The sequence below is a fragment of the Oreochromis aureus genome, linkage group 14 (genome assembly GCF_013358895.1).
Source record: "Oreochromis aureus strain Israel breed Guangdong linkage group 14, ZZ_aureus, whole genome shotgun sequence".
In the NCBI taxonomy this organism is placed as follows: Eukaryota; Metazoa; Chordata; class Actinopteri; order Cichliformes; family Cichlidae; genus Oreochromis; species Oreochromis aureus.
This window is the reverse complement of record NC_052955.1, coordinates 10,017,088-10,089,176: the sequence shown is the minus strand read 5'-3', so window position 1 is coordinate 10,089,176 and position 72,089 is coordinate 10,017,088. Positions and strand designations below refer to the sequence as shown.

The 72,089-nt window shown below is 40.1% G+C and overlaps 1 protein-coding gene and 1 pseudogene across 1 annotated transcript; one reads left to right on the top strand and one right to left on the bottom strand.

Annotated features, from left to right (window-relative positions):
- The window catches only part of LOC120432810, an 11,988-nt pseudogene extending 1,599 nt beyond the window's left edge, over positions 1 to 10,389 (top strand).
- Positions 10,390 to 41,595: 31,206 nt separating this feature from the next.
- Positions 41,596 to 42,911, bottom strand: LOC120443552 (putative nuclease HARBI1). The gene is made up of 2 exons (XM_039622432.1): positions 42,351 to 42,911; positions 41,596 to 42,264 (listed from the first exon to the last, which is right to left on the bottom strand). Exons 1-2 carry the CDS (start codon positions 42,735 to 42,737, stop codon positions 42,088 to 42,090), a joined length of 564 nt encoding a protein of 187 aa, XP_039478366.1. The 5' UTR covers positions 42,738 to 42,911; the 3' UTR covers positions 41,596 to 42,087.
- Between the last annotated feature and the right edge of the window lie 29,178 nt (positions 42,912 to 72,089).

The window sequence follows — 72,089 nt, the reverse complement described above, 5'->3', positions numbered from 1 at the left end:
GTACCTCCTCTTTGACTCCCATCACCCTCTGGAACACAAACTTGGAGTAATCAGGACCCTACACCACCAGGCAGAACATGTTCCCTCTAAGCCTGAGGGAAAAAAGAAGGAACACACACACGTAAAGGAAGCACTCAAAACATGCGGTTGTCCGAACTGGGCGTTCATAAAGTCAGCAAAGAGGCACAGAAAAGAAGATCAGACACCAGCGAGGGAGGATAAGAAAGACAGACGCAACAACGTTGTCATCCCCTATGTAGCCGGTGTATCAGAGAAACTCAGGAGAGTTTTCTCCAAGCACGACATCCCAGTGTACTTCAGACCCAGCAACACACTCAGACACAAAACTCCAAAACACAGACTTAACAACGTGGTGTATGCTGTACAGTGCAGCGAGGAATGCCCAGACCTCTACATTGGAGAGACCAAACAGCCACTTCACAAGCGCATGGCACAACATAGAAGAGGCACCTCCACAGGACAAGACTCAGCAGTCCATCTGCATCTTAAGGATAAAGGTCACTCTTTTGAGGATGCCAATGTTCACATTTTGGACAGAGAGGACAGATGGTTTGAAAGAGGAGTGAAAGAGGCCATCTATGTCCACTGTGAGCGACAATCTTTGAACAGAGGCGGTGGTTTACGACACCAACTGTCTGCCATCTATAATCCAGTTTTGAGTTCCCTCCCCAGACACCTTAACGTCCACTCACATCCTGGGCCATCTGACCTCAGGAATTCACATGACAAGGTGGGGCCAGGTTTCACAATGAGCTCACCTGAAACCCTGGCTGATTAGGTTCCACACCCGCTTTCACACCTTGGCTCATGTGATTAGAGGATCACCAGGGGTCCTTTGTCCCTCTTTGGGGGATACTCCCACTGGGTTTAAATCTGGGACTCTCGGCCATTTGACCTTAGAACTGAAGAAGCTTCTCGGATGAGAGGTGAAACGTCTTCAAGCAACTTAAAGAAGTCCAGACACTTTTCTTCACAAACTCCTTTGACTACGATGACCTGGATGACTGAGAACCTTCACAGACATTAGATAGATATGATACAAACCACTGCAGCACAGTACCTGTAATACCTACAGCATGTTCTAATCGCTCTAATAGGATATTATGGTCAACAGTATCGAACGCTGCACTGAGGACTAGCAGGACAAGCACAGAGATGAGTCCACCGTCAGAGGCCATAAGAAGATCATTTGTAACCTTCACTAAAGCTGTTTCTGTGCTGTGATGAGCTCTGAAACCTGACTGAAACGCTTCAAATAAGCCATTCCTCTGCAGATGTTAGCTGTTTGATAACTACTCTTTCAAGGGGCGTCTTGATGCATTCTCAATCATCCAGGAAAGTAAATCTCCAAAAGTTGAATCTGTTCATCTGGACGTAGCGTTTTGTGGGAGAAACGTTTCGTCACTCATCCAAGTGACTTCTTCAGTCTCAGCTGACTGCAGGTTTCCCCAAATCTTATAAACAGTACATTTGCATAATGACTGAAACCAGCCCACTGAAAGTACAATGGGCTGTGAGGTCAGTTCCTTAATCATAATTATGCAGTCAGCTGAGACTGAAGAAGTCACTTGGATGAGTGACGAAACGTTTCTCCCACAAAACGCTACGTCCAGATGAACAGATTCAACTTTTGGAGATACTCTTTCAAGGATTTTTGATATGAAAGGAAGGTTGGAGATTGGCCTATAATTAGCTAAGACTGCTGGGTCTAGAGATGGCTTTTTGAGTCAAGGTTTAACTACAGCCACCTTGAAGGCCTGTGGTACATAGCCGATTATTAGAGATAGGTTGATCATATTTAAGATCGAAGAATTAATTAATGGCAGGACTTCTTTGAGCAGTTTTGTAGGAATGGGGTCTAAAAGACACATTGATGGTTTGGAGGAAGTAATTATTGAAGTTAACTCAGAAAGATCAATTGGAGAAAAAGAGTCTAACTTAACATCAATGGTACTGAAAGTAGCTGTAGATAATGTTACATCTGTGGGATGATTATCGGTAATTTTTTCTCTAATGATAAAAATTTTATTTGTGAAGAAGTTCATGAAGTCATTACTAGTTAACATTAAAGGGATTGTTGGCTCAAAAGAGCTCTGACTTTTTGTCAGCCTGGCTACAGTGCTGAAGAGAAACCTGGGGTTGTTCTTATTTTCTTCAATCAGTGACGAATAGTAAGATGTTCTGGCTTTGCGGAGGGCTTTCTTATAAAGCAGCAAACTATTTCTCCAGGCTAAATGATGATCCTCTAAATTTGTGACACGCCATTTCCTCTCCAGCTTACGAGTTATCTGGCTACGTGTTTGAGAATTATACCACGGAGTCAGGTACTTCTGATTTGAGACCTTAGTTTTCACAGGACCTACAGTATCCAGAGTCGTACGTAGTGAGGAGGTAAAATTATTAACAAGATAATCAACCTCTGTTGGCGTAGCGTTCAGATAGCTGCTCTGCTCTATGTTGGTGCAGGTCATTGAAGATGATAACAGTGGTTGGATTATATTCTTAAAATTAGTTACAGCGCTTTCAGAAAGACATCTACTTTGATAAAGTCTACTCTCCACTGCTGTGTAAACATTTACATTTACAATAATTGATATCAGGAAATGATCAGACAGGAGGTTTTCAGGAAACACTGTTAAATGTTCAGTTTCTATGCCATATGTTAAAACAGACCTTCCCAAAGTGTGGGGCCCGCCCCCTAGGGGGGGCGCGACATGAAAAGGAAAAAACAAAACAAACACAAAAACAAAACAACGCTTGGACACTGCTAGCACGGGGCGCCTCCTCAAATGCAAATCAAGGAGATGAAGCATTGCTGAATATGTTTCCAAACCAACTTCATTCTAAGCCAAAGATTAGAAAATATGGTGAAGCAGATCTTCCCTTTTGTTTCACCTGCACAAGTGCCAAGGTAGGTCTCCCCTGCATAATTGGTTTTCCCTTCGTCGGGAGCACGCGCTGGGTTCTTCAAATCACGGACAAACAGTATCCCACATTCTTGATTTTTAGTTCACAAACACTTGTTGTAATGACTAACTACTCCTGACATTTTGGAGATGTTAGCTCTTTATACAGTAAAGTTACAGCAGGATACAAATAATATCAGGCTGATCCTGCCACGATTTGTTCCCCTTGTTCAAATCACGGACAAACAGCATCCAACAGTTGTTTATGTTTTTGAACCCATTTTGCAGAGGGATTGAAAAATGTATTGATAGCAATGTTGAATATTATTACACAGGAAAAAACAACTACATGTAAAATAATCACACCGTGACGCCTCTGCCTTTCTAAATAGAGGGACAGTAACTGCGTGTGTATGTAAGCATGTAAAACCTGCAGATAGTCAGATTAACAGTATTTTGTCTCTACCTGCTATTCTGCAATTCATTTCATGTAAACAATAACGTGCGCACAGCATGACGTGAAAAAAGGCACATACCTTTGACGTTGCATGACGAACTCTGTATTCCTCGTCCACACGTAAACGCAAAAAAGGAGTTTTAAAAAAATCTCCCTTTTCGCTGATTCGAAACGCCGTTTACGTGTGGACGAAACAGATGCGTTTTCAAAAATATCAATAATTGTTTACTAAATGTTTGAGGTGTGAAATAAACTGCAATGGAGCAAAATATGGGTGTGTGTGGTTGGAGGATGTGCACGTGCGGGCGCGAGGGGGGGCGAACATTTTTCTTGTAAAACAAAGGGGGGCCCTGCAAAAAAAGTTTGGGAACCACTGTGTTAAAACAAGATCAAGAGTGTGATTAAAGTGGTGGGTGGGTTCTTTTACATTTTGAGAGAAGCCAATTGAGTCTAATAACAGATTAAATGCCATGTTGAGGCTGTCATTTTTAGCATCTACATGGATGTTAAAATCACCCACAATAATTATTTTATCTGAGCTGAGAACTAAATCAGATAAAACGTCTGAGAAATCAGACAGAAACTCTGTGTAAGGCCCAGGTGGACGATAGATGATAACAAGTAAGACTGGTTTCTGAGTTTTACAGCTGGGGTGGACAATGCTAAGCATCAGGCTTTCACATTAATTAAAAGTCTGTCTTGGTCTTTCGTTAATTAATAGGCTGGTGTGAAAAATTGCTGCCACACCGCCCCCTCGGCCTGTGCTTCGAGATTTCTGGTAGTTAGAATGACTTGGGGGTGTTGATTCATTTAAACTAACATAATCATCCGGCTGCAACCAGGTTTCTGTAAAGCAGAGTAAATCGATTTGTTGATCAATTATTAAGTCATGTATTAACAGAGACTTGGAGGAGAGAGACCTAATATTTAATAATCCACATTTCACTGTTTTACTCTTTGGTTCAGATGTGGATACTGTATTGTTCTTTCTTTGTGATTGTTTGTTTGAGTTGTTTATTGCTGGTTTTTAGTTAGTTTTTTGTCTTTTTGGGAGCTGACACAGTCTCTATGGAGATGGGTTTTTGGGGGGGTAGCAGGAGGAGAGAAGCTGCAGAGAGGCGTGTAAGACAGACTCCAGAGTGTCCTTAGCCAGCGTGAGCCACCAGAGGTAACACTGGAGGAACTGTGTTATTGCAATGGATTCCAGGGTGGCAGGTAAACCAAGCTGTGTAAGCCCATTGCAGAACCATGGGAGCGAACAGAGGAGAGCACAAAGAGTCGCCCTGGGGAACCCATTACAAAATGATAGGCATTTCACAGATTGAGTTCACTAAAAATGGTGGCTCCATGAAGCAACTCGAAGGCAGACGTGAGAAGTGGTGATAGATATTTGGTTTTAACTGTGATGTTATTGAGACCGCAAAAATCAATGCTGGAGGGTTGGAGGAATTTGCTTTTCTTTTCAACAACGAAACATTTGGCTAGTATGGGAGAGGAAGATGGCCAGAAGATGCCAGCTTCTAGAGAGTCTGTAATATATTTCTCCAAAGCCTCTCTTTCAGGCTGAGAGAAACTATAGAGGTTGCTTGTGGGGAGCGAAGCACCAAGGAGGAACTCTATGGGACAATCATAGGTAATGACAGTGCTCGATCTTTATGAAACACTTCAGCAAGATCATGGTACACCAGTGGAATAGATGTTAAATCGGGAGGTTCTGATGGCACAGGTTGAGGGGTGGCAGCCCAGAGGGGGTTCATATGACAACCCCCAGCCCGACACGCATTCTTTTAATAGTCAATGTGAGGGTTGTACCATTAGAGCCAGCGCTGACCTAAGACCTAAGCGTGGAAGAGAGCTTTTCCTCGACAGGTTGCCCACCAGTACTCTCTTCACCACAGGTGTACGTGCCCTTTTGATCAAGATGGACAGGTTGAGATGAAGAGATGAGGTTAGGCAGCATTGATGTTCTGCAGGTGTGAGTTGTTAGCGCCCCAGCTGCATGGACTGTTCTCCCTCTTCACCATCACCATATACATGTGTGTCTGGGTTTGGACATTCCGTCACCGGGCAGTGAGCCCACAGGTGCCAGCAGCTCCCGGAAATCGCGACCCCGCATGCTTCAGTGAGCCTGGAGGCAATCATCCACCTGGATGCACAGGGTCATGAGAGCATAGAGAGAAAATGGCAGTTCACACATAACTGGCTCATCCTTAGGTTCCTCACACATTATTTACAAGAGTGCTTTTGATAGCTTTCTGACCCTGACCTGTTTCTTCGGCCAGTACCCAAAAATCTATTGAAAAGTCGGACATGCTCCGCTTACCTTGCTTGAGGTTTAGTAATTGGTGAGAGGGTGCTGCTGCTCTGGACCCCTTGTCAAAAACATTCTTAAATTTAGCCAAAAATCTGACTAAGAGATTTCAAGGTTAGAAAGTATCATGACTTGTACCCACTTCAATGCACAGTTGCGCAATAAGTGGCCGAAAAAGGCAATTTTAGCTCCGTAATACGAGGTGCCACTGTTGGCGAAACAGAAGTAAACATTGTGTTAAGAATCCTGCACATTTATCCAACTCACCACTAAAAGGTGAAATATGTAAATATGTGTAAAATATGTATGGTTTCTGTGTATGTAATCACAAAGGTTCAATGAACAGGAGTTCATTGAACCTTTGTGTTCTTATCTGAAATAATATTAATGTTATATTTAACACACTTGTTTTCCGCTGCAAAACAATATAAAATGCACAGCAAAATGTACTGAGGTCCGTGCAGGTGTTTTTATGTTAAGACATCCCATGACATGAAGGACAGCTGGAAAAACATTGCCGCTCATGACAATAATGTCTTAATCTTTGTACCAGGACATCATATGAAACTCAAACTACATATTTCCATTCAAGTACACATGAGAGATATGTGTTTCGCAATGACAGGGAGCATCTAGAACATGTACATCAGGGGCAAAAAATGACGCACATACAGAGTGCGGGCAGCCAACACAACACAAATTGTGAGCTTTTCGCTCCAGTCAGTGGAATGCGTGCTTCCAGCTTGGAATGCGTGCCATGTCTGACGTGAAAGGGCCTTAAGAATGACATTAAATGTAAATTACTTTTGTACTCTGTACTGTTGTTTGACTCCTTTGCAAAGGTAAATAAAAGACAACTTGGTTGAACATCTTGATTTAGATTAGAATGCCTCAACCTAGAGCTGGGCGATATAAGATTTTTTCATATCACGATATGTTTTTTTTCATTTCAGGCGATAACGATATATATCACGATATAAGCCAAATAACTATATTTGTAAGATTTAAATGTGCCGTTGCTCACAAGTAAAATGTGAAATAATTAGCAGCTTTTTTTAATTAAAATATTTATTTCCCATAATAAGTTCAACAGGGTAGATGTACTTAAGGAACATGAGACTTCAGTTTCAGATAAATAAAGGCAAATATTGCAAACTACACAAAAGGCAGCCGCTAAAGCGTTTAAGTGTCAAAATAGAACAAACAAAACAGACCACTAAATTGTCAATTCCACTTAGAAACAAAATATTAATTCTAAAAATAAATCTTAGGTCGTTTTACAGAAGAACAGACAAAATTGACTAACTTTTGTCAATATCAAATAAACTGAGAACTAAAAGGAAATTCTCAATCTCTCCTTGTTGTATAGCTTAGCTTTTCAAACAGTTTTAACAGTTACTTTAGTCTGACAAAAGCCGAATGACGAATTAGTGCTTTCAGTCAGAGATTGAGCATGCACCGCTTTATTGTATTTCAGACTTGCTTTCGGCACAATTTACAGTCTTGGCGCTACTCTGTTTTTGTCAGACTTGAAATAGCGAAATACCTTCACACTCACGGAACTTCTGTGGCCCTTCCGTTCGACAAGCTCTCCGGTATTGGAACCATCATCTGTTTTTCTTGGTAACCTTCGCTCACGCTCTCGGTTGATTTTTCTCTAGACGGCAAACTCCTTTCCTTCATTACCCGGGCTGCACGGCTGCAAAAACAAATACACATGTGCGCCATGGCGCTAGTGTTGTACGTAACAAGTCACGTGACGTGACGCTGCAGCTGTGATTGGTTCGGCTCTGCGCTACTTAATTTGGATTGGCTGTTCTTTTTTTTTTTTTTAAAGAGGACAAGAGAGATGAGGCCTATCACAATAGTTTAATTTTTCTATCGAGAAAAAGTTATTTCGCAATACATATCGTTATCGTTTTATCGCCCAGCTCTACCTCAACCCTATCAATCCATTTCCCTCTACTTATCTAAAAGTCTGGAGTATATCTCAGCCACAACAGGGCAAAGAATACACTGGACTGGTTGCAAGTCACAGTGGCTGACACAGACAGAAAGACAACTCCATATTCATTTTCATACTTATGGCCAATTTAGAACCAATAATTAACTTTCCATGCAAGTTTTCCTGACTATGGGAGAAAGCTGTGTACCATAGAGAATTCCCCCAGGCACAGGGAGAACATGTAAACTTTAACCAAAACGACTCCAGCGGGTTGGTTGAATTGAATTGAATTATCTCACAACATTTATTATTTACTTGACTACTTGACTTTGCTTGTTTTTAATCTTAAGAACAACAATTTATTTTTCAGAAAAAGATGACATTGACAGTAAAATCTACTAGTCAAAAAAGTAGCGAGATGTGATCGTGCATAGTAAAAAGGGGTACTCACACTTATCCATCCATACCATGCCTGTGAGCATTTGACCTATGAGAGATTTGCTTAAATACAAACTGCAAGCTGTGACCTAAGTGGTTCAGCTGCACATGAATATGTTACGATGCCTGGCCTAAAAAGGAAAGAAATGAACCAGCCTTCCCATATGGAAAAGATATATATAAATCTTATAAAGTTTGGATCTGTCTTGTGTGAAACTTGTATGAAAAGCATACAAGAGTGAAAACAGATATAAGATCCCTAGAAAAATCATATAAATGAAACTTGTATGTTTTGGATACTTACTGAAACAATATATGAAAGTAATTAGAAAGTGGCCACTTTCATGAGTAAATCATATGAGCCTTATATGATTCACTATATGAAGTAGGCCACATCTTATGCAAGTCTTTTATAAGTTTTTACTATTTCTTTTCCATATGGGTTCCTTCAAGCAAATTCAAATGTGCCAGCACCCATAGATGATTGGCTGATTGTTTCCTTTCCCTGGTGTTGCAAACCACAGGTCCTCTGGCAGGCAACTGTCTGCGTTGATTGTCACATTACAACCATGCACTAGGCGATCGCTACAGAAGCTTAGGAAAACATAGAATGAGCAAGAATGGAATTCAAGCCAAGTAAATCTCGCAGCATCTCCATCATAAAAGGAAAGCTGACAGCCGAGCAATTCTATATCAGTGGAAAACCAATTCTAACAGTCTTAGAGAAGCCCATAAAGAGCCTGGTATGGTGGTAAAATGGTGGCAACTAAAACAACTAAGGCAGAACTTGGCTGATGACCTCAAGCGGATTAACAACACTGCACTCCCAGGGAAACTGAAGCTCTGGTGTTGCCAGTTTGGGTTATTACCCAGACTACTGTGGCCGTTGACAATATACGAGGTCTCACTCAATCATGCCAATCGACTAGAGAGGCGAGTGAGCTCCTACGTTAAGAAGTGGCTCGGAGTTCCCAAATGCCTCAGCAGCGTTGGACTCTACAGCGACGGGATACTGTCATTGCCTATCCCTAGCCTGGTTGAGGAGTTTAAATGTGCAAAAGTGAGGCTTGAGATGTCACTCACGGACTCCCGGGACCCCATAGTGAGAGGCACTGTTCCCACCCTAGCAACGGGGAGGAAGTGGACCCCAGCCACATCTGTGCTACAGGAGAAATCCACTTTTTGGTATCGTGATGTGGTGGGCCACGTCCAACAGGGCAGAGAATTTGGTCTTGCCGCAGTAACACCTTGGTGGCAACAGGCATCTGTAATCGATCATTGAAAAATGGTGGTGGAGGAGGTGCATTGACAGGAGGAAACAGCCAGACATGGCAGAGCCGTGGCACTGGCCAAACAAGGTCGCTGGGTGAATTGGGAGAGTGTGGAAAAGAGGAAACTCTCATGGAGTGAAATCTGGGGCATGGTTTCATCAAGTTTCATCATTCAAGTGACATACGATGTGCTACCTTCCCCAATAAATCTGCAGCTGTGGTTTGGAAAGGACCCATCCTGCCCCCTGTGTACAGTCCCAGCAACACTCATGCACATCTTGATTGGTTGTAGGACTAGCCTTACTCAGGGCAGATACACATGGAGACAGAACCAGGTTCTCAGGTGTGGAGAAAGTTGAGTGCAAAAGAAAATCCATTAACGCTCAACCTTTCATGAACCAAGAGGAGCGTCAGTTTTCATCAACATTTGTCCGGTAAGGAGACAAGCCAAGGACAAGCCCCTCAACCCCAGACCTGGGCCCGCTGAAGGTTGCCAGGGACTGGCAGATGCAAGCGAACTTGGAACAGAGGCTATTTTTTCCCACAGAGATCGCAACAACAACTTTGTGACAGACCTCGTCCTTTGGTATAACTCCCAAAACTTGCATACGTCATTAAGTTGGTGGTACCTTGGGAGGAAGAAATTGAGGAGACATTTAAGTGTAAGAAGCTGCGGTATGCCAACTTGGCAGCTGAGGCAGAGGACAGAGCCTGGAAGATCAAGGTGCGCCCGGTGGAAGTGGGGTGCAGGGGCTTTGTTGCTAGCACAACAGCAAAGCTGATTAGAGAGATTGGGATCAGAGGACAGGCACAACGGCAGGCTATAAGAGAACTAGCTAACACTGCTGAGAGGACCGGTCACTGGCTATGGTTAAAAAGGGCCGACATCACTTGGGCAGCAAAGGCAGTCAGCTAACCGCAAGAGAAAAGAAATATTCCACTGTTCTCCCCTCTGCTCTTAGTCCCTTTTCTGGGAGGCAGAGCATACAGCCCGATCAGGCGGAGAGGTGTGGGATGCCATGATGCCACTCCCACCATGATGCCGCCCTGGGCAAAGGACCATATCAAAACCGCCACTCGCTACTTCAGTAAACATTTTTTAAGTAATTTACAAATTTGTTCAAAAAACAAAACAATTTCACAATTAAGAAAACAAATAGATAAAATCATACATTTTCAAAAGCCTGTTATGTGTATAACCGAGGCTGTGTATAAGGCTTCAAAAATCTGTTACAAAGGTGCCTTTGTGTCTGACCTTTTTGCATATCTATGTGTAGAGGTTTCCTTTTCAGGGGTGCAAAACTATGGGAAGAGACTATATAGAAAAATGAATAACTGTCTGTTGCAGGCGATGTACTGCATATTGGGCTCAATTTATTGACAGAAGCATGTCTTATTTTGCACATGTAGCTGTAAGAGTTGCTGCTTGCAGTGCTAAGGTGTTTGGAATGAGAGGAGGATGTTACCAATACAAAAAAAGCATCTTCTTTTACTGGGAGCCAAGTTTCTTCCAGGTGTGCCCACACAGAGCAACTTTTTTTAATCGTTTGTTTGATATCTTTGTTATATAGGATCACTTAACAAACAAAATTGTAATGTCTGTCAAAATACAGCAGTCCAGTAGCTTAGGTATGTAAATTATGTTATGCTGGTGTTGGAGCCATTCATTCATTTTTTTTGATAATTTTTGAAATGCAATAAAAATGGATTGTTGCTCTCAGGTATTAAATACAATCCCTAGTTTCCAAAACACATGATCAGACACAACTGAAGGTCTGGAAACAAGCAAAAGAATTACTGAGGGACTTCAAATAAATGATTACTACAGTTGATTAGTTTTTGTTGATTAAAATATGATTATTTACAGCATAGCAGTAAAAAACATACTGTTGCTAACAGACACAAACAGTTTAACTAAATTAAAAACAAAATCAAAAACTTTTGTTCTAAAATTTGTATGAAGTGAATTGAATAGTTAAGGTAAGGAAAATAGCTTGTGTAAAAACAACAGTAGAATAATTCTCATTTCTGCGCCAGAATCAAAGTGAATGGTTGGTGTTTCAAATATTTTGTGAATTAATGTTCAGTAAATATACACCGACATCAGTTAGGGGTATTTCTCTGTTTATCTACAAAACCCCCCCCAAAAAAAGCACACTCAGTTCACAAGATTTTAGTCATATGTGTGAAACGTTTTGAAAATCTTAAAGAGCTTTTGTTTAATTTCTTTTGTTCTAAGACAGTACACAAAAGGATTTACAAGACATGGACCGAGGACTGCACCAATTACTAAACCTTGGCGTTCCTCAAGAGTTAATACCACGCCAAACCTGGTGAAGATAATGCGAACAAATGCAGGACAGTAATGAACAATTACACAAATTAAGTGACTCACAAGAGTGCTCCCCATTTTCTTTTTTTCATTATTTGAAGATAATTTGACAAAAAGTAAGATTCCACAATATGAAAGACAAATGAAAACAAAAGTGAAAAAGAAAATAAAAAATGCTGCAATGGAAACTTCATTGAAATATTTCTCTGGGTTAACACAGGTTGTTCTTAACACAGCAGCAAAGTCACAGAAGCTGTATTTCAGCCTTGAACTGCAGTGTGGGAGGGGGACAACTGCTGCAGGCATATAACAAACAAAACACCAGGCAATGAACCACACGATAAATGTAAGAACAAGAACACGTGTGTTTGTTAAATAACTGTGATACTGGAAAGGATAAATTATTGCAATGAATCTATCCAATGCCATAATTGCTAAAACAAATGACTCCATCGATGTTCCCAAATTGAAAACACACATTTGAATTAAACACTCCACATAGGATATAGTATTAACACCTGCGAGTAGAACCCCAATCATTGTTGGACTGCAACTGGAGGTGTACACTATATCAACAACAGCAAGGTTGCTAATCATAAGATACATTGGTTTATGTAATCTCTTGTCAGAAATAATAAACATGATATTTATCATATTGGCAAGAACAGCAAGAAAATATGTTATTAGTATAACCACACCAACAGCAATAGGTCTACTGAGTGTGTCAAAACCACCGATAATAAAGTGTGTTACATTGACTGAAGCATTCTGTGAAGACATATTCCGATTGGAAGTTGAAGAAGAAGAAGCAAAGCAAATATGAATAAAGTACGTGGTAAATCTTGTTCTTTATCAGATTTCACACCTCTGAGCTCAGTCAAACACCTTTGCTTTTACTGGGCAGTATTTAAACTTTAAGGCTTGGAAGAACTGTAAGTTTTGATTGGACAGCTCCCTCTTCCAATCAAATTAGACGTCATAAATGTGAAATGTCTATATTGCATCAGATATTGCAAAAAGATGATGTCATCCCCTAAATGGCAGGATAAAAGTTGAAAAGTTAATGCTCACATGATTACAATAACCAAGTGGTTCCCAAACTTTTTTTGCTAGGCCCCCCCTTTGTTTTACAAGACCCCCCCCACCCCAAGCACAAACACATACTCCAACCACACACACACCCATATTTTGTTTTCAAACTCCACTGCAATTTATTTCACACCTCAAACCTTTTGTAAACAATGAAACAAAGTAAAGATAAATTACATGTTGCAATAAAACAAACGACTACCTCTTTTAAATAACAAAAAGACAAACCATTTTTATGGTGTAATTATGTTGTAGTTGTTTTTTTTTTTTTTGTTTGTTTGTTTTTTAAATGTGTAAGAATATTCAACATTGCTGTCAATACATTTTTCAAAAAATGCCTCTCTGTGCAAAGTGGGTTTAAAAACTTAAACAACTGTGGGATACTGTTTGTATGTGATTTCAACAGGGGGAACAAATTGCTTGATCAGCCTGATATTATTTGTATCCCACTATAACTTTATTGTATTAAGAGCTAACATCTCCAAAATTTCAAGAGTAGTTCGTCATTATAAGAAGTGTGTGTGAGCTAAAAATCAAGAATGTGGGATACTCTTTGTCCGTGATATGGACAGCCCAGTGCGTGCTCCTGACGCAGGTAAAACAAATTCTATTGGGGAGACAGTGTGTGAATGGGTGAATGACTGGATGTGTAAAGCACTTTGGGGTTCTTAGGGACTAGTAAAGCGCTATATAAATACAGGCCATTTACCATTTAACCCAGAGACTCCAGTGGTTGCGAAACCAGAACAACCAGAAGTTTCAAAACCTTCCGATTCAGTCTTTCCTCCTTCACTACCAGCCTCTCTTCCATCTAAGTCCCCTTCTGTTGCCAGTGGTGCTGAAGCACAAGGCAGAGAGAGGTCTTGATGCATTCTCAATCATCCAAGAAAGTAACTCTCTGTGAATGGTACTCATGGCCATTGATCAGTGTTCTTTGATCAGTGGGTTTTGGTCAGTGATTGTTGATCAATGGTCATGGGAATTTGCATAATTATGATTAAGGAACTGACCTCACAGCCCATTGTACTTTCAGTGGGCTGGTTTCAGTCATTATGCAAATGTACTGTTTATAAGATTTGGGGAAACCTGCAGTCAGCTGAGACTGAAGAAGTCACTTGGATGAGTGACGAAACGTTTCTCCCACAAAATGCTGTGTCCAGATGAACAGATTAAACTTTTGGAAAAGGCGGAGAGAGGCATTCTTCCTCCATTCCAGCGGCTGATCTCAACCCTCCTGAAGTACAACGCTATGTTGTGGAACACGTTGTTCAGAGTGGGGACAGCTCGCTGCATGCATTCCATCGACTGAGAGCATTTTATTGTAAAGTGCCCAGGCCAATTCAAGACACAGATTATGATACATGGCGGTCAGGTGTTGAATTAGCCCTGAAAGATCCATCTATATCTGATCTGCAGCGCACCTGACTGATTCGAGACAGTCTACAGCCTCCTGCCTGTAATATGGCTCGACACGCCACCAGAAGTCTATATAAAACAACTTGACTCAGCCTATGGCACTGTGCAAGATGGGGAAGAGTTATATGCCAAGTTCGTGGACACCTTCCAGGACAGTGGAGAAAAGCCTTTGGCCTATTTGCAACGTCTGCAGGTGGCATTACAGCATTCAGCAAAAAGAGGAGGTGTTTTGCTGAACTTCTATTACTCCTTCGAGCTGAAGAAGACAGAGAGCACCAAAGACATTAAGGATGAAACAGCATTTGGGAATGACAAAACAGAAAGCCACCACTAATGCCCAGTTTGCCAATACTGGGGAAGAAACTAACCTCTGTACTGTGCTAACCACTCTGACTAAACAGCTCTCACAACAGATGGCAGCTATACAATAGCAGCTTGCAGCTTTGACAGCACAACAGTGTAATGTCAAACCACTGTTTGCTGCCTGCCCAGCTCCAAAGCCCTATGGACCGAAGAAGGTTGGTAAGAATCCAAAACCTAGCATCTCCAGCCCTAAACCAGGGTTTTGCTTCCGCTGTGGAGAAGATGGTCACATTAAGCCACAATGTAAAAATGCACTCAATTCAGCATTGGTAAGCGCTAAGCTTACCAACATTTGCCTGGCTCTTGCACATTTCAACTGTCTTGCTAGAATCTCTCCCGCCTTATCTCCGTGTTCATCGGTATCACTGCGGTTCTTTAACAATAAATATTCTATAGTGTGAGGCGAGCACGTCATATTCTGCACCCAGTTTCAAACGTTCTTTATATAAATTTGGTGAGGGGTTAGGAGAATTCCTATTATCCAAGTCTGCTATTTGCTTTTCCAAATCCTTTAGAAGTACATTTCTTATTAGCTGTAAACGATATAAGCTGGCCGCGAAGATAAAAGCCTTAAGAGCCTCCCAGACTGACGAGATGGAAATATCTGGAGTCAAATTAAATTCCAAAAAGTAGGTGATTTGATCCGAAATAAATTCTATATAATTTTCATCACTTAACAAAAGTTCAATCTCCACATTCGTTTGGGAGACTCCATACCGGGTATGTTCAGTGTCAATCTTAGGGGCGCATGATCAGATATTACAATAGGCTGATAATCACATGACTTAACAAGAGAGGTTAGTTTGTTATCATGCATGAGGCAACTTCACCCAGCTCAAAAGCCGCAACATAAAAAAGGAGATGAATACCAGAGTATTAGTGAGAAGAGGTTTTATCTTAAAATGGCATAGCAGGTTGGCTAAAATGGCTGGTACCACCAAGGCAAAGACTAGTGAGCTCTCCCGGAAGTTTGCCTCAGGTATGCTTTTATCCACACCTGACTAGGTGTGGCCAATTAGCACAAGCTGAAAACATTGAAATGATTAGGGGCTGCAGAGGGACGTAACACCTCCTCCCTCAAAAGGATTCCTCTAGGACCCCTAAACAAATTAAAAGCCCCTCTGAAGCCTTCAGGTCCCACAAACCTGAAATAAAAGTAAAAGCTAACAAAAGGACAGTGTTCACATTATAGTTGGCATCTTTAAGCATGGATGCCCGTGCATGAGGATTTGAAGTTGCCATGAGCATGAGGATTTGAAGTTGCCAAAATGAACACACAAAAAGTAACATGTGACCAACACAATGGAGCATAACAGTCACAAACCCAAAATTATTACTTGACCTGCTAAAACACAAAACCAAAAGTAGCAACAAATAATCACAACATAGTGATCTGTTCTCTCCACCACACAAATGGTCACATACAAGTGGCCTCATACCACAACAAGTTACTTAATCCACAAAGTTCAGTAAAGCAAGCATACTAGTGACCAACCACAAAATGGAGAGCTATGGCCACACAATGATCACATCAAGGGTGGCTCAGCATCCCTCAGTGTTATTGCCATCACCTGGCCAACAACACTCACAAGTGATCCAACAAAAGTAGCCATATTCCCCACAACACTAAAGGTCACAGCACAAAACACCCACCACACAAGAATGTCATTCGCATCCATCAACACTGACATACGCACACACGGTACACATTATGCCAACTTAAAAATGGTCTACCTGCCTCGGCCACAAGACCATAATTATTGAATAGTCTCAAACCTCCTGCCAAGTTTGCTGCCACTGATTTACTATGAGCAACACCCAACCTAAAATGCTAAAAACAATTAAGCCCTAACTCCACCTACCTAGTCTTCGGTGGTGTACCAGGCTCGAGGCAACTTTAAACACGAACTCGAGAGCAGGCAGCAGACCAGAGATATAGTCTCTTACCAAACTCTGAAGCGTACCCCCATCCAGGATAACCACCAAACACAAACTAAAACAACAAACAAGTGCTTCCATTGAAGGGCAGCACAGCCACCCAGCTGAAACACACTAACTAAAGAGAGTTTGCTCAATTACAGTGAACACCATCACTCACCCACTTAAAAGCAATACAAAAAACTGATATTCAGTCTCCCCAAAAATGTCCAAACAATCCCGGGACCTCTCGCAAAAAAATAGTCAGTTCTACTGTAGGTTTGATGAGCATTTGAAAAAAAGGAATATCATCTGTCTTGTGGGTGTAAAAAACGCCAAATGTCCGAAATGCCGTAGGTTGAAAAAAAGGACTGTAAATAAGAAGCTGACTTTGTTGTCGAGTATCCAGTTCTTACAGATGATCTATCCATCCCAGGGTCCAAGCAGAAATTAAAGTCACCCCCCATAATAAGTAAATGGGTATTCAAACAAGGCAGGAGGCCGAGGATGCGTGAGAAAAAATTGGGGTCATCACAGTCTGGGGCATATATATTTGCTAATGTAACACTAATATTAAAAATTGATCCGGTTACTATAACGTGTCATCCATTTGAATAAGCCAGAGTCAAAGAGGGGGTAAAAGGAACTCCTTTATTTACCGATATTGCTACACCTCTTCCCTTCGGTGTAAAATGTGAGTGGAAGAGCTGCCGAACCCAACTACATTTTAAACGAGTATTATCTGACATTTTAAGATGGGTTTCTTGGATAAAGGCTATATCAGCACCCATATTTTTCAAGTGAGTGAGAACCTTCTTTCTTTTAATAGGATGGTTCAGGCCTTTAACATTCCAGATCACTAAGTCAATAGAGGTAACCATTGAAAATATATCAAAAATTTTAGCTGGTTGCTCAGATAAGAAACATAAAACACTTGGTTCTTAACTTGGACAGTCGAACACAGAAACCCTCCCAGAAACCCCCTAAACCCCCAGGTGACACTAGCTGTCAGAACAAACAGCACACCTACCCAATCTAACTGAAAAATTTCCATAACTATCCTACCTAAAGCACCTTAAGCCCGCATAGTGTAAAGGTTGGAATAAGACCCACCAGGTGTACCTCAGTGGAGTCCACCATTCAAAATATGTGCAAATAATTGCACTGTCACGCCAAAAAATAATAAAGAAGAAAAAGTGAAGTTATACGTCTGGAATTCAACATAGGAAGCATTAAAATGCCGTAACAACTTAGAGTGTTGTGGAGCCTCAATCCCTTCCCCCAGGCCGATAAGGTGGGCATTGCAGTGTCTGTTTCTCGACTTAATATCCGATAGCTTAGCCTTTAGCTTTTCATTAGCAACCCGTAGTGTCTCACAGGTATCCTCCACTTTAGCAAGGCGCTGGTCGAGCGTTTTGGTGTTTTCCTCCAAAGATTCTAGGAGCTCACCATGGTTGTCCAATGCCTTCTGTAGTCCGTCCAGCTTTTTATTCATGTCATCAAAAAAGCTGACTTTTAACTCTGCCAGTAAAGCCGAACGGTGCTCCACTAGCAGTGCCGTTTTGTCAGCTTTACTAACATTTGCAGGAATGCCAGCAGCCGCGCATTCGGTTGTTTTACCATTTGACTTCGCAGGTTTAGGCGACATGACAGGGCATCAAATGCTGGGACGGTTTCACCAAATCACCAAGATATTTGCCTCAAAAGATAAAGTAGGTGGGCTCGCTCAAATAACTAAAAGTTGCGGGAGCTAAGGAAAAGTGTGACTACCCCATGCTTGTCAAAACCGGAAGTCAAGTCTTTATGTCTTTAAGAGATTCCTGCAGTTTAACTAATTGGTGTGTGTTATCTGGCTTCATGGATAGATAGAGCTGGATGTCATCTGCATAGCAGTGAAAATGTATGCTATGTCTTCTGATGATACTGCCTAAGGAAAGCTTGTACAATATAAACAGAATTGGTCCTTGCACTGAACCCTGTGGAACACCGTAGTTGACCTTAGTGTTTGAAGAGGACTCTCCATTTACATCCCAAAAGGTTGATTCTGTTCATTTGGAGGTAGATTTGGATTCATATGTGACTTTTTTCCTTAGTTCTTAAGAGTCCCATGTGCTTCCTATGTTAATCATGACGCACCGGCGCATCAAAATGATGTTGGCGATTAAAGATGACGTAGCAGCGAGACGGAGCCTCACTGAGAGTCCGTTTCTTTGTCTTGAAAGTGCAAATTTCACACTCCATACCAGTGTTTAAATTGTGTTGATAGGCCAAGATTAACCCGAGTTATGATTAATTACATTCGGCATACTTTTTCGCAAGCACTGCTGTCACGTTTACTGCAAGACGAGCCGATAAACATCGGACTTTCTAAAGACAGCTCTCGCATTGCAAGCGAATCCGCATCCACCCACACTCCACCCACACCCCACCCAACAACACGGCATCCGCTTTCCTATTGGTGGAAAAATTAACCACATCAACCAATCATAAAAGATATGGCAACCCCGCGACATTTGGTTGCTGAGGCTGAGGGGAAGATTGTGGGAGTTACGGCGGCAAGCGATTGGCAGCGATATTGATTTTGAGTTGTGAAAATTTGAGAAATTTAGGATATTTAGCGGTTTTGGAGTGTGTAGTTAGTGTCTTCTGTAGTTGTTTATTTGTTGTTGTTTGACGTGTCACGTATCAAAACAATGAGACGGCTACTAAATGTGGATCAGGCACTGAAACTCTTTTTTGAGTTGGAAGAAAATGCGGAGCCAGACTCTGAGCTGGAGAGTGACGAGTGTGACGATGAAGTGGACGATCCACTTTTTGTTCTAGAAGAGGTAAAGAGAGAAGGAGAGGTAGAGCAGCCTCTGACATCTACACAGAGTGTGTCAGGTTCCTGGGTCTGTTTGACCCAGTGTTTTGAGTCCTAGTTTATTTTTGATGTTATGGATTATGTTTAGTTCTTTAGGTCAGCTATGTTCATTTGCTTATTAGTTCCCTCTTGTGTTTTCAACTCCTGTGAAGTCTCCCTTGCCCTTCATGTGTTTCTTTATCTCTGTGAGTCTTATGTTGTCAAGTTTATGTAGTCATGTCTGCGTTTCATTATGTTTCCTATTTTATTTTCTAAGAGGTTCTGTGTTTTGTTTTACTCTTTCCCTGTGGCGTTATGTTCATGTTGTGTCTACTGTGCCTTTCTGTCCCATGTTTCAGGTCCCTATGTTCTGTTTGTGAACCTAACCCTTAACAGCAACTTAACAGTTGCTGTTAAGTTTGCATGTCTAGAGTTCAGTCAGTGTGTTTCCTCTTTTATTTTGAAGGTCCATGTCCTACGTCAGTGTAGTCAGCTTTGCTTCCTTTGTCTCGTTAGTGTCAGCTGTTTCCCCATGTGGTTCCACTTCCCCTAATCACCCCCTTGTGTGTATTTAGTCTGTGTGTTTCTGTTCATTCTTTGTCAGGTCGTCTGTTGTTCCATGTCATGTTTCTAGGATTTTCCATGTTTAGGTTTTTTTGCAATGTTCAAGGTTTTGTTCTTTACCTTTTGTGTTTAGCATCTAGTTTTCCCAGTTTAGTTGTAGTTAGGTTCTTTCTTGTGTGCATCTGCCTTTTTGTTTTTGTACTTTTTATCAGCCATATTAAACGGTTCGCTTTTTGTTGACACTCAAGTTTTGGTCCAAGTTCCTTCGTGTCTGCATTTTGGGTCCGCTCTTCACAACACATACAGTCTGCCTCAGGCAAACTGTGACAGAGTGTTAGTAGGAGGTCTGCAGAGAGACAGGGAAGGCGTGACACGCCACCAGGTCCAGATCTCCACTGCCTCAGGCAGCGGAGCCACATCTCAGCTCTGAGTCCTGGAAGTCAGAGGGGGATGCTGACATTACCCCAGAATGTAGCAGGTTTCAGCCACGGAGAACACCAGGAGTCCAGATAGACACTTTACCCCCAAAGCCCAAAAGATCTTTCTTATTGTTTTTGCTACTGACACAATCAGTACAATTTGTGCAAACACAAACAAAAATGCTACAAAAAATCAGCATTTAGGCAAAAAATACAAGTGGACTGATGTAGAGACAGAAGATCTCTATTAGTTTTTTTTGGTCTCCTGATTTACATGTCACTTGTGTCACTTCCAAGTCTCAGAGATTACTGGAGGCAGAATCATATCTTGTCTGTGCCCCTCCCATCCAAAGTGATGACGAGAGACAGGTTCCGCAGCATATTTTGGAACATCCACCTCAGTGATCCTGAGGAGGATCTAAAAAATGATGCAAAGAAGGGAACACCAGGCCATGACAAGCTTTTTAGAATCAGGCCTTTATATGATGAGATCCTCAGTGCCTGCCAGGCTTATTACCATCTAAGGAGGGAGTTGTCAGTAGATGAAAGGATGGTGGCAACCAAAGCAAAAACTGGGATGACACAATATATGAAAGACAAACTGACTAAATGGGGGATGAAAATGTTTATATTGGCTGAATCAAGAAGTGGCTACACCATCAGCTTTACCATATACACTGGCAAGACTCAAACTGCAAGTGACCATGGGCTGGCCTATGATGTGGTGATGAATCTTATTCAGCCTTCCTTTCTTGGTACTGGGTACCATATTTACATGGACAATTTTTATACAAGTCCCCGACTGTTCCTGGACCTGACAAGCATGAGATTTGGTGCATGTGGCACCTACAGGGAAAACAGAAAAGGGTGTCCCAAAGACCGGGCAAATGCTCTGAACAGAAAATGTCCAAGGGGATCTGTGAGATGGATCAGAGAGGGCCCACTTGTTTTTGTGAAGTGGATGGACACACGGGAGGTGTCTGTGTGCTCCACCATCCATCCTGCATTTTCAGGGGAGACGGTGAGGAGAAAGGTGAAGGATAGAGATGGACACTAGGCTACGAGAGAAATCCCCTGTCCCACACCAATCATGGCATATAACAAAAATATGGGTGGGGTTGACCTGTCTGACCAGCTCATTCAGTATTATTCCATTCACAGAAAAACTGCCCGCTGGTACAGGACCATGTTGCTGCATTTTTTGGACATTGCGACCACAAATGCATTCATCATGCATCGTGAGATGTGCAGTGCCAAGCAGGTTCAGCATTAAAAAAATAAATAGCTGCAAAAAACTTTGTTGTTTGCCAAACTGAGTTACTTTTTTGAAGAAGTGACTATATAATTAATTGCCCAACATTGGTCATTATATACTGTATTTTGCAGACAGAGAGTTACAGGACTCTCTCCCAGACCACAGACTCATACTCATAATACAAGTCAGAGCTTTATGAAAAAGAAAAAAAAAGAAAGAAAGTGTGTTTTCGAAATTGGAGTTCAAGTTATTTTTACTTCCAATAGTGTTAACATACTACACAGGTCATGAACAAGATTTTTTTTCACTTTCATTGTAAGTGGGCTAAAGCAGTTAATTAAAAGTAGTCTAACATGAAATACCCCTTGAGAGTAAGACTATGGCTGTGTCCGAATTCAGGGGAAGGATGCTTAAAATGCCATATTTGGAGGCAATGACGTCACAGCGACGCCGACGAGGACTGTCCGAATTCAAAGAGCACTCAAAATGTGGCGACAAATGTGTCCTACTTTTCCGCGAATTTGAGGGTTAGTTGTGTCCGAATTCAGGGAAGGATGCGCCAATGCCATATTTGGAGGCAATGACGTCACGGCGACCCGATCGAAGGCTGTCCGAATTCAAAGAGCACTCAAAATGTGGCGACAAATGCGTCCCTACTTTGCCCTGAATTCTAAGGATGGTCTGATGTATCCTTCATGTCCTACTATATCCCAGGATTCATTGCGGGTCATAGAGGAGATTTGTTTCTGATAACGATGGTGGTTGAAGCAGGAGAGGAAAACACTTTCATATGTAAGTATATGAAAATCTGGTTGTACAAAGGTTAAATTGTTATAGCGGTCGTGTTGTTAAGCTTTGGGCATCTGCATAGACATGTTTCTTTTCTTTAAAATAACCGTAAACCAGCTTGTATTGGGGTCCCGCGATTTTTCATGTATTGCCGCTTACATACAGCTAATTTTGATTTTTCGATTGGTGATATGTTGTGGGGAACAAAGACCAAACGGCTTCATTTATTAAAACGAGGAGAAAACGATCACCTCTTCACTGGGGTGAAGAATTGGGCCGCTACGGCGTGGATGTACAAGAATAAATCAATGTACACATCATATTCATATGAGTACGGTCCTATTAGCCCTCATGCTCTACAGCAGCGGTCCCCAACCTTTTTGCGCCACAGACCGGTTTATGTCAGACACGGAGCGGCCTTTAAGGTATCGCGGATAAATACAACCACATAAAATGATCCGACCAAGACAAAAACTGTGGTATTTTGTAAATATAATAATAAACGTGAATGTACTGTATAACTGTGTAACTTTATTAGAAGCGTCCTCCTGAAAATGCGCCAATATTGACAGTAACATCCTCCTCTCTGCCACTTAATGCTCTCTGGTCGCTATGGTAACGTGTAAATATTTCTTTCAAAATAAGACACACAACTACAACAAGGGAAAGACTCAGGGAAACCGAGTTAACGATAAAACCCTGAAAACCATAAATTTCACACTGGAGCCTTAACTCGTGGTGGCCCGGTACCAAACGACTCACGGACCGCTGCTGTACAGAACCTGTGATGTCCAGACGGTGTTCCTCTGGTGTTCTGCTGTGAAAACTTTTGGGCTTAGGGATTAACATAGTTGCCATGGTTTCCTTTCTTCTCTTATTGTTGTGTGTGATCAGGACAATTCTGGAGAGGATGGGCATGCAGGGAAAGTCACCCCTTGCAGGCCAGAAGACATGAGATAACTTTAAAAATACAAAAGTACGTATGTGTGTTATCAAGAAGATAATTCTCAAGAACACAAGTTAATAAATGTGCAATTACTAAGAGTTGTTGTGGTGTTTTTATTTGCCTGCTGTCATTTTTTGATTTCCTCTGCCTTTAGGATTTCAAGTATCCAGGCTCAGGAGAGGGGGTCAGTGGGAAGCCCACTGCTGCTACTTGGCCCTGGTTTGCCCTCATGGATGAGGTGATAGGACAGATGCCTTCCATTAAGCCTCCTGTCCTAATTTCCTCTCTCCTGAGGACACCCAGGGCCAAGCGCAGCAGTGGGTGACCAAACGACAGCGATGACGGCTGCTCAGCCACCTACGACAGGGAGAAAGAGGAAAAGAGACAGGGATGATGAGCTGCTAGACCTCATCAGAGAGGACATGAGGCAGCAAAGAGAGGCTGAGGAGAGGAGAGCAGGAGAGGACGGACAGACTGTTTTCACTTCTAGAAAGATAAGTTCCCAAATGAGTTATGTATTGAGAAATTTATTTATTTGAATATATTTGTTACATTGTTATATGTGTTGCATTAGTTTAAAGGTTTTATGTTATTAATAAATTGATTCAAACAAACAGTAATTGTCACTGAACTCAATTTGATTTACAGGCATTTGTAACACGTATAAACATAACGCTAACTTTGAACAATATTACTTGGATATTTATTTGATAGCAATAAAGTAAATAACAATAACAATTAAACAAGAATATTTCAAATACACAGTATGTAAAGATGGAAAAACAATATTTACAGTTGTTCACACAGGATTAACCTGAGTGACCTGTTCCTGGACCCTTTCTTTAACAACTGTAATAGATTACAGGAAGTCTCTGGCAGTGTTGCTGAATCTGCCCGAGCAAGATCAGACGTGGATGAGCTGCTGCAACTGAGACCTGCGGTTTGTCTTTTCTGGTGGGCGAGTGGAGAATCACACAGGGTGGTCTGCAAAGAGAGCTTTAGGATGCTTCCTCCTACTGTCCACTGCATCGTCCATCCACAGGGTTTGCAGGGCTGGCTCACTCGTGGCTGCCACACCACTAAGATGTTTACAGAGATATGCAAGCAGGAGATGGTGGATGCTATATTATTAGTATAATACTTGTAACTCTGTAGCAGACAACAGTTTGATAAAGTGCTATGTATAAAACAAACAAACAAAAAGATTAGATTCTATACGTTTCAAAGATATTTAGTTTATATATTTTATATGATACAGTACATGTGTGAGAATGACCGATGTTGTGGCAAAAAATGATCGCTCTGCCAAAACTGATTTCCATTTTTGCCCTAAACTGATTGCTCGTATTTAACCTGCCATGAATAACTTGTTGGTCTATAATACGTGAAACATGTCAAATGTGTCCCTCATTAGTGATATCAAGTCACCTGCCACCAGCAACATTCCAGTAACAAGGTAGAAGCTGCAATCAGTTTTTGGCAGTGACTTTTATATATCCTTTATTTATCCAGTTAAAAAAAAATCTTATTGACATTATTAATTTATTTTTTAAGAGTAATCTGGCGAAGAGGACAGCAGACAGCGCAACAAATATATCAATTGTACCTACATTATAACCAGAGTTATAAAGATACTTGAACAACAGGTAATTATTGTATATATAAAACCCCTTAGTAAACCATGTTCACCGAAGTCTATTTACCAACATACATGAAGATATTTCACATATTACACTCGGAAACATTGGAAATCAGTTTTGGCAGGCGAACACTTTTTTGGCACAACGCGATATTTCAATTATCCGTGTAATTAGCTAAGTAATTCCTAAATGCGTGTAGATTAAAGGAAATTATTTTACCTGGATATGATTGTCTCTGATGAGCCTAAGGTACAAAACATGCGGGTGGCGACGATAAGGTTTTTCTAGCTCCTTGAGAAATAAAATTGTCCAAACAACGGAGCGACATTTCTGGGTCCATTTGAAAGTTTTCGCGCTGTGGCGCTAGCGTCCGGAAAAACACGCAAGTAAGGGCGGAGTTGAAGGCTAGGAGGCTGTCCACAGCCCATCTGTTATGTTGGATACTCATTGTTTGTTCAATAAAGTTTCTATGGAGAAAAAAAGGGGGCTGTCCAGGACTTCTCACTTCCTGACTACCCGTCCGTCTAAGGACACTACCTTGTGACGTAGGTAGGTAGTGTCCTTATGAGCATCCTTCCCCTGAATTCGGACACAGCCTATGTCTTTTGGACACGTACCTCAGGAATGGCCGAAAAGTGATAAACATTTAGTAAATATTTTGCTGGTGTCCTGTAAAATGAAACATAAAAAGCATGAAACATATGTTCAAACTGTTAAAAATAGTAACGGTCAAGCTTATCTCAGCAAACTCAGCAAAGGTGGAGGCACCTGTGGTATTTCCTCATGCAAGCTTTGTCATGAAACACAGTAAAATAGGAGATTTAAATGAAGCTAAACAACTAGGGGTTTTTTAACTACAATAAAGCAGAATACATAAAAATCCTTTAACAACAGATTTGTCATATCGTGAATTAAAACTTGAAAAGTGCGTACTAGTTCAATAATTTGAGTGTGGAAACATTTATGAAATAAACAAGAAATGAATTAAAAGCACTGGCATGTATTTTTTTTTTATCAAAGATTTAGAATCATACCTGTCTCTGCTCTGAGGATCACTGGACTCTGGCAGGAAGTACAGATTTGTCAGTCATCACTGATGGTTTCAGAGGTGTGGACTGTGGCAGCATGGTGAAGGTGTCCAGATTAGGTAGGAGGTCAAGTAATGGTTGTTGGTACTTCCTGGCTTGTGTAGCCACTAGGTAACCACAGGTCAACACTGCCCATAGCATCTTGGAGCACTTCTGTTGTGTTTCGTACGTGTTTTGGAGTTTGTACGTGCTCCGGAGTTTGTTCGTGCTTCGGGGTTTGTACGTGCATCGGAGTTTGTACGCGCTATGGAGTTTTTACGTGTTTTGGGGTTTATGTACTTCGGAGTTTTTACGTGCTTCGGAGTTTATACATGCTATGGAGTTTTTACGGGTATTGGAGTTTTTACTTATTTTGGAGTTTGTACATGCTTCGGGGTTTGTACGTGCTTTAATACGTACGTAATTTTGTGGCCTTAACACCAATAAACTGTTTGGGGTTTTTTTCTGTATTTTTCAGAACAAGCTTGTTCTCTGTCCTTGCCTTTCAGCTTCTTAGACTCTACACAAGTGGACAGTGTCAGTGTTTGACCGCTCTTACAGACACCGACTCCAGTCATCTCACTGTTACTGAGCATCGGGCACATGCCCGATGGCCAGTCAAGCTATGGTCATGCCATCGGTTAACCCTTCTTGCCCAGGGTTGCCAACCCCTGGTCCAGACAGAGACCTGTGTGGATGAAAAACTCGTCCCATTCAGAGGCAGATGCAGCTCCAAGCAGTAGTGACGTTTCGGTCTCAAACGAAACGGCTGTTAGAGCCGGATCTTTGACGTGAACGACGTGAGCCGGCTCCTTATCGCGAGCCGTGGGGTTTTTTTTTTTTTTTCTCTCACCCTCTCTCTCGCACTTTTTTTCCGCTTCACTCCGCACGCGAGCCTGGCGCTTGCGCTGGGAAGAGGGGGGAGGGGCGGTAGCTACACTTGCAGTAGCACAGGAACAGAGCAGGAGGGAGAGACAGAGAAAGAGAGCCAGGGACAACAACGTCACATTAGAAAGGTATAGTAATCATCCACAACTATTTTCAGTTGCAGATGATAAAGGATACAGAAAGTTTAATCATGCAGGCCCATATGACAGAGAATGTACATCTTCTTTTTGTTTTTCATATTTTAATTTATATTTAATTGTGTTGTGGTTTGCAGTGTGTCAAAAGATTTCAGGATTTTGGTATTTGTATTATTATTTTATTTTATTACTTTATCTTTTGCTCTTTATGTTTATGTTTGCTCTTTCAGTAAGTCACACTTTGTGCAGGCTCCTAAATGGGGAAGTTACACAGGAAGCCTGCAGTTCTATTTTCTCTCTTCCTATATGTGCTCTCTGAATAAAGACTCTTCCTTTTCACTGCAGCGGCGCGAGTCTCCCTGAGTCTCGACCGTGTATACGTAAACCTGTCTGAGCCTTTTTATTCCGACCTGGGTTGCAATGCAGGAAAACTCCTGACATTTCTTGGTCCTTCGAGCCGGATGGGATACAGCATTTTTGTGAGATCCCACAGGAAAGCCTCACCGAGTCCTGACGCCGTGAGAAGCCCACGCTGAAGTCTGTCGACAGCTCCTCTCTAGGTAGAGGATATAAAGTCCAGAGACGTGACATTCGGGTTCTGGCCAGCGTTCTTATAAGTGGTCCACGGCGGTGGGGGTCGATGAGGTAAACCTGAGAGACCGGCAGCAACCAGGTGAATATTAACACTCTGAGACACCTCGCAGAAAACGTTTTAAAATAAAATAGAGCTCGTCTGGGACTGGTAGCTCCCCGTAGTGGGTAAAGTAGGCTCGCCCAGAGGGGCTGGTAGCATTTTAAAATAAAATAGAGCTCGCCTGGGACTGGCAGCTCCCCGTGTAGTGGGTAAAGGTAGCGCGTATAAAAGTACTGTTTTGTTTTGTATTGTTTCATTTTTGTTGGTGGAATAAGTTGATTTTACAGCACAATAAGGAGGCTGAACTATTCCACTATTTTGTTTGCTGTTGGCCACCCAAGTACTGGTGAAAAGAGAGAAACAGGTTGTGTTGACACCGCTTTCAAGAATAGCTTGAGAGTAGAAGGCCGTGTCAACTACCTCTCTCGATTCTCGTGCCAGAGAAGGTGCCGCAGTTGTGTAGTTGTAAAGTGTTAAAATTAAGAGGATTAAAATGGGTAATGAAGCTTCAAAACTCACTGCTAACGAGCAGTGGTTAGAAAAGAAATGTCCAGGTGCCGGACAAATTAGTGCATATAGATGGAGAAATCCAAAGAAAACTAAATGTCCCACGTGGGAGGGAAAATGCATTGACTAAACTATAAGAAACCCTCCAAGCAGAAATAAATACTGAAAAGGAAGCTAAAAAGAAATCAAAACATACACAAGAGTTGTAATATTTTAAAGCATAGAAAGAGGAATGAAGTGGAATAAACAAAAGGTTAAATTAAGGTTAACTTAAATTAAAGCAGAGCTTATCTGTGATAAGCATGATAATAGGAGATAATAGGAAGGTTAACAACCTGTAAACTGGTATTAACAATGAAACATAGTTGGCATGATGACCGTGCCTAGAATGAATAGAATGCATGAAACCAGATAATTCACACAAATATATCAAATAAAAAAGAGAGATGCATAAGGTATATTAAGGCTGCGTCATTGTTCAGCCAAGGAAAATGTCTCCAGCTTGGGAAGGTGTGAAACTGCAGGTCACATCGGCCTTTGATGGATACATAATAAAATATAAACTAATATACTATTGTATATTAGTAGTAAAGTAGTGAAGTAGTGTATATACTATTGCTGTTATAAAAAAGGAAAAACAATACAATGATAACATTAATAATGACATACTATTAATAAGAAGAGGCACCTCAGTCAGTTATGATGTGAGGTGGAAGATTGTTAAAAGTAGTCTGATTCAAGCTTAAGGTTTGCTCAAACTCAGTACAATGATATATGAGATGAAGAAAATAAGGAATTAACTACACTAATCAGGTGCATAGAGACACTTGACCGGCTTGTAAACCTGTCATCTTAGATGAGACTTTAAGATGAAGACCCAACCCTGTATACAACAGCTACAAGACTGAGAAGCTGGATTAACATTAAATAAATATGTGGACACTACCAAGCTAATGAGGAGCGGTGACGCGCATGGAGATGCTGGTTTTGCTCACTACAATTGTATAAATAGAGTTTGAATTCAGTACTGTGGATGTACAGTGAGTGACCTCTATATATCTTGAAAAGCATGTCTGAAATACTCGTATGGAAGCATATTTTGAGTGAGTTTAACTGTGTAAATGCTGTGAGTAGTAGGTTTTGAGTGATTGGGTGTGATTTGTACAAAAATAATAAAACATAAGTAATAATAACACTACAAAGGTTCATAGTAGAGTGAGTGACCAAGTGGAAGTTTGAGTGTGTGTGATGATACCTGATGTCTGAAAGGGCTCTATTCAGGAGTGTGAGCGTGACATAAAGGTGTTGGCTTTAGATCAAGATTTAGCAGAATTAAAGAGGGTTTATAGACTATGAATACAAAGAGAAACAAAAGAGTTCGATTAGTCTGCAGAAACAGGAAATATGTATATAAATATATATGTGTGCCTGTGGTGTGTCAAGACAGCTCACAGAGAGAAACAGAACTCTATGAATAGAATGAATAGACAACACATACTCAAATTGTTATATGTGAAATTACTTTTGGAAAGGGTCAGAAGAGATAATTTGAACTTAGAACTCAGTGATATGACGCATGAATTAAACCTTATGGCAATAAACACTTGCAATGAAGAAAGCAGCTTACACTCAATTAATATGAACGCAAAGCTTTAGGCCATAGGCAATTTGTTTTATTTTTGTTTGTTTGCTTAGTAAGTTTGGAAAACAAATTTGTGATCATACTTGTGGATCACAGTGACACATAATGATTAGGCACATGATTTAACAGTGACGAGTTTTAGAGCTGTGAGCTATGAGCTATAAGCAATGCAAAGTTTTTCCTAACTTAAAAGTTTGAAATATGTAAGATGTATGAATTCTTTGAGAAATAGGAATTGCCTAAAATGCCTTAAGTCAAAATGTAGTGTTGCATCTACACAGCAGATAGAGTTGTAGAAGCGAAACCGTGAACATCCTCACACACGCAGGCCAAGATATAAATATATACACTGACAGACAATATGTTTTTTCAGCTGTGCAACACTTTGAGATCTTCTAAAGACACTATTAGAAGTAATTTTATTGCCAAAACGGTTAGCATTTTGTAAATGTGCTGCACACCAGAAAGGCTGCTCAGAGGTCACTAAAGAGGTCACTAAAGGCAATAACTTGGCAGACCAGAGCCGCAAAAGCAGCAGCACAACAAACTATAGACACATTAATGTCTGACTCCTCAAGTGCAAATGCCACTTGATGTGCTTATAAACGAACAGAAAGCCGCACCAACTAGAGAACAAAAGAGGTGGTTAAAAGGTGGAGCACAGCCAGAAAATGATTTGATGACCTGTAATAGCAAACCAATACTACCAAAGTCCCTACACATATCAGCAGCATTATTGTCAACAGGAGGGGGGGGGTAGGAGTGGTAGATAGAATTTCGGAAATTTGTCGTAACATGCATGATTTGCCAAAAACATAATGCACATAATGCATTATGCACACCACCTCATCCTTTTCATACAATCCACATGAGTTTTATTGAGCTAAATGAATGCCAAGGCTCAGAATACGCTCTAGTGATCATAGACGTGATCTCAAGGTGGCCAGAAATCTATCCAGTAAAAAAAGCAGATGCCAGTAGCAAAAATGTTTGTGCAACCATTTTATTTTAATATATGGCATCCCCACTCTGATAAGATCAGACAATGGGACACATATTGTTAATGAAGTAATCAGTAAGGTCTCTGAAGCACTAGGAAATAAAACAGAGACTGAGAAAATGCATGGAAGAAACAGGGAGACCATGGCCTGAGTGTATAGGCCTGGTAAAAATGTGGATGAGACTGACACAAAGTTCTCAGAAACTCACAACTAAAGAGATTGTTCTAAACAACTCTCCAGTATCTTGCAGGTTGAAACCAGGTGATTGGATCCTGATCAAAGTGCTCCAAAGGAAAAACTGGAGTTCACCAAGGTGGGAAGGTCCTTATCAGGTGCTACTCACCACTCCCACTGCCTGCAAAATAGCAGAAAGACCGTCTTGGATCCACTGCAAAAAAAGTGAGTGACGTTTAGACGCCGACACCCCTAACTCCTGTATGGTGATCTATTGGTGGAGGGAGGGCTGATCGGGTATACCCCGCCTTCTTCTTCTTGCCAGTAGTCTACTCATCAGAGGTCACAGGTGTGTCTGGTCATCATGAAGACACTTGTCCTCCTAATGGCTACTGTTGCACTCCTGGTGAGTTTATTAACACTCACCCGAAAGAGAAAAGATGAACAACACCACCTGCAGACAAGATGGACACATGACAACTCACATCTCCGTGACATGACACAAGACCACATTCATCCATGGATGAACAACGCATGGTATCGATATATACATGACAGCACACCCAGAAAAGACTGCTATGTTTGCTCCTACATGCCCCCAACGACACAGTACGCCACCCTGTATGGGAAGGGAATGGACATAATTCAAGCAAAGTGTGCCGCGAGCTACGCCAGCCTTGGGTATCAATTCCAGGGAATCGTGGTCAACCATGAGGAACCTCTCCAGATAGGATGGAATGGCACATGTGACGAATGGTTCTGGGTTGACCTGAAAGTGAAGCACAGAAGTAAGGCTAAATCATTCCCAGTCTTTCTTGAAAACAATGGGAATTTGAGCCACAGCCTATGTTACCGCCAAGAGAACGGATCCACACCAATGGGAAACACCACCAACTGCAAAGCAGTACAGACACACGCTCCTGGAGGGCCCGTGAAAAGCAACAACATCTCAAATGGCACCTTCTGGGTGCAAGGGATGGCCTGGATCTGTGGCCAACAGGCCTATTTTATCCTTCCTGGGAATTGGACAGGTCAGTGCGCTCCCATTTTCATATCTGACCACACTTTCAAGATAACCATGGACGCCACGTCAACTTCAACATCAACAACAAGGAAAAGACGAAGCACCCCAGACCTCAAGCAGCATGATTCCATATGGGGTTCCGATGTCCCGGAGGAATTTAAACTTTGGACTGAAAGACAAAAGGTTCAGAATGCTTCATGTAAATTCAACGACGAACGGGATCAAGAGATTGACGCTCTGTGCATTGCAGTAATGCAACACAGGGTAGCATTGGACATAATTCTCGCCGAGAAAGGAGAATTCTCTTTAACAACACATGTTGCACATACATTCCAGATAATGTGCACTCACCGAACATGACTGATGCTCTGGAAACACTCAGACAACTTCGGGATACACAACAACGAGACTATGCCACAAACACAGAAGACTGGCTTACGTGGCTTTTAAGCGGCTCTTGGAAGTCCCTGCTGATTAAAGGACTTGTTTTTGTTGGTGTTCTTCTGCTGTTGTTGTTTCTGTTCACTTCATGTGTCATACCTTGTTTGAAGAACATGGTATCAAAAACGGTAACTGCTTCAATTCATGCTTACATCACCCTATCACAGAATGATGAAGATGATAATGAGATAAACACTTGGATATAACGTACTCACAAAACCCACTATTTTATGATGTCTTGGCTAAAAATGTCTACAAATAGACTGATACACTGTTAGTGGTTGCTATGTACATATATAGAAGGAAAGATCAAACAACAGGTGGGAATGTCAAAAGATTTCAGGATTTTGGTATTTGTATTATTATTTTATTTTATTACTTTATCTTTTGCTCTTTATGTTTATGTTTGCTCTTTCAGTAAGTCACACTTTGTGCAGGCTCCTAAATGGGGAAGTTACACAGGAAGCCTGCAGTTCTATTTTCTCTCTTCCTATATGTGCTCTCTGAATAAAGACTCTTCCTTTTCACTGCAGCGGCGCGAGTCTCCCTGAGTCTCGACCGTGTACACGTAAACCTGTCTGAGCCTTTTTATTCCGACCTGGGTTGCAATGCAGGAAAACTCCTGACACAGTGTTTTGTGTTGTTTCACTTTAAATTTGTTTAAAAGGAAAAAGCTGAAAATTTAAATAGTTAAAAGTTGAAATGTGAATAGTTGTTTTTTGTATTATGTGACTTATTTATTACATTTTAAGTGAAATGAATAAATAAAAGTATATTTACGGTGGCCCCCAGAGACAAAGCACGTATAAACTTCAAAACACGTCCGAACTCTGAAGCTCGTAGAAACCCTGAAGCACGTACAAAAGACAACAGAAGTGTTCCAGAATGCTAGGCGCAGTGTTGAGCTTTTGTTACCTAGTGGCTACACAAGCCAGGAAGTACCAACGACAGGATTTGGTGTGTGGTACTAACATGTAAATGAACATTTTTTTTTTTAATTATTTGAATATATATGAGTGCTTGTGTATAAATACACAAACAATACACATATGCTTCAATTGTGTAATTTAAGTGATCTAGGTAGCTTAGTTTTGGAAGTTCAGTTAACGCTAGAAATGTGTTTTGGAGTCTGTACGTGCTTTGGAGTTTGTACGTGCTTTGTCTCTAGGGGCCACTGCATATATTTATATATAAACATCTCATCTCATTTTACATGACTATATTGTGGACATAAATCGAGCCAGTCTGGCAGTAGGGAAAAAGACATTTCTGCTTCGCCAATAACATAAATGTTGATGTTTATCCTTCTAAAATAAATGCTTTTCTGGTTCAAAGTGATCTTGTATTTTTATTTACATAATTTTTTTTATTTTGTTTTAAAAAACAACAAGGCAATAAGCATTTAGTGGTGGAAAAAAGTGAAAACATAATATAACATTGTATTATATTTACTGCTCCTGCAAAAAAATAATAATAATGACGGATCAAAATTAATGTTGGTGGCAATCTTTGTCCCAGCTAAAGGCCTAATTATAATAACAATCAAATATTACTTCAAATGTATTTTATGGAAAATATTTAAGTTTTTTTTTTTTGGGGGTTTCAGCTAAAAACCAGTGCGCTCATGTAAAGAAACTGGGATTTAAAGGGTTAAAACAACAAATATATAATTAATAGTTGATATTAATATTTCAGGCATAAGTATTTCAAAAGACTGACTCATTTAAAGTGAAAAAAAATTATTAATTCATAACATTTTTATAGCACTTGGGGCGTGGACGTTTTTTGGCCTGAGGATCAAAGGTGGATGTGTTTTTCAGGATCTTCCAAGGGTTGATAAATATGAGACTCTTTTATGTATTTCCAGCTCTTTATTAGATTTTTCAAAAATATAACAGTTAACTATAATACAGAACTTAACAACGTGTGATTAAAAATTATAAATAAGCATAAAAAACAACAAACTGCATTGTTTTTAATTCATAAAATATGATAGTTTATATTTTTGAACAAACAAACAAAGGAACTGTACAATTTTTTAATTATTCACATTGATTTTGAATAATCAATGAAGAGGCTCTCTCCATCGTCCAACAGCACCTCAAGCTGTTTCGGCTTTTCACTTGTAGCCACACCAATGATGAGGACCTCCGCTCTGTCCTCTACTTTTGTCTGTTGACAGAGCATGAGCACATATTTAGCCCTGCAAACATTCCCTTTTTTTTTTTTTTATCCAAAAAGAAAATCTATGGTCATCATGTGGTTTCAGTAAGTCACCGAGACACACACATTGTGTACATATAAACACATCATGTGTGTATGTATGTGTTACATTATGCATTATCAGTCATCCAGGTAATTAAATCCCAAAGATGTCTTGGGGGATTATGTTCATCTGGACATCTATATATTTGTGTGTGTGTGTGTCTGTAGGATAATATGTTATATATAATATTATTTCATATTTTGACCCAGACTGAAAGAATATGTAGTTACATTTCAAAACCTAGTTCTAAACATTTGTTGATAAGACACTGCTGTGAAATGTTGGTACAAAGGTTTAGCTTCTTCATACCTCAGTCTTTGTATACGTTGTGCTGTGCAGCTGTGGCCCATATGAGGAGTGGTTCAGCTTCATGTGGGAGAGGTTGATCTGGTCTCCCACATTAAAGCTGTGAATTCCTGCCTCACTCCGGAGGCAGACTGACATGGTATAACCATCCTGAAATCACAAACATGACAAAATTAAAGATTTTTTTTAATCAAAAATCAATTTACTAGAAAAAGAAAGCCCACAGCCTCATACAATCTGCTCATGTACCAGCAATGTCAAATTTGTCACATTAGTTTAACCAGTTTCAATATAAAACTGAAATTGCATCATTACCTCCTTTAGCTGGAGATTTTGTAAGGGAACGTGCTGTTTTCCTGACAGTACGTCCTTTACTGCAGAAAACTGAAAAGGAAATTGAAATAAAATATCAGTAATAGTTAGTGTATTGATATGTGATAGGTTTTTATTTCTTCAGTAATGTTTTTAGATTATGTTATTGCTGTTGTTAAGTATTCTTCATTGAACTTATCAGAAGCAGTTTATTAGGATGTTTTTCATATACTGTGATTATGAAACAGCTTGAAGGAAATCTTTCTACAAACAATACATTTGTAACTTAGTTGGATGCTTAAGTGACAGCAACATAAATGAAAAGTTTGCCAGTTCCAAACAAATTCTATTTGGTCTCCATTATGCCCAATTCAGGGTAATTTTGACCGTTTCCATTGTATCTGCTTTTATTTTTATTATAAAGGATAGATTTAGATGAAGACCTTTGTGTGAATTTAAGTACAGAAGTATATCAAATAATTATTTTGTTTGTTTTTATTATCAAGTAGAGACTGTTCATTAGAATCTAGCCCTTACAAATGTATGTAGACATAATGCAAATTGGCTGCAATAAATACCGGAAACGGTCTGAGGAAAATATTTTTTAAAAATTGTGCCGAACAATCTTAACAGAATTTAGTCTCTGCTTGACAGCAAAAATCTAAAAACCTAAAGCAATGCAAATTCTGATGGAACCACAAATATTTACCTCTGCCACCTCCCCTTGGACTGTGACGAGCCCCTCATTTGGGGAGCTCATCTTCAGAGGAGTGAGAGGAGCATGAGGATGCAGAAGAGCCTCTGCTTCTGTGAAAAGATCTTCACTAACACTTAGTGTGGGTGCCCTAAAAAACTGTGTCCGTGCTGTTATGTTGATATTGTTAGGTGGGGCCGTGCCCCTGAGTTCATGCCCTCTCATTATGTAACACCCCCGCTGCTGGACTTTAGAGGCAAACTCCTCGAACATCAGTGACTTTGGTCACAGTCTGCCCATCGGTGGTGGCTGCCACTGTGTTCCTTTTTGTTATTAGGGGTTTAGCTGTCCCATCTTTGAAGTCCCAGCTGGTGACCCTCAGCTGGTCGCAGGATTTTAACACTCTGAAGTACAGTGGGGGTGGCCGGAAATATGGCGTGTCAGGGCAGTTATTGAGAAGTTTCATCAAAGTCATTCTGAAAAAAAAAAGCAACACAAAAAATATTAAGAGGTGAATACATATCTGTTATAGCCAGTGTTGGGTAAGTTACTTTAAATTAGTAACTTAGTTACATTACTAGTTACTTCTCTAAAAAAGTAACTCAGTTACTTCAAGTTACTCGTTACTTTCAAAGTAACTAGTTACTAGGGAAAGTAACTTTGGTTTTACTCAGAATTCTCTTGTTAAGGTGTTGCTTCCGTAACTGGATACCCAGCCAGACTGCCAGTCTTGCCACAAGTGCACTGTGCCACCTACCAATAGAAAGGAAAAAATAATGTGCACATTTCCACGAGAGAAATCCCACGCCTGGACCATCGTTGACCGCCGCCATGATTCTAGCCTGTTTTTTATATCCAACACAAAAACTGCAGTCGTGGTGCTTTCGATTGTACTCAGAACTTGGAAATTGTGCCTTCTGAATAGGAAGATGTAGGTAACACCAGACTGCAGATGAGCTGCATACAGAGCTGGACTGGGACAAAACAATCGTCCCGGCATCTTGACTAGAGACCGCCCACCATTATAGGAAAAATCATAAAGCCTTTGAATGAAAATAAACACTGTTGTGACAGTGATGTACACTGTTCTGATGGTATATATGTATCAATCTATCAATTGTTTGTTGTAAGACTCAGATAATTATTTTTTAAAAAGCGAGACATTTTAAATGAGAATAATAAAGAAAAGTATTTCCTTGTGCCCCCTTTCCTGTTAATGCCCTACCTGGCCCCTGGCAAAACTTTGCTAGACCCGCCCCTGCACAGTTACCAGCTGTCAGCTACGTGAAAAGGATCCTGCTGTTATTTGTCTCTCAGAAACAGCTCATAACTTCCCTTCAACTCATTCATGTCACCTAAAAGGTAAACCTGTTTCTCCATCACCTGTTCAGCTCTGATGATTCAGTAAGGACATCTCCTGGTTTCATCTGCATGTTTCCCTCTCACCAGATAACCAAACCGATATCATGACCAGCGGCTTTACAGCTGTGGCTCCAGCAAACATCCGCTGATACTAGAAATTAATATTAAATAAATTCTAACAACAGCTGATCAAGCTTAAACGTGCTGCTGTTGTTTAACGCGACATCCGCTGGTTTCCTCTTTCTGGCGCAAAGTGGGCGATAAATAAACAAGAGAGAAAAGCCGATCAGCTGATCATTGATCAGTTTCGTGATTGAAGTAGAAACGGGAGAGAGAGGGGATAGAATGAGAGAAGAAGAGGCAGCTGTGCAGCTTCAGCTTTGTGTCTTTTTCATTGTAGCTGAAGTCCGGGACAAACTGTTCCTTTTCACCTCAATACGAAACGCGTAATGTTTTCTCTGAATACCAGACGATTCTGTTTTTTATGGGACGGTTGGCAACTCTAATAATTAACCGTATGAACAAAATAAAGTTCAACATCAGTAACATAGCACCCACACAGCTGTATAGAAACTCCGTCATGCTAGCTAGCACGCAGTACGAAAATGTCAGCATACCGAAAATAAACTCCACCTAAACTTGGTTTATATCTGACCCAGATAGACTGCAGGTCATAACTTCTTACCTGAAGTTCAGTTCACCTGACACGCGGACCAGCGGCCGCTTCGGTCTCTCTCCTCTGCCTCCCTTTTCCTTCATCCACCTGCTGGCTTCCACCACTTGCTAATGTTATTGAATCTGTGGAAGCTCCGCGATATCCACCACACGAGTAACGAGTAACGAGCCTATCTAAATCCCAGTAACGAGTAACGCGTTCCTGGTTTTGGCATAATAACTAGTTACCGTACTCGTTACCACAATAATAACGTAGTTACTGTAACGCGTTACTTAATAACGCGTTAGTCCCAACACTGGTTATAGCCAAGAGTCATATAATATGGTAACTGTCATGATAGCGGCTGTTTTCAGGCAGGAATTAGACTGAAACGCAAACTCACGAGGACACGGGGGATAAACTCAAAAAGCACAGCTTTATTGCTGGAAACACAGATCACAGGTTATAGAAAACTAAACTGGGAAAAACTAAATATAAAGCTCACCAGGAAACACAAGGAAAATCACACAGCATGAGGGAGAACGCGACACTGGACTGAGGGAGACGCAGTCATAAATACACAGAGGGTAAACCAGGGAAGTGGGAGCACACGGGGAACACAGCTGACACAGATAATCATAACGAGACAGGGCAGGGGTGAACACAACATGACACATACTGACGAGAGACTATCAAAGTAAAACAGGAAGTACACAGAGGTTCAGACAGGAGGAGAGAGCGCACGGACATAACGGGCAGGGGAAAACATGGAATGAAACACAAGGAGGGGAAACAAGGGTTCACAGATACACAAAGGGGCACACAGGAGGTAACCAAATAAGGAACATCTTTACTAAACAACCTAGGAACCAAGGCATAAATAAAGAACAAAATACAAAACACACGAAAACTAAGAATACTGGGCCAACATGGCCCAGGACCATGACAGTAACACCTGTAGCTTTTGTGTCTCTTTGCTTTCTGATGTCAAACAAAACTCATAAATGCCTTTCTGCGGTTCCTCGCTTAAAATGACAGGCCAAAAAAAAAGGGCCTGTCTAAAAGTATTTTTCTGATATTAAATACAATGTTGGTTTTAAAATAAAGCTAACAGTTCATTGAATTAATGCAAATATTACAGCAGAGAGAGTTGGTCAAAGTAACTGAAGACTGAACTCATAGAACCAATGAGATGTTTTTTCTCACCAAATTGTTATTCATTTATTTTTTTGTATTTTCTAGCATATAATCTCCTTTGAAAATATGCTGACAATACACTCCAGAAAACAAGGAATCATCATATGAATATAATCTTTGCAAAGATTGATGCTGCTGAAGTGAAACACAGTGAAACTACAGTTTTAGTGAAGACAAAGTCAGTTATTCATAATTTGTGAATACCTTCTGTGGCTTAAAATTCTGAACCAACTTTCTATAGGTCCCCTTTGTTAATCATTTGAGCCAATAGAATGACAGTAATGTATCCTGCTTTCATGTCAGTCCCACCCTCTGTAACTGCGCAGAAAATGGCCTTTTTTTGATGAGAAAAAACTCTTTAGCTTAACTCCTACTGGTTATTCAGTTTTTGTATAGCTTAACTGAGAAAGTGCTAAAAATGTTGTTGCCAGGGCAGAGTGCCAGCCTTAAGCAAATTTAGATACTCACAGCTCAAACTTAACATCTTAAAGTTTATAAAACTCTTATAGATCTTGAAGATTTGTCAGATTCTTTAAGATCTTTTTATTTTACATAAAAAATTAGGACTGAAATTATTTTTCATTTATACATTTAGGTCTTTTTTCAATTTAATACCCATGAAACAATAAGTTCAACAAACTATGACACCCACTAATACATTACTGTCAATAGTACATGTGAATTTATCGATAATGAATTTCTCTTCAATAGAAACATTAGCATAGGTAAAAAAAAGAAAAGTCAGATTAAATTTTCAGGTACTTTGACAGTCTTTATATTGACAGCAAGTTAAATATCTAGATCTTGTGTCTTGCCCTATAAGTGTCTTGACCTTGTATTGTACATATTATAAAGGCAGTAAAAAACTCAAAATTCAATGCTTACGTTTTATGAAGTTGTTAAAAGCAGTAAGAGCCGTGGGTGTCCCTCGAAGTCTCTTAGAAAGATCAAGAAAGATCAAATAAGGTTCCTGCCGGTTTTTAAGTTACAACTTGTGATGTAATCTGTTGTCACCCGCCCTGATTGGCTAACTATGATTGTTGTGCTTCGTGATTGGACTGCCATGTGTTGATTTTGTGTATGCTTGACTGTTTTATTTTGTTTTTTTGTTGTTGTTGTTTTTTTGGGTGAACTCATCTAATTTTAATTATGGAATTATCCAAATTTGTGGGCTGCATCCTCCTGAGGCCGCATTTGTAGGCCGATTACGTCACAGCGACGCGCCGAAGGCTGTCCAAATTCGTAGACTCTGAATGCAGCTGACAAATGCGTCCTCCTTTTCCCCGAATTTGAAGGATGGGTCGAGTGTGTCCTTAGTAGCCCACCATATCCCAGAATTCATAGCGCGGCCCAGCCAAACTCCAGTTTCCGGCAATGGCGGCCGCTACTAAGTTGTAAAATTACTCTTATTAATCTTTCTGGGTCACAAAATAAACTTTTAACATATTTTAAGGCGAGAATGTGGGTGTGTAAACTTCAAATATCTGCTCGGTTTATCAAGATATCGCATATTTGCAAAAGTGCTTCGAGACGTCTGTTACCCACCAGCTCGATAGCTAGCCGGCCCAGAATTCATTGCACAGAACTTCATTCATGTAACGATGGTGGCACAAAAAGATAAACCGGGAGACGAATACACTTTTAAATGTAAGTATATGAAAATCTGGTGGTACAAAAGTTAAATTTTTATAGCGGTTATGTTGTGAGGATTGTGAAATTGCATAGACTTGTAATATTTATTTAAACAATCTTCATAAAAAGTGCCCGTAAACTAGCTTGTTTGGTGGGTTTTTCATTGCCGCTTACATACAGCTAATTTTCATTTTTCCCAATTAACTTTTTTGTGATATGTTTATAGTGACCAAAGAGCAAACGGTGGACTTCATTAAAAGTAGAGGAGAAAATGATCACCTCTTCACCGGGGTAAAAAATTCAGCGACTGTGGGATGGAGGTCCAAGAATAAATCAATTTACACATCATATTCATCTGAGTACGGTTTCAATAACCCTCATTCTGTACAGAACCTGTGATGTCCAGACGATATTCCTCTTGTGCTCTGCTGTGAAAACTTTTGGATTTGGGGATTATCATAGTTGTTATGGTTTTCTCTCTTCTCTTATTTTTTTGTGTGCGATCAGGACTATTCTCGAGAAGATAGGCCTGCAAGGGAAAGTCACCCCCTTGCAGGCCAAAAAGAAGTGGGACAACTTAAAGAAAAGATACAAAGTATGTGTGCTGTCAAGAAGATAATTTTTAAGAATGAAATCTAATAAATGTACATTTACTAAAAGTTGTCTGTCATTTCTGATTTCCTCTGCCTTCAGGATTGCAAGTATCCAGGGTCAGGTGAGGGAGTCAGTGGGAAGCCCACTGCTGCTACTTGGCCCTGGTTTGGCCTCATGGATGAGGTGATGGAACAGAGGCCTTCCATTAGGCCCCCTGTCCTTATTTCCTCTCTCCCTGAGGACACTCCAGGGCCAAGTACAGCAGTGGGTGACCAAAGCGAGAGGGAAGAGGAGACAGATGAGGAAGGAGGTCAGCCAGCAACAACCGGAAGGAAGAGGAGAAGGGAAAGGGGGGATGAGCTCCTTGAGCTCATCAAAGAGGACATGCAGTACCAAAGGGAGGCTGAGGAGAGGAGAGAACAGGAGAGCAGGGACAGGATGGACAGACTTTTTTCCATACTGGAAAGATTAGTTCCTAAACAAGTTAAAAATATATTCAGATAATGTTCTTACTTTGTTCTATTAGTTATGTCATTCTAAAAGTTTTTGATTAATGAAAATTAGTTCCCAAATTGGTTGTGCCTTCAGATATTCTTTTTTTTGAATACATTTCTTACCTTTTTCTGTGTTATTTTAATTGATGAAAACAAATTTCACTGAACTCACAGAGCACAGAGCACCACTGACTGCCTCCAATCCAGCCTCCCCCTCATCATCCTCTGCTCCATCTTCCTCAGGTTCATCCTCAGGAGCCACAATGTCGCCAGCACTGAGGCAAATGTTGTGGAGGATGGCACATGCTGTTATTACCTGTAGTGATATACATACACACATTATTATTATATATATATATATACATACATACACAATTAATTTGACATTGGGTGGTCACTTACATGAGGTACAAAGGTGTGGTGCACCTCCAGCGCTTGCAGGAAGATGGCCCTGAACCTGCTCTTCATCATCCCAAAAGCACGCTCTATTATGGAGCGTGCCCTGGAATGATGGCTGTTAAAGCGCTGGGCTCCCACACCTTGGACTGGCCTCTTGTAGGGTGTGATAAGGGGGACTGGACGCTGGAGGCATGGGTACCCTCCATCTGCGAGGATGAAATGCCCTGGAGGAGGATAGACTGACTGACTATACAGTGGGCTGTGGCGGAGTACCCTGGAATCATGCACCGACCCAGGCCACGTATGTGTCGATGAAGCGGCCCCCATGGTCACAAACGGCCTGCAAGATGATTGATGGAAACAGTTTTCTGTTCCTATAGCACTGACCATCAGGGCCACTTGGACACGTGATGCGTATGTGGCAGCCGTCGATTGCACCCACCGCTTTCATAAAGGCTCTGTGGCGTGCCAGCCCTGCAAACCCACGGGACACTACCTCCAGGTCCTCTGGGGTTGTTGGGAGGTGGATGACCTGGTAGCGAATGGCCAACACCTCTTTTGTGACTCGGTGGATGATATAGTGGACAGTAGGCATCCCAAACACTCTTGAGACCACCCCGTAGGATGCTCCACTTGCAACCAGAAAAGAAACACCAGGATCTCAATTGTGGCACCCCATCCATGCCGCCGATCCTGGTTCAGGAGATTTAACAACACTGCCAGAGACTCCCTGCTTAGCCGAAAATCAGGCCTGGGATCCTCCTGGCTAAAAAAATGGTCCAGGACTGGTACACTTTGGTTAATCCTGCAGTACAACGGCCTTGTCTGGTTAAGGAAAAGGTGGAGAACAGCATAAACAGTTTTAATAGAAAGGAATGACTTCATTTATTTTATGACATCAAAGCATTATTCTGATTACAAAGCTTGAGTAAAATATACTAACACTGAGAAATAACATTTTATACATTTCATCTGTTTAGCTAAGCTTTTTTGTGAACTCAAAAATAACCCTGATTTCAGCTTTCTGACAATTTTACTGCAATTTTATGTACAAAAATAAGTAACAGATCATATGAATAATTGAAAATAAATGTAAACTTATAGAAGAACATTTTCTAAGAGATTTTGTTCATATATTTTGAATGACCGTCGTCATTCAGTCACTGAAATTATTCATAAAAGTAGCTAAGTAATTCCTAAATGCGTCTAGATTAATAGTTTTACCTGGATATGATTTTCTCTGATGAGCCTGGAGTACAAAACATGCCAGCGATGACAGTTTTTTTTAGCTCGTTGATAATTAAAAATGAACACAAAAAACGGAGCAAGATTTCGGGGTCCATTTTCGATTTTCGTGCCGTGGCGCTGACGACCGGAAATACTCTGAATTAAGGGCGGGAGTAGATCGAGAAGGCTAGACCGTCCAATTTCACAGCCGTTTACTTCCGGACTACCCGACCTCCTGAGGATCCGGCCTACGTAGACCGCGCAGGCCGGGTCCTCAGGAGGATGCAACCCATGAATTTGTGTGAATGTTTGTGTGCTGTGTAACTAAAATACATTCTATTTTAGTTTTCTACATTGATCAATGAACTGCAGAATCTCCTTATCATATTAAGTGATTCATAATTGTCACTTAAAGTCAAACTTTATGCTTTCTCCCTCTTGAAAGTGATTACATCCTTGCATTATATACTTTAGGTTCATTTTTGCTGGCAGATTTTAAAAAAAAAAAAAAACAGGCAGATTTAGAATATAACAGGCAGCATTCTATAGTTGGATACATACAAAGATTAAAAATTACATGTATGCGCTAACTTTCTAAACACTTTGTTACATTTATGATAAATGTAGATAAAACACATTTGTGTCGGCCTTGGCTCATTAAAGTTCTTGTCTTTAAATTAATTGTCTGTGTGTGTTTCAGGAACTGCACTCTCAAAGGCTACGTTCACACTGCAGGTCTTAATGCTCAATTCCCATTTTTTGATCAAATCCGATTTTTTTGTCTGCTTCTTCACACTACGCGCTCTAGTGTGAACCCTCAAAGCGGCCCGCATGCTCAAAAGAAGACGTCACACACAACGCGCTCTGTTTAGACCCACACCAAACAGTATTGTTTGACTGATGGCCCTTAATATAAAGACTTGTTTCGGATTTTACGTTTCCCAATTTTGTTTTAAGTTATAAAGTTATTTTCTTATTTACAAATGACCTAATAATTATCCTTATTTCTGTTTTAGAGAGCGGTGCTTCAAAGGATAGTTGCAGATTTCTGTCAGAATCTGCAGATTATACAGTACAAATAAAATGTTCAAGTTTCTCCAACGTTGTCTTCCCTACAGTTTCACTAACATCTACACGGACGCTTCTCCGGTGCTGATAATTGGCGTCTGTCTTGTGTCAGTGATGTAAAAGACAGATTTAATGCGACATGACCATTCAAACAGCAGTCGCTTTCTAAAACATCAGACATGTATCGGATTCAGTACCACATACGAAAGTGACTCAGATCGAATTTGAAAATATCGGATTTGTGCCGTTCACACTGTCATACCATGATTGGATATGGGTCGCATAGGGTCAAAACAGTCGGATTTGATGCACTTTCGCCTGCAGTGTTAACGTAGCCAAAGACTAAATGAACCAGCATTGCAGACCTGGGTCATTGTAAGCATCACAGGGAGGTTGAAGCCGCCCACTGGGCCTGTATGGCCGCTGCTGATACATACTTCAGGTTTCTGAACATTAAACTTGTTACTGCCTTTCATAGTGTTTCACTTGAAGGCCCTGAGTACTTTCTCCCACACTGAAAACACTGGAATGATATAATTATTTGAACATTACCTAATAAGACTTATTCAGGACAGACAATTAGTTATTTTAAACTTTTCTAGCAGTCCTTCACAAACAGGGAACAGTCTGTCTATTCTCTCCATCTGTCAGCTGCTGCTGGCTCTTCCTCCTCCTCTTCCTCACACACTGCTGAGTTTGTCCTGGTGGATCATCAGGGGTGCAAAGCCTCACAGATGATGTGCAGCAGTGGGTCCCTCAGTCTGTTCTCACTCTGGACACTTGCAGTTGTCACACATGGAAATCAAATGTGTGATAAGCTGCAGGATTCAAACACAAGTGTAACTTATAAATACATGTACATACTTTTATTACACAATCAGAGAAAAAGAAAAAAGAGAGAGTGCAGGACAGACAGACAGGTGACAGTCTCAGGTGTACACACTGCTACAAAACAGCACAAGAGAAGGATGATTTAGTGTTTGTGTTATTACGAGTGCTAAACAAGAAGAGTTCCAGATGGTCCAGTGGACACATGTGTGACTCCTGTGATTAAAGCATCTTTCTTTCAGCTTAACGAGTGAACCGTCAGCTCGTTCAAACACACGTTAAAGTCCGTTTGGCTCGACAAACGGACAAAGTGCAGTGAATCCTGCTTGTGCCGTGATATTCAGGACTGCAAACCGAGCAGCATTCACTGACTTTCAGTTTGTTGTTTGTGGCTATATGACTGACTTTAATTATCCATAAAATCATCACATTCTCTGTAAGACTAAGGTCAACTATATATATATATATAAATATAGATATATAGATATATATGTGTGTGTGTGTGTGTGTGTGTGTGTATATATGTATATACACACATGATATTATTATCATTTTGACACTTGAAGTAAATTTATTTCCAGAAATAACTTTTGATACATAGGTAAATTTAATGTCAGTTACTTGTATTCAAGTGCTATTTATTGAAACATTTGTAAAAAGATGAGTTCACAGAATTATAAATGACTCTGACTCTAACTCCAGCTCCATTTTGAGTGCCATCATCTAGCCCTCTTGGTACCTGGTGAATGTCACAGGCTCTGCCTCTGAGTAATTGTCTAGCCATTGTCAGTGTGTGTAAGACTGCCACTCTATGTGCTTTAGTGCAGACAGAGCTTTGCGACCCAGTTGTCCTTATTTCTGATCGGTGTTGGTGTGTAACTCGCAATGCATTGTCTAAACACACAGTTGTTTTGCTCTTTCAAACAGCACATTAATCAGAACTGAAGCTGCAGGTTGTCTCTTCACACCTGCACCGAGACAGAGCAACAGTGGGACAAACCCAAACAGCACTAAGTGCTGAGATTCATATTCAGGACTGACCCTTTAATGTTCTTTTCTAACCTGCTATAAATAACATGTTATATGCTTGTTTGATAAGTATTTTTTTTTAATATTTGTTATTGCTTTTATTTTTCAGGGGTTGGAACCAGGGCCAGTTATTAAAATGGTCATCACCAGACCAAGGCTCAATCAAGTCATGGAAGGAGGAATCAGGTGAGATAGTAAGCTGCTGTTATATACAATATTAGTGTACAACAGTCAGGTAACATGCTCCAAGCACAATAGACAGTGCAATGTTTAAATGTAAATAAATATAACATCCTATGGCAGCTATCCACAAAAGTAAAGACAAACAAACATAAACAGTAAAACTTGTAAACAGACCAAAAACTGTCAGACATTGACAGTTGAGTTAAAAGTGATTTAAGTGATGAATAAAGTGCTCTGACTTTAAGTGCTCAGGTGCAAAACTATTGAGTGCAGTAGTTTTAAGTGTATATATTATTATTATTATTATTATTATTATTATTATTATTATTATTGATATTATTATCATTATTGCACAGATGACTTTCACAGTGCCTCGTTTTACCCTCATATTATTATGTGAGGTCTTTAACAGAAATAAACTGTACAACGACTTGGCTGCTGACCCACTTCACATCTCCTTGCTAAACACTGGAGAATCATGCAAAGACTTTCAGGTAACAGATTGACCTTTAACAGCAACCATGGGGATCAGTGATGAGAAGACCCGTGTTGTGACAGTGATGTGAGGAGCAGGATTTTGAATTCAATTCTGGATTTAACAGGAAGCCAATGAAGGGAAGCCAAAACAGAAGAAATATGCTCTCTCTTTCTAGTCCCTGTCAGTACCCTTGCTGCAGCATTTTGGATTAGCTGAAGACTTTTCAGCGAGTTTTTAGGACATCCTGATAATAAAGAATTACAGTAGTCCAGCCTGGAAGTAATAAATGCATGAACTAGTTTTTCAGCATCACTCTGAGACAGGATATTTCTAATTTTAGAGATGTTGCGCAAATGGAAGAAAGCAGTCTTACATATTTGTTTAATATAATGCGTTGAAGGACATGTCCTGGTCAAAAATGACTCAAGGTTTCTCACAGTGTTACTGGAGGCCAAGGTAATGCCATCAAGAGTAAGAATCTGCTTAGATACCATATTTCTAAGATTTTCAGGGCCGAGTACAATAACCTCAGTTTTATCTGAATTAAGAAGCAGAAAGTTAGCGGCCATCCAGGTCTTTATGTCTTTAAGACATTCCTGCAGTTTAACTAATTGGTCTGTGATACCTGGCTTCATGGATAGATAGAGCTGCGTGTCATCTGCATACACTGTAAAAACTCATCTATAGAATTTACTCAATAAATCTGAGGTAACAATTTGCATAGCCTTTTTTGTGGTTGATTTAGTTCAATAAATTGTGTATAAAATAGCTTCAATAAAAAGCTATGAAATACTTAATTAAATTCGGTAAAATTTACCCCATATTTATGTATACATTCAACAGCTACTTACTCATTGAAATTAGGTAAAATTATCTCTTGTTTGCTAGTTGGTAATACCTGATAATTACTAATAAAATTTAATTATCAGTTGATAAACATTACCTATTCATATAAGGTAAAATGTACCCCCCCAAAAAAGATATTCAAATGGTTCATCATCTCAATGTTTTTATTCCCTAAAAACACAGAATAAAGTGCAACACAACAGCTAATGCAGACAACACTTTCCAAGGCGACTTAGTCCATTTTAAAAGCCAAAAGCACAGAAACTCTACAAAGTTGTTTCTGTGCATGTACGTTATCAAACATGTATAGATAGAACAGAACACTAACACCAACATTCAATAGTTTCTGTGCTTGCTGTCAGAAGAAAAATTACAGCTTCATCAAGCTATGTCTGGACAAAAGATCCTCTGGGAACAAGAGGGGAAATGTGTGTGCATTGCATAAGCTTATTTTTGAGGCCGTGGACCTTGTTCAGTAGTTTCGTCCCGTCAAGTTCCAAAAACAGTTTTTGAAAGGTGTCAAATGTGTTCTTCAGCTCCTTCGGATATTCGAGGTTGAGGGCATATATCAGTCCCATCAGCAGTACACATGCCTTTGTTCGGCTTCCACATCCCTCCATCACTTGGTTTCCCTCAATCACAATGAACACATCTGTTGGATCCTCCTCAGCCATGATGTTGTGGATCACGATCACCTTCATCATATTGTCTGTGTAATCCTCACATTCCTACGTGTTAAAAAGAAAGGAACAAAAAGCATACACACGTTTTATTTTATTTAAGATGCTTTTTCAATACATTTCAGGGGATAGGAAAGGACAGGAGAGAAGAACATTAGGATCCCTTGAGTTAATAAGTAATCTGTTATCAATATGACATACCTGGCAGTCATGAAAAAGATCTTCTTGTCTTTCCCCGAGGTAGCTAATGAGGCAGCAGATAACAACATCCCTTTTCTTCTCAATGCTCTGTGTCTGTAGGGAGATACAATTTAGTGAAAAGACTAAGTCGAGTGATTTACATACATTAAGACTGAATTACTTAAAAACAAAAACATGGCTGATGCCTCTCTCCAGCTTTCAACAGGTGAGAGGCTGGGTACACCCTGGACAGTCAATCACAAGGCAACATAAGAGACAGACAGGATAAACAACCATGCACGCACACACTCAAACCTAAGGACAATTTAGAGAGACCAAATGACCTAACAGTCATGTTTTCTGACTGTGGGAGGAAGCCGAGTACCGGGGAACCACACATGCACAGGGGAACATGCAAACTCCATGCATAAAGACCCTGGGCCAGGATTTGAACCCAGGACCTTCTTGCTACCCACTGCAGCCCTCCATAATTACATATTTGTGAAAAAAGTCAAATAACATACGTCATTCAAAGTGTCCAGCAAAGGTCTCATCTTGGAACCAGCAGCTCCTCCTTTGGCACGCATAAGCTGCAAAAGATAATCACAATCCTCAAAAACACATGGCACAGTTTCAAACTTTTTTAGATGGCCACCAAGATGTTCAAAAAACTGCCTCTCATTGTCAAAAGACCATGAATTACAGACAATGCATGTGAACGAAAGGATGTTGCCTGGCTGGGATGACTGTGAATGATGCCTTGACAAATGTGTCCTTAATGCACCCCATGGCTTGACAGTGCAAGGACAATCTGCATGAAGGCAGGGTATGGAGTGGACTCGACCAAAATGCCCATGTATTAGCCTGATGTGTTTCAGCAGGTCTAATCTTTTTGTGGTTGTGAAGTTGCACAACTTGCATTTCCAATTCATTTTCACGTAACTGAGGACTTTGGTTAAGATTAACCACATTTTCAAGGTCATTGTGATTTATTTCTTTAGAAACTTGCATACCTGTAAAGGATACACCGGGGGTGGGGACGTGGGTGGGTGCGTCAGCCCTAGAACTGGTAACAGAGTCGTCTATCAGCGAGCCTCTGCTTGTAAAGGATGCACGTGAGGACCTGAAAAAGAGGGCAAATAGTGAGTGTCCACATACACAGATTTTTCATGCAACAAAAATAAGAAAATACATTACACAAAAGAAATTTTCAGACATGTACCTGGTTACAAGTTATTTATCAACCTGAGTCTCTTCAATGAAGGTAGAAATTAAACATAAGGTGAATATTCTTCTTCAGTTTTTTTTTTTCCTCTTATCTGAGAAGTCTGTCTGTCTGTTATACTTAACAAGGGTCTGTTATGCAGAAATAACAGATTGTGTACTTACCTCACTAAAATAAAGGCATTTGCAATTGCATAGATTAATATTCATGCTTCATGGAATTAGCTTCATAGATCATATTCATAGATGTAATATGCTTCACAGAACATGCCGTATTTCTCCAAATTATAGCCCAGACATATAATATTCAAAATTAATTTGGACCCCAGGTGTTTAAAAGAACCAGGTTGCTATATGTGGCCCGCTGAATAATTGGGGACGTATGATTATGAAAACAATTATTAAGCACTGACGTTCTAACACTACCCAATATAATATAAAATAAATTCAAAAATATTTTACTTGATCCCACAATTCCAAAAAACCCCCAAAAACTTAGGTGCAGCAACAGTGGGTATTTTCACACATACTAGCGGGATACAGTAGTACTTTGTTTTATTTTTTAACATCTGCCATTTCAATATTTTAGAAAAAGCTAGCATTGACTAATTTTTAAACTTAAAACAAGCAGTCAGACAGTCATGCACAGGCCTGGACTGGGACAACATTTCAGGCTGAGAGCTTTACCCCCCTGCTTTTATTTTGGTGTGACACCCTGAGGAACTTCAGCTACTTTCTGTCAGAGACCGTTGGCAACACTGATGGTCTCATGAGACGCCCTCCTCTCTCAGACATACTTGTCCCACCCGTGAGCGAGTATCTTAATCATCAGTAAGTAGGAGACTTTCTATCCAGTCAGAGTTGAGGAAGGCGGGACCTGCCCCTACTTACTGAACGTAAGATACTCTTTAACCACACATCACTAAATACAGTTAATATTTCAAACTCTCAGAGCAGTCTTTGTTTTTACTGATCGTTTCACGTTGGCTTTATTTGTTTTGCTGCTGAAAAATCTCCCTATAGCTGGAGTTCATGATGCTGCTGTGTCCCAGTGTTTCCCGCAGTCACGAACAGCTGAGCGGATTATGAAGCAGATCACGGGAGCAAAGCGGTATCTATCACATTTTTAAATACAAGCAAGCATGCTTCAGAGCTTTTCAGAAAGTTCTGGTGCTGCTAAAACAAAGCCGCCAGTTACAGCTGGGAGAAAGCTTTCAGTGAGCTCTCCGGGATGATGAGCTACAGTGAAGATGAATGGGGAGACGCAGACGGATGCAACAGCTGTTTTTTAAGAGTTTTAAAACACGGCTGTTGGGAATGATCTGCCCAGTGTTCATAGAATTTCAAAGACATACAGGATTTAAGTTTGTTTACCTGCTTTATGTGTTGACCCAGAAGCAGAGCCACCACAACTTAAGGATTGCCGCTCCCATTTCTCAAAATAATAATAATAATGATAATAATAATAATAATAATAATAATAAAGATCGTCTGACGTCCATTTTCTTTTCCATCAAGGAAGGAAAGTAGTTTGCAAAGACCGCGATTGTAATTATTGGGGGTGTCCAAATTCATGGGCTGCATCCTCCCAACGTATTTGTAGACCGATTACGTCACAGCGACGCACCGAAGGCTGACCAATGCGTCCTCCTTTTCCCCGAATTTGAAGGATGGGTTGGGTGTGTCCTTCGTGGCCCACCATATCCCAGAATTCATAGCGCGGCCCAGCCAAACTCCAGTTTCCGGCAATGGCGGCCGCTACTAAGTTTTAAAATTACTCTTATTATTCTTTCTGGGTCACATAATAAACTTTTAACATATTTTCAGGCGAGAATGTGGGTGTGTAAACTTCAAATATCTGCTCGGTTTATCAAAATATCGCATATTTGCACAAGTGCTTCGACATTTTCGGAGACATCTGTTACCCACAAGCTCGATAGCTAGCCGAGAGCTCGAGGGTCACTAGAGCCGCCGAGAACGGGACAACTCCCGGCACATCATTTTCACATCACCGCTGTCTTTCGCTACTCAGGTTAAACGTAGGTTTACATCCGGCCTACCCGACCTTCTGAGGACCCGGCCACATAGCTCGCGAAGGCCGGGCCCTCAGGAGGATTCAGCCCATTAATTTGGACACGACCTCAGTGTTCCGATTACCAGTCTGGGACTGGTCATGCATGCTGACTGATAAAAAGCACACCACGAACACATTTCATTGCAACTTACCGACAGTTGTCTAGACGGTTAACAGACAGCAACAGATTCAAAGTTTCATTTCAAGTAATGGTGCATTACACAGACCTAAGCAATACAAGTAAAGTGTAATAGCTCATTACTTCAAAAATTACCATTTGCATGCGCTATTATATATTATTCACCCTATGTAAATAGCTTACCTTCACTTCTGTGGTTCGATCGGGTTCGATGGAAGCTGAAGAAAGGACCCAGAATTTGCTTGCTGTCCCGCTCAGTCCCGCATGCGCAATTAGGAACATAAGACTCACGGTTTGGGGGTATATTTTACTGCATTTTTTAATGTAATGTTGTTACTCTTAAGAAAAGGGTATAATTAACCCATTACTGTATAATTCCTTGGCTGAGTGCAATAATAGAGTAAATCTTATATGATTTGCATAGATTATATATACCTCTCTCCAAAATAGCTTTTATCAGTGTAGCAGTGAAAATTTATGCTGTCTTCTAATGATGCTGCCTAAGGGAAGCATGTATAATGTAAATAGAATTGGTCCTAGCACTGAACCCTGTGGAACACCATAATTGACCTTAGTGTCTGAAGAGGACTCTCCATTTACATGTACAAATTGGAGTCTATTAGATAGATATGATACAAACCACTGCAGTGCAGTACCTGTAATACCTACAGCATGTTCTAATCGCTCTAATAGGATATTATGGTCAACAGTATCAAATGCAGCACTGAGGTCTAGCAGGACAAGCACAGAGATGAGTCCACTGTCAGAGGCCATAAGAAGATCATTTGTAACCTTCACTAAAGCTGTTTCTGTGCTGTGATGAGCTCTGAAACCTGACTGAAACGCTTCAAATAAGCCATTCATCTGCAGATGATCAGTTAGCTGTTTGACAACTACTCTTTCAAGGATTTTTGATATGAAAGGAAGGTTGGAGATTGGCCTATAATTAGCTAAGACAGCTGGGTCTAGAGATGCTTTTTAAGTAAAGGTTTAACTACAGCCAGCTTGAAGGCCTGTGGTACATAGCCAATTATTAGAGATAGGTTGATCATATTTAAGATCGAAGAATTAATTAATGGCAGGACTTCTTTGAGCAGTTTTGTAGGAATGGGGTCTAAAAGACACGTTGATGGTTTGGAGGAATTAATTATTGAAGTTAACTCAGAAAGATCAATTGGAGAAAAAGAGTCTAACTTAACACTAGACTTGTAGTCAAGACCGCCTAATCCGAGACCAAGACAAGACCAAGACCAGAGGGTATCGAGACCAAGACAAGACCAAGACCAAGACCAAGTCGAGACGAGACCAAGACCGAGACCAAGTTGAGGCGTGACCAAGACCGAGACCAAGACCGGAACAAAAAAGACTAACTTTTGTGTGCTTTTGAGGGCTGACATGATGGTACTGACTGGCCCCAAAGTCATCTGACAAAACAGCAATCACCTCCAACAACTGTCTAAAGAATGGGAAATGGGTAACTGGTTTCAGTTATACTTTATATATAGATAAAATTGTAACATCAAACTGAAGATTATAAACTTGAAATTGCATCATGTCCTATTGTAGCAGTACTAACCAAATTACACTGTATGATATCAACTTCCCTAAAATGGATTAGGCCTGTCAACACAAAGTGATATGCAGATGTTATTTATAAGTCAATGGTCACATTTATTTAGTCAAACAACACCATTTTAAGTAAAATTCTGTAATCAAACAATATAAAGACATGTGCACACCTCACATGAATCAGATGCAAACTACAAATATTACATACCAATACAAATTGTGCATTAATAAGAATAAGAACAAGTGCTTAAAAGATTCTGAGATCTTGATGTCTTCAGTGGCATAAGATTACAACACACTGCCAATGAAATCAAGCCTGTTGTTCAGTAGGGCAGGAAAAATAGAACACAGACATTATGAACAAATAACAGATATCTTATGAACAAACAGCATATTTTCAGAGAGGAGGAGAGAAAAACAGTTCACATTTTAAAACAGTGTTTGATTGCACTTCAAGAAAACTAAAGATTGCAACATCTTATAGCCTAGCCGTGCGCGGTGGGGTCTCATTAGAATGCCTCCTCTACTAAAAACCCTCTCAACTGGGGCAGAAGAGGCAGGGACAGAGAGGACCTTCAAGGCAACACTGTGTAGACAGGGGAAATGCTCTTTGTTTTTTGACCAAAAGGTGAGTGCATCACAGTCACAGTCATTTATGCTGTCTAGGTACTTGCTTATTTGTGCATCAGTGCTCGAGTCCTGGCTTGTGCTGCGTTGCAACCTAAATGCCTTGTAGCGTGAAAGAAGACGTTGTTTTGGGGGTGGTGCTGAGTCACTATCTGATAATTCTGTGTCTTCTTCTGTTTGTGCTGGAGGTCCATCTCTGTCTACCTCTGTGATCAAAAGGTCTGGAAAAGGGTGCACACACACACACACACACACACACACAGGATTAGACAGGATGCTTCTAATGATGCTATAAAACCAAAGACAGTGATAATAAGTGGAACAACAAAAACAACAATAAATAATTATTATTATACATTTACCTTTTAATGACTTTTTAAGGTCATCTCTGAACCTCTTCAGTGCTGGTCCGGTTTCACCATTTTGGACATCTAAATCTACCCAGGTCAGTCCAAACTGGGGGTCGAGCATGGTGGCAAGGAAGTAGATCCGATGGCTAAACGGCTCTTCTGGATCCTTTTTCGTCCATGCAAATCTGCCTGAAAATTCCAGAGAACCGTTTCTCTAAGGATCTTTTCAGTGCCCTGACTATAGTTACGACCTGGGGCATTTGCACTTCCATCTTTATAAGATGATTCTTCAAGTCCAGAACAGTGGGGACCACCATGCTAATAGTCACCTGATGATCACCTTCTGTAAGGTCTGTTGCCTCAGAAAAAGGCTCAAGCAAAGCACAAAGGTCTTTCAGCTGAGCCCACTCTCGGGCTGAAAACACTAAATTCTCTGTGTCGCTGCACATTTCAGTGATGGCCCTGTGGTCAAGTGTGATCAGAGCCTTTAACTGTCTGTAGGTGCTATTCCAGCGGGTGTTGTTTGCTGCTGGGATGGACTTATTGGAGCCAAAGTGTGCCTCAAACAAGTCTTTGTGGTTACTACTGGTGTGCAGCAGGTTTGTAAACTTGCTGGCTTTGGCAATGGCTCTAGCTATTGCCTTTACCTCTTTCATCCCATCACTGATTACAAGTTGCAGCGAGTGTGCGAAGCAAGAAAGACGTTCACCCGTTGACCATGGATCAGAACCTTCTGCATCCTCCCACATTGTTTCATCATCGAGGTCATCACTGCTGTCACCTTCAGGGCCCTCTACTTCTGGCATCCTGACTTTAAAGGCCCGCTTCATATTGGATGCATTATCCGTCAGAATGTAGCTTATTTTATGGCCAATGCCATACTCCTCAACTATGCTGTCAAATGCTGAGGCGATTCGTTCGCCGCAGTGCTTCCCTGTAAAACGCCTACAGTCAAGCAAAAATGATTGTAAACTGTAAGAGTCCTTGTTCTTGCAGGCAACATGAGCAGTAACTCCCAGGAAAGTACGAAGCCTCCGGTCAGACCAGAGGTCTGTTGTTATTGCTACATTTGGCTGGACTTCCAGGGCTTTGATTATGTCACCCTTCACTTTAGTGACAAGGTGAGGTATCAGCTTCTCTGTCAAGGTGGTCCTAGACACAGGAGTGTATTTGCTATCCAAGACATTCAGAAAGTGTCTAAAATGAGGATTCTCAACAATAGACAGGGGGAGAGAGCATCCAATTATAAGGTCCTGGAAGATGGACTGGGTGATGGCCTTTTGCCTGGGTGAATTTGGGGAAAATAAGTGGATGCTTGGAGCAAACAATGATAATTGAGGCTGTGTGGGATTGACCGCTATCACTGATGCTGCAGATGCTGCTTTGTACTCCAAGTACCTACAAAACAGGGAAATAGGAATCTGTAAAACATCTGTTTCTATTCAACCACAAAAACTACTGTATCTTACAAGCACAGTAATTTTAAACCTATCAATGAGGGCAGACCTTTGCATACAAAATAACCTAATCCAATCCAGTGTGACACATATAGATCATTAGGCACATCTAGTACTAATGAAAATACTGGAGTGTTCAGGGTTGCAAGACCTTATATAACAAGAACAGAAAAACAGTTTAATGGAATCTACAAAAGACAAAATGTCTGTGCATTAACTTTGCATATTGCATTAAGCCTCCTCATGCCAGTCAGCTATGAGACACAGCTGCATTGACAAGAAATGAACTACTCAATAAAGTCTGAGGTTACACCAATACAAAATAACTGTGTCTGATAATGACATGCTGCAATAGCCCCTACACACTGGACTTGTTTAGTAGGGCAACATAGTAGAAAACACCTAAGAAAGTTATAGTCAAAGGTCCTTAAGTTCGATTTAAGAACTTTAGGACTCAGTTTTGCGAACCGTGCTATCTGGACCAGAGCCATAGACCGCTCTGATCTGGGCTTCACTGTCGAGAATGCCGCTGTTAGCCGAGCAATGTTATAGGGACACTCTTGAAACGCCCGTCCTTACTTACGAGTCAGTAAGGACTGATAGCTGATAGCCACTGCTAGCGCTAGCTACCTGTACATAGCATGTAACGTAACGTTAGTTACAATCTTCACAAGTTAAGTCTGCAGGGACGGTTGCAAAAAAACTGTCCCTACATAATTTATAACGCTTGAAGAACACATTATAAATAACAATATTATATAAACATGACCTGGTCATCTGAGGTTGGAAAGGTAGTTGAGTTTGAAGATGGATAGATGGCTACTGGCTAGCTTACCTTTGAGGGTGTTTGCGCTCCAGGTGCCTGGTGAAGGTTGAGGTAGTCCCGGTGTTGTGCCAAAAAGTGAATGTCTGCCAAAAACTGATTTCCGGTATTTGCCAAAAACTGATTGCTTTTATTTAAACTGCTATAAATAACTTGTTGGTCTATAATATGTGAAACATAAGTCAAATGTATCCCTCATGAATGATATCAAGTCATCTTAAGCAACAAACAACATTCCTGTAACAAGGTAGAAGCCGCAATCAGTTTTTGGCAGTGACTTTTATGTATCCTTTATTTATGCAGTTAAAAAAATTCTTGTTGACTTTAAAAATGTGTCTTTTAAGAGTAATCTGGCCAAGAGGACAGAAATTGCAACAAATGCAAAAATAGTTCTGTAAACATATTTTAAGTGGACAAAAGGGACCTGATTGATTATAATCTAAGTATAATAACACAGTTATAAAGATACTTGAGAAACAGGTAAATTTTTAATTTTATATATAACCGCTTTGTAATACCTGTTCACCAAAGTCTATTTAGCAACATACGTAAAGATATTACACATAAAAAACACACAGAAACATTGGAAATCAGTTTTTGGCAGGCAATCGCTTTTTGGCACAACACCGGCTGTCTCGGTCAAGGAGACTTTGCAAAACCTGCACTTTGCCGAATGCTTCTTTTTTGCGTTTACCGAAAACTCTTTGTGTTCTATGAACGCAAACTTTATGACAGACGAAGTCGCTGACATTTCTGTAACTTACTGACCGGGCATACTGTTCAATCTAACGGGTTGCATTTAGTTGTGTTTGAAGGGCGCGAAAGGCGAAATAATAAAATGCCACAATGTAGGGATTTGAGCATAGCTGAGCCACTGTGTGTCGCTGTGCAGCTGTGCAGCTGAGCAGCGAAAGGAAATTAAGTGAGGAGCCGGCTCTCGCTCAATGGGAGTCGACTATTCTGATTCATGACAGGCACGGCTCTTAGAGCTAAAGCTTTTGCGCATGATACATTATCAAACGTTATGTTGTGTGTCATGGATACGAGACCAAGACAAGACCGAGACCAAAGTCTGTCGAGACCAAGACAAGACCAAGACAAAAGTCCGTCGAGACCAAGACAAGACCAAGACAAAAGTCCGTCGAGACCAAGACGAGACCAAGACCACGTAAAAGTGGTCTCGAGACCGGTCTCGAGACCAAGACCGGTCTCGAGACATCCAACTCTACTTAACACTGATGGTACTAAAAGTAGCTGTAGATAATATTACATCTGTGGGATGATTATTGGCAATTTTTTCTCTAATGATAAAAATTTTATTTGTGAAGAAGTTCATGAAGTCATTACTAGTTAACGTTAAAGGGATGGTTGGCTCAGTAGAGCTCTGACTTTTTGTCAGCCTGGCTACAGTGCTGAAGAGAAACCTGGGGTTGTTCTTATTTTCTTCAATCAGTGACGAATAGTAAGATGTTCTGGCTTTGCGGAGGGCTTTCTTATAAAGCAGCAAACTATTTCTCCAGGCTAAATGATGATCCTCTAAATTTGTGACACGCCATTTCCTCTCCAGCTTACGAGTTATCTGCTTTAGGCTACGTGTTTGAGAATTATACCACGGAGTCAGGGACTTTGGATTTGAGGCCTTAGTTTTCACAGGAGCTACAGTATCCAGAGTCGTATGCGTAGTGAGGAGGTAAAATTATTAACAAGATAATCGACCTCTGTTGGAGTAGCGTTCAGGTAGCTGCTCTGCTCTATGTTGGTACAGGGCATTGAAGATGATAACAGTGGGTGGATTATATTCTTAAACTTAGTTACAGCACTTTCAGAAAGACATCTACTTTGATAAAGTCTACTCTCCACTGCTGTGTAATCAATTATTGTAAATGTAAATGTTATCAGGAAATGATCAGACAGCAGAGGGTTTTCAGGAAACACTGTTAAATGTTCAGTTTCTATGCCATACGTTAAAACAAGATCTAGAGTGTGATTAAAGTGGTGGGTGGGTTCTTTTACATTTTGAGAGAAGCCAATTGAGTCTAATAACAGATTAAATGCCATGTTGAGGCTGTCATTTTTAGCATCTACATGGATGTTAAAATCACCCACAATAATTATTTTATCTGAGCTGAGCACTAAATCAGATAAAAGTCTGAGAAATCAGAGAGAAACTCTGTGTAAGGCCCAGGTGGACGATAGATGATAACAAGTAAGACTGGTTTCTGAGTTTTACAGCTGGGGTGGACAAGGCTAAGCATCAGGCTTTCAAATGAAATAAAAGTCTGTCTTGGTCTTTCGTTAATTAATAGGCTGGTGTGAAAAATTGCTGCCACACCGCCCCTCGGCCTGTGCTTCGAGGTTTCTGGTGGTTAGAATGACTCGGGGTGTTGATTCATTTAAACTAACATACTCATCCTGCTGCAACCAGGTTTCTGTAAGGCAGAGTAAATCGATTTGTTGATCAATTATTAAGTCATGTACTAACAGAGACTTGGAGGAGAGAGACCTAATATTTAATAATCCACATTTCACTGTTTTACTCTTTGGTTCAGATGTGGATACTGTATTGTTCTTTCTTTGTGATTTTTTATGTTTAAGTTGTTTATTGCTGGTTTTGGTTTGTTTTTGTCTTTTTGGGAGCTGACACAGTCTCAATGGAGATGGGTTTTGGGGGTAGCAGGAGGAGAGAAGCTGCAGAGAGGCGTGTAAGACTGCAACTCTGCTTCCTGGTCCCAACTCTGGATAGTCATACAACTCTGGATAGTCACTGTGCAAGGGTACTGACAGGGACTAGAAAGAGAGAGCATATTTCTCCTGTTTTGGCTTCCTTCATTGGCTTCCTGTTAAATCCAGAATTGAATTCAAAATCCTGCTCATCACATACAAGGTCTTAAATAATCAGGCCCCATCTTATCTTAATGACCTTGTAGTACCATATCACCCTATTAGAGCACTTCGCTCTTGCACTGCAGGCCTACTTGTTGTTCCCAGAGTATTTAAAAGTAGAATGGGAGGCAGAGCCTTCAGTTTTCAGGCCCCTCTTCTGTGGAACCAACTTCCAGTTTGGATTCGGAGACAGACACTATCTCTACTTTCAAGATTAGGCTTAAAACTTTCCTTTTGCTAAAGCATATAGTTAGGGCTGGACCAGGTGACCCTGAATCCTCCCTTAGTTATGCTGCAATAGACGTAGGCTGCCGGGGATTCCCATGATGCATTGAGTTTTTCCTTCCAGTCACCTTTCTCACTCACTATGTGCTAATAGACCTCTCTGCATCGAATCATATCTGTTATTAATCTCTGTCTCTCTTCCACAGCATGTCTTTCATCCTGTTTTCCTTCTTTCACCCCAACCGGTCGCAGCAGATGGCCGCCTCCCTGAGCCTAGTTCTGCCGGAGGTTTCTTCCTGTTAAAGGGAGTTTTTCCTTCCCACTGTCGCCAAAGTGCTTGCTCATAGGGGTCATATGATTGTTGGGTTTTTTCTGTATTTATTATTGTGCTATCTACTGTACAATATAAAGCGCCTTGAGGCGACTTTTGTTGTGATTTGGCGCTATATAAATAAAATTGAATTGAATTGAATTGTGACGGTGTCATTGAGTGTGCGCTCTTACCAGCAGTCCAAATTAGCCACAAAATCTGTAAACATTTATCAAGATCCTCCTCTTTACCCGCCACTGCCACTCAGTGAGTACAGGCTGGACCCCACAGAGTGTGTGCATGTCTGCAGTGAGGATGAACTCTTCCACCTTGAAAGCTTAATGGTCACAGAGGACATGGCAAATAAGATTGAGACAGCAACAGGAGAACAGGTGGCTGACCAGGAGTGGCATCAGCTCCACAGGCCAAGGATTACATCTTCATGTTTCAGAGGTTTGTTATATGACGGATGAAACTGTGCAGAGAGAATCCTCAAAGGAACGAGACAGACTGCAGACATGAGCACAGGGACAGACATGGAGTTTAACGCAGCTGGAGAAAACTGCAAATAGAAAACCTTTAACTATAGGCATGTCAAGAGTTTATTTTTAATAAGACATTCTTCAGGTTGAATAAAGACACTCAGACAGAATATAATAACAGCGGCGTGCACGGGTGAGGATTCTGGCGAGACCCCGTGCACGGGTGATGACTCTGGCGAGACCCACCCTGAGTGCCGGCAACAGTTCTTTATTTATAGGTTACATCACGTATGCAAGCACATCACATTTCCTCTTTTACAAGTTCCTCTAAACCAACGGTTGTGTGTGTGGGTGTGTGTGTGTCACATGTGTGTCTGGCTGCTTCCTCTAGGAAACGTGGTGCACTTTTCAACTCTTGTGGTTTGGGTGCTGCATCTGTTTCCTGTTTAACTTATTTGTGTTGTAGAGTTAAATGTCAGCTTGCAAAACAGTGGAAAAGTTCAGCAAACCTTGTGAAATATATGAACACTTCATGATATGCTGGTTAATGAAAGATAATAAAACAACGAATAAAAACACATAAAACATAAAATCTTTCAACATTCCCTCCTGTTGTTAATATATTTCACAAATACTCTATAGACTTCAGTAACAATCACTTGCTCGCGCATTTTCAATTGCTACATCATGTGAAGTGTCTGAAATTTTTAAACACAGTCTTCTTCTTCCTCAGTTGCTATCGGGCTATAAGCTTGTGCCAGGAAGATTCCGGTTGCAGTGTCTTATTTGGATAAACAAAAGATACACCCTGCTTTTCTGGGACTCTAAGTCTCCATAGGCAGACCATGGTCATGTTATGGGCTAGTTCGGGCGGTGTGACCGGAAGTGTTATTAAGCTCTTTATTGGTTCCTTTGGAGCACATGCACGCAGACTTGTATTTATTACTGTTTCTAGAGTTTGTAGTAGGTTTACAAAGAATGCCATTTCAATTTTGTTATGGGGTACATAATTATGCATTAGTTGGCATTCCTTTGACCAGCATCGTCGTCGAGTCCTGTTGGGGACTGGGTCCTCTCCATCTGAAATGTCTGAATGTTCATTTTGCACGTCTATGTCAGGCATTGTTTGTGAGTGTCTGAGTAGTTACTTGAGTGATGGGTTGCTCTTCTGGTTTTGCAGGTTGGACTGATCTTCCTTTACTCTACCGGGCAGGTGGGGCTAGGTCGGTGCTCGGGCTACAATGGGGTTTCTTTAAGTCGACCAAGTTCACCAGATCACCTAGTGTGTCGACTGAAAGCGAGAAGTCAAGAGGGCGGGGTATACCCGATCTGCCCTCTCCTCCACCCTACAGATCACTAGATGATAGGTGGACTGGCGTCTGGGCTTGTGTCCCCTTGTACTTTTTGGCGTGGCTCTGGTGGATCCACGAAGGTCTTTCAGCGATTTTGCACGCTGTCGGTGTTGTGAGCAGGACCTGATAAGGGCCCTCCCACCTCGGAGAGCTCCAGTTTTTCCTCTGGAGTACCTTGATCAGGATCCAGTCGCCTGGTTTCAACCTGGAAGAGACTGGAGAAGAATCATTCGGCAGTTGGTTGCTAAGAACTATTTCTTTGTTCTCTAGCAGTTTTGTCATCCACTCTGCTAGGGTGGTTTCTCTGACTGACTTGTCTATTGGTTCACTGGTGATGGGCAGAGGAAAAGGTCTACCATGTACAATTTCAAATGGTGTCAGTTTCTGTGAACATTGGGTTAATCTCATCCACATTTTTACTAGGCCTATACACTCTGGCCACGGTCTTCCTGTTTCTTCCATGCATTTTCTAAGTCTCTGTGCCGTTAGTTCTTTCCGCTAATCCTGCACTTTGCGGGTGATAAGCACAGTGATTTTTGATGCTGAATCCTAGTGCTTTAGAGACTTTGCTGATTACCTCATTGACAAAGTGTGTCCCATTATCTGATCTTATCAGAGTGGGGATGCTATATGTTGGAATAAAATGGTTACATAAGCATTTTGCTGAAGTTTCGAAATTTAGAGTGTGTTCGAAATTTAGAGTGTGTTTAGGAGATTATATCTCCTATCCCTCCTGTTGACGCATGGAGAGTAACTCCATGTGTCACTAAAACTGCTGTTTTGTGTAGAGATTTTGGAAGTATTGGTTTTCCTTCACAAATCATCAAGTCATCTTTTAGTTTCGCTCCGCATTTCAGCCATTTCTTTTGCTCAGCTGTGGGAGCTGCTTTTTGTTCATCCTTTGTCAGTAAAATTGTTTCCCTTTGTAATTTCATAGTCATTCTTCTGATGTGATGCACACTTGCAAATTGCTAAATGTCGCATCACATGAGGAGTTTCCTCCCATGTAAACAGATGTGTGCCATGATAAAACCTTCTCCACACACTAGAAACAAAAACTAATTTCAACCGTTGTTACATCTTATTCACTTATTTTATAATACAGTTATTTTTCAAATCTAATATCAATCAACTAATTTGCATATCAGCTTATAATGCGCTAAGTTGACAGGTCAACAGAAATGCACGTTCAAAAGATTATCACAAAAGAGAATTTCCTCCATACAGTAAATTACTTGTGTTGCATCAATCAAGCAGAAAGCATCTCACAATTTATTGTATTACCAACTAAATTTATTGTCTGATCACTGCTTGGTCATACCAGACTCTCTCTGTGTCTTTATTTTTCCTTCTTTGTTTTCACAAACGTTTCACCTATTGTCCTGCAAGCTGGAGAGTTAAATGTCAGTAGTGGGTAAATTCAGCAGTTGATAACAAAACTATTAAGTTTTTCCTGTTTTAACACCAATGTGAGATATAGAGGCGCACATATAGTGTGTGCTCTAGTGTAAGCTGCTCTTCATTCCATGTATGTGTGTTAGTACGCTTGCATGCAGGGCCTCTGGGCCTGTCTCACCCAAAAGGGCATTTTTCTTAACAGTTGCCTTTCACTCTCGTGTGTTAAGAAAGGCAAATGTGCTTGTAGCCGTTGTAATGAGATTATTATGCTGTCATATATTACATTATACCTGTAATCAAAATGAGTGAATCATGATACTGCTGGAGGCCACATCATACTTCTTAGTTAAAAGAATTTGAAAATCATTAGATTTATTAGATAGGTTTGTATTATCCTATACTGCTGATTCACTGCTGATTTACTGTGAGTGAGTTACACTGTTTCATGACATTTCATACTGCCGAGTTATGAAGAGAATATTGTATTCAGAGAGTAGGGGCCTCTCTCTTTTTTCTTTGTGATAGTAAAGGGAACAGAGCACATGCCACGGGGCGTCACCCCACCTTTGGTGGAAGCAGAAAAACAGGGAGCCAAGGTCATAACTCAGGCTCACAAAGAGTCAGAAAGAATGTGAATACTTAGTTTTGTGGCTGTGGCGCATTCTGTATAGCTTCTTTTCTTTGTTTAGTAGCTTTCTGCCTTTACCTGAGGGTGTGCCCTAAGCATGTGACTTCAGGTCTCCATAATTGGAGTTTATTTAAAGATAAACAAGATGATTTCATATATTGCTCGCAGATCATGCACTAGACGGTATGTTGCAGTATTAGCCTGGTTCAACACTTAAACAAAACATCACTCTGTTTTTTATTATTATTATTATTATTATTATTATTCTGTCTCAAAACAGAAAATGAAATTGTAGTTGTTCTTGGCTGAGAAACACAAAACCTCTCTTTTTTCTCAAAACAAGAAACTAAGTTTTAATCTCTCAGCCTTGTCACATAAAACAAAACAGATAACCCAGCTCTCAGCTGGCTCTGGACTTTATCATCATCAAGGACACAAAAGAAAAGAAAAAGCTGCTGCCAGAAACAGAGCAGAAGTGTGAGGAAAAACTGAGCTCACAGACAGCTGCATGTGTGACCTTTAATATGCAGCTTCTGCTCTAAAAACAAATAAAATTAAAAAAATGTGTAACTTGCTCATCAGCTTGGTAGTGTCCACATATTTAATTCATTTTATTCAGCTTCTCAAACCTGTAGCTTTAGCTGTTGTATACAGGGTTTGGCTTATTAGTTGTTAGTATAGGTTTGCTCTTCATCTTAACAAAGTCTCATCTAAGATGACAGGTTTACAAGCAGGTCAGGTGTCTCTATGCACCTGATTAGTGTAGTTATTTCCTTATTTTCTTCATCTCCTATATCATTGTACTGAGTTTGAGCAAACCTTAAGCTTGAATCAGACTACTTTTAACAATCTTCCACCTCGCATCATAACTGACTGAAGTGCCTCTTCCTATTAATAGTATGTCATTATTAATGTTATCATTGTATTGTTTTTCCTTTTTATAACAGCAATAGTATATCACAATACACTACTTTACTACTAATATACAATAGTATATTAGTTTATATTTTATTATGTATCCATCAAAGGCCGATGTGACCTGCAGCTTCACACCTTCCCAAGCTGGAGACATTTTCCTTGGCTGAACAATGACACAGCCTTAATATGCCTTATGCATCTCTCTTTTTTATTTGATATATTTTGTGTGGATTATCTGGTTTCATGCATTCTATTCATTCAGCTTGGTTGTCTTCCCAATTTTGTTTCATTGCTTTAATTTAAGTTAACCTTAATTTAACCTTTTGTTTATTCCACTTCATTCCTCTTTCCATGCTTTAAAATATTACAACTCTTGTGTATGTTTTGATTTCTTTTTAGCTTCCTTTTCAGTATTTATTTCTGCTTGGAGGGTTTCTTATAATTTAGTTAATGCATTTTCCCTCCCACGTGGGACATTTAGTTTTCTTTGGATTTCTCCATCTATATGCACTAATTTGTCCGGCGCCTGGACATTTCTTTTCTAGCCACTGCTCGTCAGCAGTGAGTTTTGTTGTTTTATTTCCCATTTTGATTTTGTGTTATTAATACTACAAACAGAACTGTGTGACCTTCTCTGGTATTAGAGTTAGGGGAGGTTATTAAGGCAGCCTTCTACCCTTGTCCTAATGTCAAGGGCGGCCTTAATTTTATGCGATGAAGCGCAACCTTTTCCCTTCCTCACCAGTATTTCAGTCGACACAGGAAAACAATAGAAGTGGTGTAGGGTCCTACTGTCCCTCTTCAAATGACACTCACTTCCTCTTTTTAAATACAAACAATTCACATACGCGGCAGTGTAATCCTATTTTAATTGACACTTTCCTTTTCCCATTTACTCCCGGAGTAAATTTTGTCGACTACCAGCTTTTTTTTTTTGTTGAAACGAGTCTCTTCTGGACTGCCAGTTTAGTCTTACAAGCGAGTCTTTTAGACTACCAGCTTTTTTTTATGAAAACGAGTCACTTCTGGACTGCCAGTTTCGTCTTACAAGCGAGTCTTTTTTAAACTGCCAGTCCCTACAGGACGAGTTTTCCCTTAGAAAAGTGTCAATCTAAAAGACGATTATTCGCGATGTGTCTTTGAGTGTTAATATTCACCTGGTTATGATGATATAAGTGCGGTCAGAGATTCCTCCTCGTTCCCCAGGATCGTGGACCTCTTACTAAAACGCTGGCCAACCCCGAATTCACGTGGTTGGTCTTTTCTCCTTCATAGGAAAGAGGCTGTCGACAGACTTCAGCGCGGCTCTCCACGATGTCAGGAAAGCAGCGAGGTCACTCCGTTGGAGCATAAAATTAGTTATAATTCGATGTCCTACATCCGGCTCGAAGGACCAATTAAATGTCAAGAGTTTATTTTAATAAGACATTCTTCAGGTTGAATAAAGACACTCAGACAGAATATAATAACAGCGGCGTGCACGGGTGAGAGGATTCTGGCGAGACCCGTGCACGGGTGATGACTCTGGCGAGACCCACCCTGAGTGCCGGCAACAGTTCTTTATTTATAGGTTACATCACGTATGCAAGCACATCACATTTCCTCTTTACAAGTTCCTCTAAACCAACGGTTGTGTGTGTGGGTGTGTGTGTGTCACATGTGTGTCTGGCTGCTTCCTCTAGGAAACGTGGTGCACTTTTCAACTCTTGTGGTTTGGGTGCTGCATCTGTTTCCTGTTTAACTTATTTGTGTTGTAGAGTTAAATGTCAGCTTGCGAAACAGTGGAAAAGTTCAGCAAACCTTGTGAAATATATGAACACTTCATGATATGCTGGTTAATGAAAGATAATAAAACAACGAATAAAAACACATAAAACATAAAATCTTTCAACAAGGCATCATGGCCTCGTTGTCTACCCTGACGCTCCCAGGCTTGGTGCCTCACCAGATGGGTTGATCTTTGATCCATCTGCACAGCCACCGTTTGGACTGGTTGAGATAAAGTGGCCTTATGTGTAATTATGTTCACTGCAGATACCTTCAACTGCAGCATGGCATCCTGTCTCTCTGTAAAGTCACTCATACCAACTATGTTGACACAACGTTAACAGCAGCATGAGAGAGCGTGGACTGGTGGCACTTTCATGTTCACACGCTGATGCACTTGGTTGGTTGCTTGGTTGTATAATTAGCTGTGCATATGCTGAAATAAACGTAGGTTTTCTTTATTCTCGGCAGGAAAAACATAAATCCAAGTGCAAATTAGTGCAATTCATAAATAATTATGTAAACATTACAAAAAGAGCCAAAGCATAGTTAACAACATTTACATTTGAGGGGCTACAATCACTAAAATCTGAATTTCATTAAAACCATTTTTACATTTACTTGTTAAAAATTGTTGGTTATCAGTAATTGGAGCTCTAATCATTTACCACACCATAAATAATCATTTATCATATATAATCTACCTGAACCAATATAAAAATATTTACTATGAAAATAGTGCCGTTATAATTTAAAGCACTTTATCTAAGTCCAAGCACTGGTCAGATCTGTGCAGCTTTTTAAAACATTTTGTTGTATTTATTCCATTGATTGAATTCAAGACTACAGCTGCTGCAGAGGTCTCATAGCTTCAGTATATGAGGTGCCACCTCTACCAGATGAGCTCAGTAACTTTTTTGAGGAAGTAACTATATAATTAATTGCCCAACATTGGTCATTATATGCTGTATTTTGCAGACAGAGAGTTACAGGACTCTCTCCCAGACCAGAGACTCATACAAGTCAGAGCTTTATAAAAAAAAAATTAAAAAAAGAAAGAAAGTTGTGTTTTCAAAATTGGAGTTCAAGTTATTTTTACTTCCAATAGTGTTAACATACTACACAGGTCATGAACAAGATTTTTTTAAATTTTCATTGTAAGTTGGCTAAAGCAGTTAATTAAAAGTAGTCTAACATAAATGTAAATGCTGTAATTTGATTATTTTAATAAACCATGTAGCTTGGATGGATTCGATGCTGGAGTGGCCACAGTGCACACGTCTAATGTTGCTCACAGTGGTCCAAGGGACCTCTCAGGGAGTTTGTGTGTTCGCTCAGACACATGAAAAATTAGAGGGAACATTGCTCATAACTGTCATAAATGTCTACTAAGTTATGACATTTTTAACTAGATATAATTTTTTTGCTATGATATAGTATTTGTGCTAAGTTATTTTATTTCTGCTGAGTTAAACTGTTTTCCAAAGTTGTTACTTTTCTGCTAAATTATAGTATTTCTGCTACTATGTTATAGTATTGTATACTAAGTTATACTGTTAAACCATTTATGTGCAGTGAAGGACATATCTAGGTCAAAAATGACTCCAAGGTTCCTTACAGGGTTACTGGAGGCCAAGGTAATGCCATCCAGAGTAAGAATATGGTTAGATACCATATTTCGAAGAATTTCAGGGCCGAATACAATAACCTCAGCTTTATCTGAATGGTGTGTGTTATCTGGCTTCATAGATAGAAAGAGCTGGGTGTCACTGCATAGCAGTGAAAATGTATACTATGTCTTCTGATGATACTGCCTAAGGGAAGCATGTACAATGTAAACAGAATTGGTCCTTGCACTGAACCTTGTGGAACACCGTAGTTGACCTTAGCGTATGAAGAGGACACTACATTTACATCCCAAAAGGTTGATTCTATTCATTTGGAGGTAGCTTTGGATTTATATGTGACTTTTTTCCTTAGTTCTTAGGGTCCCATGTGCTTCCTATGTTAATCATGTACATTTATGGTTCTTAGTTGTTTTTTTAATTTAGTTCCATTTCATGTCCAAGTTGTCTTGTTCGCACCTGTGTTTTCTCCTTGTATTTAGTCAGCCTCATCACAGAAAATCATCTGTAAAGCGCAGCACAAGCATGCCAGCGTGTACCGGCGCATGTGATCTACCTTCATACAACCAATAGAAACAAAGCCTACAGTCACGCTAAGTTCAACCACATAATGAATGAAAACATGGAAGAAAAGTAGATTCTATGCCTATCCAAGTGCAAGCAACTTCATGACACTGGTTTATGGCATAGAAGTTCGAGGCACACAGGGACCTCTGTAGGAAAGCAGTGTTGTGGTAACATATTTCGAGTGAATTGGGCATGTCATGTTTTTTAAATAGTGAAATAAATTGTTGTATTTAGATGGGTATATGTGTAGTTTCTGTTTATTCATTGAATACCTTGGTTGTTATCTGAAAGAATATTAACATTATTTCTAACCTCTAATCTAGTGATTTACATTACCCTTTTAAACACTAGGAACATACAGTGCACCATTGTCCGCTGGTTTTGCTGACATGTAATGTAGATGAACACAATCAACTTTTGGAGAATATTAACATTATATTAAATACAATTGTTGTCAGCTGCAAAATAATGTAATTCTCACAACGAGAGCTGTAAGGTACAGATTGGACCCAAAACAGATTCAACTCAGAAACTGAACGTACGTGGCAAGATTTATTTGATTTTTTTGATTTGATTTGATTTGATTTATTGATTAGCATGCAAATATCTCAGTGAATACAGAATACAGAATAAAGATTACCACAAAGCAAAAAATCATGAGACAAGGCTAATCAAAAGGTATTGGCTGAAGCATTTGCTTATTACGCCAACCCTTTTAACAAAAAATCTTTTGCATGCAGCTCCTGTACACAGGGCTCAAGCAAAGAATAAAACAAAGCAAAGCAAAACAAACAAACAAACAAACAAAAAAAACTTTCCACCTTAGATAACTACATCAAAGCAAAACAATCAAGAGTTTCAGAATTGTTATTTTTGCTCTTTTCATTCTTGATTTATATATTTTTCTAATACTCTATTTTTAAACATGTTTTTAAACAAGGAAAATGAACTACACCTTTTTAAATCACTGTCATAACTATTCCAAGGTTAACTCCTCCAACAGAAACACATCTCTGCTTTATGTTTGTCCTTATCTTGTTTTTTTTTAAAGACATCTGTTCCCCTTAAGTCATATTGACTTTCTCTGACTTTAAACAGCTTCTGAGTATTGCGACAAAGCAAGTGATTTTGTGCTTTATACATTATCTGTACCTTTTTATATTCAACTAAATCATAAAATTTTGGGGTATTCAGATTAATAAACAAAATGTTAGTTGGTTCTATGTAGTTTGATTGATTTATAATTCTTACAGCTCTTTTTTGTAACTTGAAAATAGGAAGAGTATTTGTTTTATATGCATTACCCCATATCTCCAGACCATAAGTCATATATGGAAGCAACAGAGAACAATAAAGTGTGTATAATGATTTTTTTGTTCAGGACATGCTTTGTTTTGTAGAGAATAGCAATGGTTTTTGACATTTTTGTTTTCACATGGTTTATATGGGACTTCCAGCTCAGCTTATCATCAATTAGCACTCCAAGAAATTTATTTTCATACTCTTTCAATTTCAATTCCATTAACCCTGATTTTAGATACATTTTCATTTGTCTAGTGCCAAAAATAATAAATTTTGTTTTCTTTATATTTAATGATAACTTATTTACATCAAACCAGTTTTTTAATATAATTAACTCCTTTTCCGCTGTAGTCACAAGCTGTTCTAGGTCTTTACCTGAGCAATACAGAGTGGTATCATCAGCAAACAATACACATTTTAACAGTTTGGAAACACTACATATGTCATTTATATATAATATGAATAATTTAGGGCCCAGTACAGAGCCATGAGGAACACCACAAGTTACCTTCAACTGATTAGATTTTACATTATTGATTTCGACATATTGATATCTGTCATCCAGGTAACTTTTCATCCACTTATATGCTATCCCTCTTATGCCATATCTCTCTAGTTTATTCATTAATATACAATGATCAATTGTATCAAACGCCTTTTGTAAGTCTATAAAAACACCAACAGTATATTCCTTATTATCTATAGCATTAGATATCCCTTCTACAAGTTCCATCACTGCCATCGAAGTGGACCTTTTCACTCTAAAGCCATATTGGTTATCACTTAGGAGATTATGCTTCTCTATATATTTATCAAGTCTATTAACAAATAACTTTTCTAAAATTTTTGAGAACTGTGGGAGTAGTGATATTGGCCTGTAATTGGTAAACTGACATCTCTCTCCGTTTTTATGGATTGGAATAACCTTTGCTATTTTCATTTGTGAGGGAAACACACCAGTTCGAAAGGACAGATTACAAATGTATGCAAAAGGTTTCACTATATATTCTATAATACGTTTAATTAATATCATGTCAATACCAAAACAGTCAGTGGACTTTTTATTTTTAAATGTTTTCACAATGGTAATTATTTCTCTATGAGTTACAGCACCAATAAACATGGAGGACACATTCTGAGTAATATGTTTATTTAGGTCGTTATTATTTCTTGACTCTGGAATTTCTTTTGCTAAATTAAAGCCAACATTTACAAAGAAATCATTAAATTCATTTACAATGTCTTTAGTTTTATCAAGCACAATATCTTTATCTTTTTTAAAATAGTGTGCACAATTCTTATTTTTTGAGCCCTTTTTGATTATACTATTTAATATCCTCCATGTTTCTTGTGTGTTACTTCTGCTTTGCTCCAATAATGTTTGGTAATATTCTTTCTTACTTGTTCTTATAATATTTACTAATCTATTTTTATATAACTTGTACTTTATTTCAGCATCTTTTGTCCTCTGTTTTATGAATCTCTTATATAGATTATTTTTCT

Coding starts and splice junctions, on each gene's coding strand:
- LOC120443552 (XM_039622432.1), bottom strand. CDS start 42,737: ATGGTCAGTGCTATAGGAACAGAAAACTGTTTCCATCAATCATCTTGC. Junction 42,265..42,350: donor ACCACACCTTTGTACCTCAT/GTAAGTGACCAC, acceptor ATATCACTACAG/GTAATAACAGCATGTGCCAT.